Source organism: Carettochelys insculpta, chromosome 2 (genome assembly GCF_033958435.1).
Source record: "Carettochelys insculpta isolate YL-2023 chromosome 2, ASM3395843v1, whole genome shotgun sequence".
In the NCBI taxonomy this organism is placed as follows: Eukaryota; Metazoa; Chordata; order Testudines; family Carettochelyidae; genus Carettochelys; species Carettochelys insculpta.
In genome coordinates, this window is record NC_134138.1 from 182,811,223 (window position 1) to 182,883,311 (window position 72,089).

General features: G+C 41.2%; 1 protein-coding gene across 1 annotated transcript; it reads left to right on the plus strand.

Annotated features, from left to right (window-relative positions):
* The first annotated feature begins 44,268 nt into the window (after positions 1-44,268).
* INHBA (inhibin subunit beta A) lies at positions 44,269-58,021 on the plus strand. The gene is made up of 2 exons (XM_074986038.1): positions 44,269-44,830; positions 57,144-58,021. Exons 1-2 carry the CDS (start codon positions 44,443-44,445, stop codon positions 58,019-58,021), a joined length of 1,266 nt encoding a protein of 421 aa, XP_074842139.1. The 5' UTR covers positions 44,269-44,442.
* The last annotated feature ends 14,068 nt before the right edge of the window (positions 58,022-72,089 follow it).

Genomic DNA, 72,089 nt, shown 5'->3' on the forward strand with positions numbered 1-72,089 from the left:
GAAATCAGGCTGGTGTCTGGTGGTTTTGGGTTTCATTGACACTATTTCACATATTTCCACTTACAGGCTATGGAATTGCTAATAAATACAATGTGGCTGTATCAGCACTAGCAAATTGGCCCCCTGGTTGGTTCAGCTGCAATGGGTCTACTGCAGCCTTACTATTTTGGTTGCATTTTTGCAACGTTTGCATTGACTGCGTTCTAATTTTTTTTTCTTTTCAGATAAAGCACCATTTAGGCATCTAGTTCAAGGTCCTCACTACAACTACCTGAAGACATGGCTTCTGGAAAAATTTTAAATGTCTTCCTGGAGACCCTGGGAATTGTGGTAGAGGAGTTCACATTCTCATATGGAGGACGCTCATTTGAGTCTTGCTTGCAAAATAAGACACAATTGCACAAAAATAATAATTGTCTCTAACATAGGATTTTCTGCCCCTGGATATCAAAACACCTTATAAAAGCAGGCAGTTTCATTGTCCCCATTTAACTGATAGGGAAAAGGAGGCACAGAGAGGAGAGATGACCTGGTCAGTGTTATTTACAAGACCTGTGCTATGACATGAACTCAAGCATCTGACTCTAGATTCAGTGCACTATCCTCCAGGCCATGCTAACTTTCTGAAGTTCTCATAAGGCATTTGATCCAGGTGCAGTGATGGAATGAAATTTTGCTGCAAAAATCCCCACCCCTTTGGAACAGCCAGCTCCATGATAATGTTCACCAAGTGAAACACAGCTTTTGGATCTGGCCCAGGAAACACAGATTGTTGTTCTTTAGACATGGGATATGAGTGGGGATTGTCTCATGGAAGGAGGCTACGGATATTCCCAGGTCTGGTATCCTTCTGCTGTTGCTTTATTCGCTCTTCATATAAATAGTAAGTCCATTGTATACTGTTAGGATGAATGGAGTTGGATTCATACAAATTCTTATGGAGGAGAAAAGAATACAACAGGCCATTTTAGACCTCGGTGTAAATCTTATATTGACACTGCCCTGCATGGTACACAAAAGATACACCTTCTGATGGTTCCAAAGTTTCAGTGTTTGAAATATACCAAAAATCACAGAATCACAGAATCATAGGGCTGGAAGGGACCTCAGGAGGTCATCTAGTGCAGCCCCCTGCTTCAAGCAGGATCAACCCCTACTAAGTCATCCCAGCCAGGACCTTGTCCAGCTGGGACTTAAAAACCTCAAGGGATGGAGAATCCACCACCTCTCCAGGCAACGCATTCCAATGCTTCATCACCCGCCTGGTGAAGAAGTTTTTCCTAATATCTAACTATATTAAAGTAAATCTAGCTACTGCCACTAACAAATGGTGGTTGACAGTGGGCCAAATCCTCAGGTGCATAAATGAGCATAGTTTACTGATTTCAGTGGTGCTGTACCCCTGTACTCCTGCTGAGGATCTGGTGTTATTTTCCCATGTCAGTGTCTGTCACAAATTAGATGTGTTCCTCTCCCAAGCAGGACTGGGATTTATGTGCAGAAATCCTTATGCATAATGATGAAATATATCCCATGAAAGAAAATCAAACTTCTTTTTTTTGTGTGCATGTCATAAAACTTAAAAGAAGCACAAATTTTAGCTGGGAGGGAACTTTTATGGCTTAGCTATAAATCTCTGCAAGGAGTGGTTGGCAATTGAAACATTGACAAACCCTCAAGTACAGCGAGGCCAGTGGGCGTGACAAAAATGTGCACTCCAAATTCTACTCCAGTGCGCTCGGCTGTGTGTGATGCCAGTATTCTCAGAGTCTGCAGTGGAATAACCACTATAAAGTGTGGAAAATGGTTATTATTGAATTACGGTCCTCTTCAGAAAACCACCACATGGACAGAATAATTTTGTTGCTGGAACATTGTGGCTCATATGTGTTAACAAGACACTATCAAAACAACTTACTTTTTCATATAAAAGCAAACTGTAGAAGAAAGAAACTAAGGAATTGTTCTGACAGTTCTGGCCTAACAAAGGGAGTGCTTTTTGTGTTACACTTGAAGGTGATCAAACTTTTTTTGCTTCTTTTTCATCCTTTTCACAGGACTGTCCCAGTGTTCCTTCATTTTAGCCCCACCTCTGTTGAAGTGATGTAGCTCACATTTTCATCTGTTTCATGCCTTTGGTCTAGTTAGAGAATATTAAAACATAAATATAGGAAAATTAAGCAAATTTTTAGAAATCAGAAGATTAAATTTAGTATCCTATCAAGTTGCCCAAGTTACCTTTCAGTTTGTTTCCTTGCCTCTTTCATGACCAAACTATTCCTGAGACAGAGCAATATTTCTATCCCATAGTTCATCTGATGGAATTAATGACCATACCCATTGATTATTATTAATCTTATTTGAATCTCCCTTCTTACATTTCATGGTAGGATGTTACCTCCACTTGCCAATCATAATTAAAACTATGGACTCTATCACATTTTGCTTTTTTAAATGAAATAAAATGTTTGGTTTGGTCCCATGCCAAGAATGGGGTCATTCCCAAATTTGTAATAACATAGCCTTGGCTGATGTTTCTTAGTAACAAGTGTAAATAGGAAAAAACAGTTGCACTGCAGAGGCTTGTGTTGGCCACATGTGATTACAGTTAAAGAATATGGGAACTAAATCAGTGGTCTTTTCATGACAGGAGTCCAGTTCCCCAATGAGCATGTTGCACAGACAAACAGAAGTGTACAGATATGAAAAGTTAACCACTTTATTTGCTTGGTGAGCATCTAGCACCTCATATAATGTATTCATGAAGGAGAGAAGCTTGGCATGTCATCATCTAAAAGATGAACACACACACACATATCCTTTAGAATACTCCGTCTGATGAATAATAATTATTTTTCTCTGGCAACATTAACACCCTTCTATAAATAATGACTTTTGTTATAACAGCATCTCTTTCCATTTTATAATGCTCCGTTCTTGGCTCATCTGGACTGGGCTGTATGGTTAATGGTAGGCTTTAAATGTAAAAGTTAGAGGTGGTCTGAATCTGTAAAATTTGGATGTGAATCTGGATTTTGGACCAGCCAAACTTCCAAGGTCTTTGGAGCTGGCAAGAAGTCAACCCCGCCGTCTCATCCTGTCCTCTGCAGTGCATATTGAGGTTGTTTGCTCCCTTTGCTTTGCATTTTTCAACCTTAAGTATGAAGTATGCCATGATATGGTTTGACATTTGTCATCAGGAATGGTTTTGATTACTCTCTGCTACACTGGGAGAAGAGCAATATTGGACCACCAAGAGATTAGATGTCTAGTTTAAAAAAAGTTAACGCTTCTAAATATGATCAGTACATACGGATTTTATTTTTGGTTCAAAAAAAGTTTTGCATCTCACACTCTGTCTTTCTCATGCTATGTATTCAGGGAACCTCATTGATTAGGAAAGCTAAGAACTTTCATTAATGTTAGACACCTCCTTCTCATGGGACAACTTTGCTTTTTTTTTTTTTTAAAGATAATAATGTTTTATATTGGGCAATTACAGATTTCAAAAGCTGCTGCTTACAGTTTTTCTATTAAAATTAACACTTCTGGCTTATTCTGATGCTCTTTTGAAACTTCTGTTTCTAATCTAAGCACAGTAGTTTTATGGACATTGTGATATAGAGGTGTTTGTTCTGTCTCTTGGATACTACAGAGATGGGGCCATATGGACACCTAAGCTGCGTCTACATGTGCACGCTACTTCGAAGTAGCGGCACCAACTTCGAAATAGTGCCCGTCGCGTCTACACGCGTCAGGCGCTATTTCGAAGTTAACTTCGACGTTAGGCGGCGAGACGTCGAAGTCGCTAACCTCATGAGGAGATAGGAATAGCGCCCTACTTCGACGTTGAACGTCGAAGTAGGGACCGTGTAGACGATCCGCGTCCCGCAACGTCGAAATTGCTGGGTCCTCCATGGCGGCCATCAGCTGGGGGGTTGAGAGATGCTCTCTCTCCAGCCCCTGCGGGGCTCTATGGTCACCGTCGGCAGCAGCCCTTAGCCCAGGGCTTCTGGCTGCTTCTGCGGCAGCTGGGGATCTATGCTGCAGGCACAGGGTCTGCAACCAGTTGTCAGCTCTGTGGATCTTGTGTTGTTTAGTGCAACTGTGTCTGGGAGGGGCCCTTTAAGGGAGCGGCTTGCTGTTGAGTCCGCCCTGTGACCCTGTCTGCAGCTGTGCCTGGCATCCCTATTTCGATGTGTGCTACTTTGACGTGTAGACGTTCCCTCGCTGCGCCTATTTCGATGTTGGGCTGAGCAACGTCGAAGTTGAACATCGACGTTGCCGGCCCTGGAGGACGTGTAGACGTTATTCATCGAAATAGCCTATTTCGATGTTGGCTGCACGTGTAGACGTAGCCCTAGTTAGATATATGGGATCAGAGGCTGGTCCTCACTGTGGTAGGTCACAAGACAACTAGAAAGGTGGCTTATTTAGATACTCAAGGATGCCTGAGGGGTGGAATCATCACTGAAAGATAAAGAACAGGAGATTCCCCCCCCGCACTGCCAGAAAGAACCCTTGGGAGCTACTACAGCCAGTACAAGTTAGAGCAGCTGTGATGACAGTTTAACTTGCCTCAGGGGCTGAACGAGGGGCAGTATGGCTGGGCAGCCAGCTTTGCTGCCTCCTGAGTCTTGTACCAAATGGAACTAAGATAGACCTGAGGGCTGAACCAAAGGAGTATTATTATTAATTTGTGCTACACTAATACCCATATTGCCTAACACCTGCAGGATCCTGATGGTTGCTTTATGTTACAAAGGTGGCAGTGGGAAGATCCTATAAGTACATGTACCTTGCTACTAGAAAGGAAAGAATTATTCCATTAGGATCGTGCCTACCCTAACGCCCCCCTTTCAAAAGGGGATGATAATGAGACACACTGGGATATGCTAATGAGGTACTGCAATGAATTTGCAGTACGTCATTTTAGCATAATTGCAGCCGCAGTACTTCGAAAGTGCCCCTTTCGATTGCACATGGCTCGTCTACACGGGGTCCGTTTCGAAAGGACCTCACAGACATTGAAATCCCCTTATTCCTATTTGGTTATAGGGATAAGGGGATTTCGATGTCTGCGGGGTCCTTCCCGTGTAGATGAGCTTTGCGCGATTGAAAGTGGCACTTTTGAAGTGCTGCGACTGCCATTATGGTAATGAGCAGCACCTCATTGCAGTGCCTGATTGGCATATCTCAATGTGTCTGATTAGCATCCCCCTTTTGAATGGGGGGTGCTAGTGTAGACATAGCCTAAAAGACATTAAGACATTTTGGGAGGGGAAGGAGGGGGTGCTGCTTGCTCTTGTCCTGGTCCCCTGACCATGGGGAGTGAAGTGAGAGTGCACAGATTCCATGAATTACCCCTCTATCCCTTCGCTCACTGGCCAGGAATGAGAGGCATGCAGAGAAGTCACCTACTTTTCTCTCCCTCCCTGATAAATCAGGGGAATAGGAAGAAAATCAAGCGACATCTCGTTATGCTTGGCTGCTGTGTCCCCCCCTGCCCCTGGCTCCGCCACCATATCCCTCCCCAACCCTCCCAAAATGGCACCCTTGGATTAAGATGGTAAGAAAATGGCTATTCCAGTGTTAAACCTATGGCCAGGCCTAGTATGTGCTAGATGTTTCCAGAGGGCCAAGCAGACACTGAGTGAGATGAGCATGCCTTAAATACGAGTACTGGAATGTTTCTTGTAATGCCAGAATATTCTGACACCACAGATGGAGCCATTAATTTTAGTTCAGGTCCGAGGCACTTACAAAGACTCCTTGAAGAAAAAGGGCGGGTCTTTACATCAATTGTTTAAATATTTCCCACTGCATATACAGCTCTTGAAGTGAAGCTGATGACATATCTCTACATGATGGCTCACCACCACTGATGGTATATAACACTTTCACATGACAGAAGCCAGAAGAAAGGGCATTTGGCAGGGACTCTGAAAAAATGTGAGAGATACTGTAACCCTGGAAACTATGTTACTCATGAGAGACATTTGTTTTTTATTCACAGTCTAGGTCAATGTGAAACAGTTGATTCATATGGTACTCACTTAAAACTGGAGTTCAAACATGAATTTCAGGGAACCATGTGACTCCATTACATGAAAGTCTTGACACTTGAAAAATTCCTAAAACACACACAATAGTAAAACAAAGGCTCACATGTGGCATACAGAATGACCAAAAATTGTTCAGAGGGCTTTAGCAGGCTGATTTAGCCCTGACCATTGCCATTTGGAGAGTGTATGAAATACAGATCTGGAGTCAAATCCAGACAAAACTGGCACAGCTCCACCAAAGTCAATGGGGACTGCAATGATTTGCACCAACTGAGTGTCTGGTCCCAGGGCTCCAAATGACCCAGTACAGAATAGGCTAGTCCATTTGATATCATTTAAAAATAGTACTTAAGGAAATCTAGAAAGCAATCAAAATAAGAGTCAAGGCTATGACAGCGAGTAATTGCCCAGCATTTGGTCCAACATACCATAAAGTCAAATTAAAAAATATTTTCCCTAAGGTCTATCACAATTAAAGTCCCAAGAGTCTCCACATGCTTGGATGAGAGCATAGATGTAAGCCAGATCTCTTTGGAGGTGTACAGCATGTTGAACTGGGAAACAAATACAACTAGGCTACTTCTACATGAGAGTGGTGCTTCGAAGTAGCGTCTTTCGAAGTGGGGACTTTGAAAGACGCTACTTTGACGCGTAGCATCTACACACCCGCTGGGGCTGGCACCGTCGATGTACAGTGTTGAAATAGTGACACGACACATCAGAAGAGGCCGCCCCAGGTGCAGGAAGGGAGTGTCAATGAATACAGGTGGCCCCTTTTGAAATAAGGGGCCAGGAAAGGCTGCAGACAGTGTCACAAGGCGGACAAGCCCTTCCAGGGCCGCAGCAAGTCGTTCCCTTAAAGGGCCCCTCCCAAACACACTCAGTCTGCACAGCACAAAGCCTGTGGAGTCGCCACAATCCCTGCAGACACAGTGCCCGCATGAACGAGCATGGAGCAGCAGCAGCGGCAGCAGCTTGACGTCCTACTGGCTGCCACCAGCGGAGTGGGTGCCCTGCAAGTCGCAGCACGGGTAGCTGCCCAGCAGCTGTTTGCAGGGGAGACCTCCCCAAGGTCAGAAGGGGATGCCCCAAACCATTGGGCCCTCCTGTCTCCCCGCCTCCCCGGTCGCTCTGCCAGCTCTGGATCCACCCCACCAGCTCCAACTGACGGAAGCGCCATGTCATGGGGGAGCGGGGCAACGACCAGTGGCTCTGGAATTTCCAGATGCAGCAGCAGACATTCCTGGAGCTGCATCCAGGGCCTGCCAGAGGTGTGGGGGACCCCTGGTCGTGTATGGTGCCCTTGACCCATGTCCCAGGGGTGTGTGCCCTGTGGGGTACATACCTGAGGGCCCACTGCAGGGGTTGGGGATAACCATCTGGCAGATGCCCAACTGGAGGGGCAGGAGGGGAGGTCCATTACCAGCCCCCTCTCCTCACTGGACCGCTCCACCTCGGTTCCCAGCTCTGGCTGTGGCCCTGGCGTGGTGGGGCTCGCCTCCAGACCAGGCTCCTGCTCCATGACCTGCTGGGGCTCCACGGCCATGGTGTCGAGGATGGCCAGGGGAGGGATGAGGTGTCCCGGGGGCCCAGGATGGCCCTGAGCTCCCGGTAATAAGGGCAAGTGGCAGGGGCAGTGCCCGACTGGCTGGCTGAGTCCTGGGCCTGGGCATAACCCTGGCGCAACTCCTTGACCTTGCTGCGGACATGGTCAGGAGTGTGGGCAGGGTAACCCTGGGTGGACAGGCCCTCAGCCAGATGGGCAAATGCGGCCATGTTCCACTGCTTGCTCCCTGTTATGAGGAGCACCTCCTCCTTGTCCCAGAGCCCCAGCAGGTCCTAGAGCATGGCCTCAGTCCAGGAGGGGCCCTGCTTCCTGCCCCCTGGGTGGAGGCTTCGAAGCCCTGTGCTGGTTGAGAAGGGGAGCCTTGGAGTGCTCAGGTGGCTGGCTGGTCACCATTCCTCTCTGTCGGCTGCTGGGGGTCTGGCTGGGGCATGCAGGGACAGCACGTGCAATGGCTGCCGCCTGCACACTCTCAGCTTCCTGCAACAGGGTTCCAGGTGAGTGGGGCTTTAAGAGCCACTGTACACATAGACCATAGAGTGACAGCACATCTCCACATCTCAGCTGATTGCCGTCATGGCAGACCCCACTATTTTGAAGTAGCAGGATGCAGAGTGTCTACACGTGTCATCTTTCGACGTGAGACATCGAAGTAGTGAGCTGTTCCCATTTTTTCTCATTGGGATAGTGATTTCAATGTCTCTGCATACCGTTGATTTCAACTTCCAAGTAGCGAGTGGCATGTGTAGACGCAACGCATGCTACTGTGAAGTTGAGTCGGCTACTTCAAAGTAGTAAGCTAGTGTAGACACAGCTATAAACAGTACAAGCAGACCTGTATCCTTCAGAATGGATACAATTCACTAATAGCAGCTACATAGTTATTCTAAAGGATATTATGCAATACTGTAGCTGTAGGTAGTGTACAGAAAGCTAACTCAAAGTGCTTTTTCCTATTCACACATTCATATGACAAAGGCAAGTAGCTACTGTATCACAACTGCTTTAAAAATAATGGGCCAAGTGATGATCCCTGAGTTCAACAGAAGTTTTGCCATTGACGTCAGTGAGCTTGGCACAGTGCTTTTAATTCACTGCATTCCTCAACCTGTCCATTGATATAACTCCACACTGGGGTTAAACTGGAATAGTTCAGTGGTGTCAACCCAGTAACACAAGGACTGTCTAAATGGCGTATGCAGTTAAACCACTGGTGTTAAGATAAAAATTGCCAAGTTATGAAGATGTTTGTTGTAATTGTCTTAGGATCACTTACAGAGGAAAGAAGCCACTATAATTCTCAGATGTCTCCAAACCTAATGCTTGCTCAAATACCTGTTAGTCTATAAGGTGCCACAGGACTTCTAATTGTTTTTACAAATCAGTGAATATTTGAGCCCCTATAAATGCTGATCATCATTTTTCAACTACTATGATTTAATTAAGCCATTTGCATTGTCTGTTTATATCTTTCAAAGGTCTCTACCAAGATCTCCACACAAGGTGGAAGCCACTTTTCCAATCCATGAGCAAGTGAGATTCAATACGCTTATATAAAAAGAGAATTTTATTTGGTTTTTACAGCATCACTTATTTACATGTACACTTTTTAGTCATATGAATACATTGCATACCACTTGAAAGTTTGTTTAAAATAATTTGATCTATAGCATTACTTGGAACTGATGGTGTGACCTGAGTGTGGAAGGTAATTTGGGTTAGGAATTGGTCACTCTCTTAATGGGTAATAAACAGATCAACACCACTTTTCCTATTCCTACTTAAAATCACACACCTTTCCCCCTAAACTTCTCCTTCTCACTACTTTTGTATAAGGCGAACTCAACAGTTTACAATGGATTAAAAGGGAAGCAGTCAAATCCCCAAAGATGGTCATTTTAAGGAAGGATTTACCAAAAAGACAGTTCATTACTAGGAGAAGAAAATGGTTTGTTTCAGAGTAAAAATATTCTGCAACACACAGTCCTCAGGTATGAATTTAAAAATGTTAGCAAAGGGCAAGAAGGATTTTGTTTTGACCTGTCGTACATACTTAAATAACAGATAAGGCAGTTTCCAAAGAACTCCAGTGAAGTGCTGATCATCCTCATGAAACCCCAGAGACATTATGGGAAAGACTAGTGAGAATTTGACTTAGAAATCTATTTCTTGCTATCTGAATCCTACTCCAATATCCACAAAAAGGCAAACACTAATAAACAAGTTGTAAAAATGCTGATGTTTATCGACATTGAAACACAGTGGCTGCGTCTACACGTGCACGCTACTTCGAAGTAGCGGCAGTAACTTCGAAATAGCGCCCGTCACGTCTACACGTGTTGGGCGCTATTTCGAAGTTGAAATCGACGTTAGGCGGCGAGACGTCGAAGTCGCTAACCCCATGAGGGGATGGGAATAGCGCCCTACTTCGACGTTCAACATCGAAGTAGGGACGTGTAGACGATCCGCGTCCCGCAACATCGAAATAGCGGGGTCCTCCATGGCGGCCATCAGCTGGGGGGTTGAGAGATACTCTCTCTCCAGCCCTTGCGGGGCTCTGTGGTCACCGTGGGCAGCAGCCCTTAGCCCAGGGCTTCTGACTGCTGCTGCTGCAGCTGGGGGTCCGTGCTGCATATACAGGGTCTGCAACTAGTTGTTGGCTCTGTGTATCTTGCACTGTTTAATGAAAGTGTGTCTGGGAGGGGCCCTTTAAGGGAGCGACTTGCTGTTGAGTCCGCCCCGTGACCCTGTCTGCAGCTGTGCCTGGCTCCCTTATTTCGATGTGTGCTACTTTGCCGTGTAGACGTTCCCTCGCTGTGCCTATTTCGATGTTGGGCTGAGCAACGTCGAAGTTGAACATCGACGTTGCCAGCCCTGGAGGACATGTAGGCTGCGTCTACACGTGCACGCTACTTCGAAGTAGCGGCACCAACTTCGAAATAGCGCCCGTCACGTCTAAACGTGTTGGGCGCTATTTCGAAGTTGAAATTGACGTTAGGCGGCGAGACGTCGAAGTCGCTAACCCCATGAGCGGATGGGAATAGCGCCCTACTTCGACGTTCAACATCGAAGTAGGGACGTGTAGACGATCCGCGTCCCGCAACATCGAAATAGCGGGGTCCTCCATGGCGGCCATCAGCTGGGGGGTTGAGAGATACTCTCTCTCCAGCCCTTGCGGGGCTCTGTGGTCACCGTGGGCAGCAGCCCTTAGCCCAGGGCTTCTGGCTGCTGCTGCTGCAGCTGGGGGTCCGTGCTGCATATACAGGGTCTGCAACTAGTTGTTGGCTCTGTGTATCTTGCACTGTTTAATGAAAGTGTGTCTGGGAGGGGCCCTTTAAGGGAGCGACTTGCTGTTGAGTCCGCCCCGTGACCCTGTCTGCAGCTGTGCCTGGCTCCCTTATTTCGATGTGTGCTACTTTGGCGTGTAGACGTTCCCTCGCTGTGCCTATTTCGATGTTGGGCTGAGCAACGTCGAAGTTGAACATCGACGTTGCCAGCCCTGGAGGACGTGTAGCCGTTATTCATCGAAATAGCCTATTTCGAAGTTGGGTGCACGTGTAGACGTAGCCAGTGTGTGCATGGCATAGAATACCACAGGTTCAGATCACAGATAATACGCCCCACTTCAAGCATATCCATTCACTCATATATATATACAGAGTAACTGATTGGCTAATAAAGCCATTCAGAAATTTAAAAAAAAATTACCCTTCCAAATATGCTAATGAGGATCTGTCTCTAATCATGCTGGATTTTAGAAACAGACCAATAAACACCCTCTTTTGTGAAACCAATAAACAAATTGTTTTTTCTGGCACAATCCACACAACCTGTTACTCCGACCTAGGCAAACACTAAACTTACTAATACATCTGTGAGAAAGTCAACTCACCCCCACAACAGCGTTAGTCTGAGGGCTACATAGAACCATTGCCTCCATTGATAGCCACAGACATGTTGTAATAGCAAATCCCCCATCTGTGAACTGACAAAGAACAGCCTGAAGTCAGGAAGCTTTTGCAGCCGACGGTAAATTCATGACTGTATATTGTGCAAATAGTGGTATCAAAGATATAGGTGGAATACCTATGACATCCCAGATACTTGTCAACAAAGAACAAAGTGATGAAAACTGGGCTTTTATCAAAATAGGGAGCAGCTTCTGTGGGTAGGTCACTGGACTGAGGCTCATGATTCTTGTCACAGACTTCTTGTTTGACATTTGGCAAGTTGTATAATCTCTCTGGGTCTCAGTTCTAAATCTGCAAAATACAGTTAATAATACTTCCTTTCTCGCAGCCCCCACCCCCACCATTTGTCTTATCTATGTAGAAAGAAAGCTCCCAAGGACAGCACCTGTCTCTTACTATATGCGTGTGCAGTACACAAACCACAGTTGTCATGCCAGTTGAGACCTATGTGCACTATTACAAACTATTAAGTAATAACAACAACACAACAAGGAAGGAGAAACTCTACATCAGTGCCAGCAGAGTCAATTCAGGCACATGTCTATTCCATTCATGGGAGTCCAGAACAAAGCTTGGCTCACATACACAGATGAACATCTGTGGAGTAGAAAACGACCACTGCCAATGATCAAGAAACCACTATCAGACACTAGGATTGACTAGAGATGGAGGAAACAATACAGATAAATAAGATGCTTTTTCAAATCTTCACCCAAAATAGAGGCTGAAACATGAGGTCTAAAAAGTGAAATTAATAAATTGTTTCATTAATTTCCAGCTTTGATTGAAATTCTGGGACTGTCTGTGGAAGAGGCAAAATGCCTGGAGGGATATGGTTTTGTCAGTTAAGGAGTGAACATTGCCAGTATTATTGGATCTCCTTGCCAAAGACTTTCTTTGATTTAATATCAGTTCCAAGTACAGCTGCTGCCTAGAGGTTATCATAGAATCATAGAATAGTAGGACTGGAAGAGACTTTGAGAGGTCATTGAGTTCAGCCCCCTCCCCTCATGGCAGGACCACGTACTGTCTAGACCATCCCTGATGGCCTTTTATCTAACCTGTTCTTAAATATCTCCAGAGATGGAGATTCCACAACCTCCCAAGACAATTTATTCCAAATTATGTCCATGCTGGTCAAACAGAAACTAATAACTGGTGTTAAAATATTGCACTAGTAACTGGAACTTTGTGACTTCTGTGATCTATTTACCAATGTGTGTGAAATGAATGTAACTGATTGCGGTCCTGTTCACACAGGACAGAAATCTACATAAAACAATACCAACACATGTGGTGCCACCACCTCTACTCTTGGAAGAGACACCAGGATTTAATGGACAATGAACAGTTCTCACCCCTGTTTCTCTCCAAAACACATTTGAGAAACACTGATGGGATGACACGGGGGAGCTTGTGCTGCCAATATATGTTCTGTGAATAAAGAGAGCACCTCACTGACCAGCATTATCACTCTGGCACCTTTTATGAGCACTACATTCACACCCAGGTTGCTTTTTACAAAACAGGGCATACAACTTATTTTCCACAGCACATAAATCTTCTGAGGTGCTACAGGTCTTAGAAGATGCTGAGCACCCTCAGTTTTCAAAGAAGCTCAGGACATGAGCTGAACACTTCGGCCTTTGAGAGATCAGACACTAAGATAATTTGTTTTATGTGTTCAGGAATGCAACAAAATGACCTGAGGCATTCCCAAAGGCATTACAGTTTGTGCTGATGCTGGGAATATTTTATTATTTATTTGTATAATTTCCCAAGGAAGTCCAGCAAAGGCACCCCATTTTTAAAGTTACTCCATTTATTTCTGCTTTGACCCACCAACTGTGTCTACACTACAAAAATAACTTTGAACTTGCTTACTTCAAAGTAAAACTTCCTGGGAATGGAGTAAGAATTTCGAAGCTGGGCTCCCTTACATTGAAGTTAACTTCAAAGTAAGGGGAAAAGCATGTAGGCTACGTCTACACGTGCGCGCTACATCGAAATAGCTTATTTCGATGTAGCAACATTGAAATAGTCTATTTTGATGAATAACGTCTACATGTCCTCCAGGGCTGGCAACGTCGACGTTCAACTTCGACGTTGGGCAGCACCACATCAAAATAGGCGCTGCGAGGGAACGTCTACACGCCAAAGTAGCACACATCGAAATAAGGGTGCCAAGAACAGCTGAAGACAGGGTCACAGGGCAGACTCAACAGCAAGCTGCTCCCTTAAAGGGCCCCTCACAGACACAGTTGCACTAAACAACACAAGATCCACAGAGCTGACAACTGGTTGCAGACCCTGTCCATGCAGCATGGATCCCCAGCTGCAGCAGCAGCAGCCAGAAGCCCTGGGCTAAGGGCTGCTGCACACGGTGACCATAGAGCCCTGCAGGGCCTGGAGAGAGCGTCTCTCAACCCCTCAGCTGATGGCCGCCATGGCGGACCCCGCTATTTCGATGTTGCGGGACGCGGATCGTCTACACGTGCCCTACTTCGACGTTCAACTTCGAAGTAGGGCGCTATTCCCATCCCCTCATGGGGTTAGCGACGTTGACGTCTCGCCACCTAATGTCGATTTCAACTTCGAAATAGCGCCCAACATGTGTAGCCGTGACGGGCGCTATTTCGAAGTTGGCGCCGCTACTTCGAAGTAGCGTGCATGTGTAGACGCAGCCGTAGACTCTCTGCAGACTAGTTCGAAGTAGCACCTAACTTCAAAGTTAACTTCAAAGTTAGTTCCCAGTGTAGATGCACCTAAGTGTTCCATGGATATATTAGCCTCCAGCTGAACATTCCAATTCCAAAAGGAAGAGGGATTTTCAAACAACCAATTGAAAGATGATTAATTATTGACCAATACTAATTCTGTATTCACAGAGATTTCACTGAAAAAGGCAAAATCAACTTTAATTTATATTTCCCATCTTCTCTTGGTGGGGCAGGGCAACACCTACTACTTAGCTAAACAACATCTTAGGTGCTGCATGCAGCAGACCCAGCAAAGGCTGGGCACCATAGGAAGGTTTCATGTGGCCCTCTTACCTACCTTTAGATATTACAAGTATTTGTAAAGCACCATCTATAGCTAGTTAGGTAGATATGTTCTAAAGGGAGATGCTCCAGATACAACTTTAAACCAGTCTAGTAGCTGAGAATACAATTGTATCTATTTTCTCCAGTTGCTATAGATAGCAGCAACACAAAACTGAAGTGGAGAAGTGTTCCAAAGAGCAAAGGATTGGCAAGTAGAAGAGCTACAATAGAGAATCAAGCACAGGGCCAGTGCTTCTCTTTTGAGGGACCCTTCACCCTCCTCTGTATTAGGCTTATAGCATGGTAGCAATCATTATCTGATAACAATCAACAGTAGCTGAACAGTTGCCCACTCAGGTGTTTCTGGCACAGCCATGCAAAAAAACTTCCCATTCCCATCTTCCTTCACAATGCTCCCAGTCTCTCCTGATCTCAGGAGCAAATGGCTGTACTCCTTGTCCTATCTCCATGGGCTACGTCTACACTAGCCCCAAACTTCGAAATAGCCACGCAAATGGCCATTTCGAAGTTTACTAATGAAGCGCTGAAACGCATATTCAGCGCTTCATTAGCATGCGGGCAGTCATGGCACTTCGAAATTGATGCGCCTCGCCGCAGTGCGGCTCGTCCTGACAGGGCTCCTTTTCAAAAGGACCCCGCCTACTTCGAAGTCCCCTTATTCCCAACAGCTCATGGGAATAAGGAGACTTCAAAGTAGGCGGGGGTCCTTTCAAAAAGGAGCCCCGTCGGGACGAGCCATGCAGCAGTGAGGCGCGTCAATTTCGAAGTGCCACGGCCGCCCGCATGCTAATGAAGCGCTGAATATGCATTTCAGCGCTTCATTAGTAAACTTCGAAATGGCCATTTGCGTGGCTATTTCGAAGTTTGGGGCTAGTGTAGACACGGCTCATGAGTCTTATTTCTTTCTCTGAATTCTGAATCCTGCTGAAGTATCCCTGACAAGAATGTCTTCTACAGTGGTTCATAAAGACATTTTAGGAGAGCCAATTATTTTCCCTTTGGAATGAAAGTTTTCAGCAAATGTGAGACATGATCTTTTTTAAAAGGATCACGCCTATGCAAAACGCATTATTCTTGTTACTTTCTCTTTGAAAGGTGTAAAGATACTACAGCCATGGGTACAGAATTGAAACTTAGAGATATGCCATAGGTTATTTCCCCTCTGAATAAAAATTTTTACACCACTCCTGAAGGACTCCCACTTCCCAGTCACTGGCAAACTACTGAGATTGTTTGTTCGGAGCCTTTATTGAAGCATGTCAGACTCTTAGAATCAGAAGCTTAGAAAACATGAGACCCATAGTTCAGAATAATGCTTCATTAACAGGGGAGACAGATTTAACAAGTCCGCCTGGCCAACCCAGGAGAATGCTATCTCTTTGAGGCTATGTCTACACTAGCATCCCCCTTTCGAAAGGGGGATGCTAATGAGACGCTTCAGGATACGCTAAGGAGGTGCTGCAATGAACATGCAGCTCCTCATTAGCATAATGGCAGTTGCAGAACTTCAGAAGTGCTGCTTTCAATCATGCGCAGCTTGTCTACACAGGGTCCTTTTCTAAAGGACCCTGCACACTTTGAAATCCCCTTATTCCTATAACCAAATTCCTATCACCTTTCGAAAGGGTGGGGTGCTAGTGTAGAGACAGCCTAAAAGTGTTGATCATAAAACTCAGTGATGGGTTTCAAACAGAAGAAAGACTTTCCACTACAAAAAGGATAGCAACTCATCTTTAATTGACCATGCTTTAGGGGTTGATACCTCTGTCATTTCAGGCCTCAGTTAAGATGTTTATATTTCATACAACAATGTAAAACATACCTTTATTGTTTTCCAACATCAAATCCTTTTCTTTTCTGTCACATGTTTATTATTAATGAAAAATTCTGTTAAAATTGTATTAATTCATTTAAAATATAGGACAAATGCAGAATTTGATAGAAAATATTGCCTTTTGTCCATGTGCATCGTACAGTCATTTGAATTTCATCCAGTAGAGGGCACCCAAACTCTAAATAAATGTAATTCTATTAATCTTTATTCCTACTTAATTACAGCTACTATTTAAAGTCTTCAGGAGAGTTAGCTCTCTCTTTCTCTGACTTCCTCTCTCAAACACACCCATGCTTGTGCACACAAATGCATGTGCACACACTCACAAATGATGTAAATTGTGCAAGATTTCACAAATGACAGAATGAGGAAGCTTTAGTTTTCTAGGAAAGCTTTTTTTTTCCCCATTCCTTTTTTTGTGGACAGACCATATTTTGTGCCAAAAGGAAAGTCTCTCCCATCCCCAAAGCAGGACTTTGAGATTAAAACTCAGGGAAGAGAGCAACAAGGATATTTTACTCCCTTTTATTTCATTTGGGGAACAATTTCCCTTTAAAACTGCTTCCGTCCTGTCTCTCCATATACAGTAGCGACAAGGTCAAGGGCCTTAATGAGACAGAAGTTCCTCAGTCAGGCTATAAGTTGAGGGAGAGAAGTAATGTGGACCCTTCCTACCCAAGAAACACTATGCAGTGGCCCAGCGCTCTGTGGCCATGTCCAGATTAGCAAATCCTTTCAGAAAATCTGGCCCTTTTTCAAAAGAACATGTGGAGCGTTCACACATAAAGTGCACCCTTTTGATCCAAAATTAAAAGAATGTAGCTCTTCTTCTGCTCCTGGATCAGGAAAAGCAACTCCTTTAGAAATCTTCTTTTGAAAAAAAAAAAAAAAAAAAAGTGCAGGTAGATGCTCCGCAGGTGCTTTTTTTCAAAAGAGCAGTCTCATTGCACCAGATTTTTCTATCCCTGGTCTGTTCTTTCTCAAGAAGTGTGAGTATGCCCTCCATCGAAAGAGCAGATCAATCCTTTCAATCCTTTTTTGTGTGTGTGAACATGGTCTTTCAAAAGAAGTTTGTTCGGAAGATCTCTTCTGGAAGAACTTCTTTTGAATGATCACTGTAGCATAAACATAGCCTGCTAGTATGATGGGTGAGAGCTGGAGGTAAGAAAAGCCTGGGATCTACCTGTATATATTGCACATAGGTTATCAAAAACATCCACAGTGCCTCATTCAGCATCATAGACTTCAAAGTGCTTTACAAAGATGAGGAGGCATCGTTATTCCCATTTTAGACTTGGGAAAATAAGGCACAGAGAAATTAATTGTGTTGTCCAAGTCACATAGCAAGATAATGGAGGAGCTGTAGAGAACAGAAATCAGGTTTCCTAACTCAGCTTAGTATGCTATTCACTGGAAAGTACTATCTTTCCTCTGTGCTACACTTCCAAACCCAGTTAGTACCTTTAACAAATTTCTAATGGGGAAAAAGGAGACATGAATGGACTGCTTCCCTTAATTGCTACTTTACTGTGCATATCCAATCATATAATGTGACTCACTCACACAGATGTGTCAATTAGAAAAATGTCTTTAAAATATTCACGAGTCTTCATTAAAGCTACCAAGGTGGGGGACTGGCAATATCTGAAAAGGGGCCTGGATATGGCAGCATATGTGCAGGTTGGCAGAATCACCCTAAAGAACAAGGGAAGCTGCTGCCAACCTTGGTCACTGAGTGCATCCCAGCAGGTAGTGCTGCTGAACTCTTAGAGATTGGCCCGGAGACTCCACCAATCTCCTGCTTATAGAAAAATGATGTTTGCAAGTCAGATCACTTTTCTAGAGAAAGAGATACTGCTACAAGAAGCAATGTATCTGATAGGCCTGTCTATTAGGCTGATGCCCATCCAAAATTACTCTCCTGAAATTGGTGGAGGTATTTCAGATTTACTTCAGTTTCCGAAGGAGTAGAATTTGGTCCTCTATGATTAACGCTGTTTGGACATTTCCGTGCATTTTCAAAAAAAGAAAACAGCTTCACACACTCCTTCCCCAAATATAATAACCTTACCACCTGTGGTTTGCATAGCAAAGGCGAACTTCTTTTGATAGACCAGTTCCACTGAGAAATGTGCTTAACACATGTCAGGGATTTTTTTTTCTTTTCTTTTTTTTTTTTTTTGGGTAGCTTAGTTTTTTCAATTGCTCAGATTATATGGTGATGAGAATTACAAAAGTAGAATAATCTAATGGCTGTGGCACTAGGCTAGGAAACAGATGATGTGGGTTTAATTTCCAGCTCAGCCACTGCTTTTGTGTGAGACCTTGGGCAAGTCACTTAATCCATGCCTCCACTTCCCAGCTGTAAAATGCCCATAATATTTTTCCACTTCATGGGGACGGTTATGAGGATAAAATCCAACAATGCTGTGAGGCATTCAGATGCCAGGATGAAAAAGACCACATAAATCCTGAGAGAGACAGGTATCTAGATAGCCAGACCGATACAAGCTTATTGTGACTCTATCAAGTTTAAACATTTTAAGATAAAAGCTGCTATTGAAAACCTCTTAGGGTCAAGGAAATCCATAATAAAAACAAACCACCAGAACTGAAATAATTGGGATTATTCACTTTCAGAACAAGCAAAGGAAGTAAGAGAAATCATTTGCCAAGGTCACTTCAGAGACTTTAACCATGTAGACATCTGAGAATTAAAAGTTATTCCAGGAAATTGAAAATGTGAAGCCACATACCACGAAAAGCTGTGACAATTTATTTCTTCCCCCACAACCATTCAAGTGAAAAGAAACAAATGCAGTGTTTAGCCTTGACTGAAAGCTTTGCAGATCCAAACCCTGTAAATGAAAAGAAAATGGACTTTTGCATAAATAGCCAAATGCAACCCTGGTGATGTTCCATCAGCTTTAACAGGAGCTGTACCCAGGGATGAATTTGGGCCAATATATTTATCATTAAGAGAAAACTGAATTAATCTTGAGAGCACAACAGCTTTTCACTTGAAGTACAATGCTAAATGTCAGAAAGCAACTGTCTCACTATTTAACCTCTTTTTCCTCAGCTCTCAGACAAGGGCCTAGTTTGTAGTTACAGCTGATAAACTACAAGGTTGACGCTAACTCTTAATCCACTGGCTAGAGATTTTCCTTCTTCCATGTTTGGCAGGCAGAAAAAAATTGTTTTTAAATGCACCCCTGTGACATTCATGGAGCCTTAAAATTGAAAGCAAATCCTGATCTGGCAAAAAACACAAGACCAGCCCTGTTGTCTCCTGATTTCCCTCCTTCACCTTTCTAAATACACACACAAAGTTACATGTACCAAAACAGATAAATGCAATCATTCACACACACGGAGATGAGGCTGAATCACTAAATTATGATCCAAATTCCAACAACCAGATTTAGGGCTTTGTTTCAGCCCCTTCTCCAATACAAAGAGTGTCATAATCACAGAAACATCAATATAGAAATTCATATTATTGTCCCTAAGAAGGAGTTTCTAAACTGACATGGACTTAATTGGCTCCTGGTACCCATAACCAATGACTAAAAAAAGCATGAAACTCAGTGTTATGCACTATGTGGAAAATAAGCTCTCCAACCTTGCAACAGCTTCGTTAAACTGGGATACAAATTTTACGTGTATGTCCAAGCTGGAAAAGCCGACACACAATATAATCAATTAGTGCTGTGGTTGCACACTTGTTGTAAAGGAGGTCTGGGATCTCTCCTGTAGTGCATCTGTTCTTCTCCCACTTCTGCATTTCAGGGAATCTCTTCAGCCTGAGGATTCCCACTGCAAGTACCCAAACAAGTGGAGGCGATGTTCAGTCTTGTGAGCCTGTGTTTGTGTGTGTGTGTCTAGGTATTGTGTGTGCAGAAATATATCTGCATTTATGCAGAGGAGATGCCGCATGTGTGTCTCCTTTAAGAGTGTGAAGCACTGCACGGTGTGTAAATTATTATGATTCTTATATATATGGGTTTGAAATGGGCGACTGGGCCCATGTAATTTAAATATATTCATACCAAAGAGGGAAAGGCTAATGAATCTTTAGTAGCTGTTTCTTAATGGATGTAAGAAGTTGGTGAGTGTAGAAAGCAAGGAAGCCAAGCACTGCACGTCAGGGCAAGGGAGTAAAGTAGAGGAGTAGGAACCCTTGAACTGAGCAACAAACTTGTTTCTCATGTTATCTCTTTTAACCTGATCTTTCATTTTCTGTGCTCTGCACCTAACTTCAGTTAAACAGTAATGCATGTCCCTGCCTTTCCTTCCAAAGTTTGACAGCCATGGAGACTGAAGTCCCTAGTTTATCTGTAGAAAAGATATAGCACACCTTTCAGCAGTACCAGCTTCCCCAAAGCACTACAACCTTAGCTATCAGAAACCACCCTGAGAAGGGTCATGCCTGGTGGGCAAAAGCCAGAATAAGAAGTCCAGAATGGGGCAGCAATGAGGCTGGTATGAGAGGAATGCTGGAGCAGGGCTGGAGTAAGAGCAAAGCTAGAGCCAGCTAAGGTGTGGGGAGTCTGTTGCTGCTATCAGGCAGAGAAGAGTTCTAAGTTGTTGAGTGACCTTAAGCACACTGGCCTGCAGTTCCTTCAGGAAGGATTAAAGTCTTGCCCTGGGAGTCATCTGACCAATTTGTGGCTTGTAAATTGGCTGGAGCCCAGCACAGGAATGAACTTACAAAACATCTCTAACAGTTCTGGTGGCACTGAGGGCCAAATGTCTTAGTCAGTGCCCCTTTCCCCACTGGCCCCGCCCCTTCTCAGGTACAGAGCTGCCCCCCCACATCTTGCCCTAGGGCCTGCAGAAGCTCTCAGCAGCCTTGGTGGGAATAGATTAGACGCTCCAAAAATCTCTGTCAACCCTGAGGCATGTAGGAATATGTCTACACAGGAGCATTATATTGAAATAAGCTATTCCAGAAGAGACTTTTCTGGAATAGCTTGTTTTGAAATAATGCTACTACACACAAAAATGCATTTCGAAATAGTTATCAACTATTTTGAAATACAGCATCTACACAGGCTGTGGCTACACTATCCCTCCCCCTTCAGAAGGGGCATGCTGATGAACCACTTCAGCAGATGCTAAGGAGGTGCTGCCATGAATATGCAGCACCTCCTTAGCATAATGGCGGCCACACAGGTTTTGAAAGTGCTGCTTTCGAAATGCTCGCCGCCCTTGTAGACAGGGGCCTTTCGAAAGGACCCCCCCCCAAGACTTCAAAAGCCCTTCTTCCCAAAACTAAATGAGAAGAGGGGGCTTTCAAAGTCTGGGGTCCTTTTGAAAGGCCCCGTCTACACAGACAGCATGCAGTTTGAAAGCAGCACTTTCAAAATGCACGTGGCCACCATTATGCTAATGAATTGCTGTATATTTATGGTAGCGCCTCATTAGTATCGGCCAAAGTGGCTCATTAGCATGCCCCTTCTGAAAGGCAGGGGCTAGCGTAGCCACAGCCACACAGTAGAGCCTATTTCAAAATAGAGCCATTGGATGCACTGTGGCTTATTTCAAAATAGGCTCTATTCCCTCTGGCCCGCACCTACACCAGCCCCCCGACTTCCAGAAAGGAAATGGTAATAAGTTGAGTGGAAGATATAATGCATATATTAAAGTACCTCATACCTTATTTACATATTCACGAGATCTCACTTCCAGAAGATCTCCTTCCAGAAGCAAAAGCTGCCATGTAGATGGGGCTCCTTTGGAAGGAAATGCGGGTCCTTCTGAAAGAAATCCCCCTTCTGGAAGACCTTTCTTCTGCAAACATTTGCAAGTATTCTTATGAGTCCCCTCAGTCATTATAGTACATTTTAGGTTGTAAATTGTAAACTCATGGAGGTAGGGATTGCCATTCATTATCGCTTTATCTAGACTACAGGCCTTTGTCAATGAAATTGGAGTTTTGACAATAAAACCCACGGATCAGCCATGTTAAAAATGCATACTGTTGACAGAACAGCATATTTGTTAACAGCCTTCTGCCATGAGGCAGAACATGTTTCTTGACAGAATCTGTCCACAAAAAAAAAAAACAAATGTGTGGATGCTCCAAGGGACCCTCTGTCAACACACAGGACTTCTGGGTTCCCAGGCAGCCCTGTCTTCTGTGCTTCTGGTTGGCCACTCTACCAAGAGAGGGCTGGGCATTCTGGCTGCTCTCTGTCAACAGAGCAGATCGACAGAGTGATACGCTGTCGTGTGTGGCTGTGATCTGTCGACAGAAATATTGTCAGAAAATATTTTCCTGCAGAAACTTCTGACCGATCGTTGTAGTGTAGACATAGCCTCTATATATGTATACACAGAGGGTATCCTGTACTCATTGGTCATATATGACTACTGCTCCACATCAGAAAAATAAACAATCTAAAAATTATAGGGGTTTTATAATAGCTACAGTTAATAGATTGCTGTGTAATCAGGCTGACTTTACAAGCCTCAAATTTAGCTTTCCATGAAATTTAATGAAATGGTAAAAATTTCTGTTCAAAATATATACCATTTTAAATTGCATTGCCTCTTTCAATTTAGAATTGAATCATTTTGATTAAGAAATAGGTTCATTGTAGCAGGAAAATGGTTGCACATCCAAGTGAAACATTTGTAAATATGGCAAATTTGGGCATCCATAATATGTTCTGAAGTCTGTTATTGCTTTGAATATTCAAAGGCTGCAGGATGAAGTTCCATAAGGTTATTCTTTATAGCACAAGCAGCAGCCATGTGGTTTGATAGGTCTGTCAAGGAATGAAAATGAGGGAAGGCAATAGATGAAAAGGGGTTCAGCTTCAGAAAGGCCCAGATTATACCCAAATTATATTGGCTGGCTTTCAGAGCAGCTGCAGATGACTTTCACGCATCAGAACTGGTGTTTTTCAGCTGTAGTGGGGATTGGAAGACTAGCCTGTGTAGGAGGTGAGCATCCTTCCTGTGAAGTAGAGTCTCAATACATAGGGACAGCACATTGCCGCACAGTGGGAACTTGGGAGTGTCGTGGCAGTGTGTCAATCTGCTGTGGTTATGCTGACCACTTGCCACCCATATAGAGAAGGTGCAAAGAGCACAGAGGCTACCCTTGGATGTTAGTTTGGAAAAGAAGCTGCAGTGCAACTGCTGCTGCTCTGCAGCCTGGGGAGAGGAAAGGATTTTTTCCCGCCCAGCCCTAAAACTCTCCAGGACAGCAGCTGCCAGAGCAGAGCAAAGGCTTTTAGTCTAAGAGCAAAAGTTAATGGAAAACGTATGGGATGACTCCACCACAACTTTCAGTGCCACTGCCAGAGAGAAATCCTAACAATTTTAAGTTGCCATATTCACTGACAACAAACTAAAACAACTGTGTGTGAGTGAACATGAAGAGGAATCTATAGCTTCTTGTTCTTTTCCTGTGATCCTAACAGACTGATAAAAAATGGTTGGCGTATATGGAAGGTATTCCATAAATACACTGACTGGAACTTTCAGCATCTCTAGGGAGCCATTCATCAATTCTGACAGGGATATACACACAAAGGCCCTCACTGAAATTAAAAAAAGAATGCTATCCACTTACCCAACATTTGGTTATCTTTAATTTCAACAAGTGCTCAGAGAAATGTTAAGCTCTCTCCAGGCATTAAAAATAAAGAGGTTCCTAAAAAATGAGGAAGGTATTGTGCTTAAGTACCAGAGAAATTCTGAGATTCCTGGTGGACACACCATCTTGCATTAAAATACATTTTCTCACTAGTATTTAAATCTCTCATTTTCTGTGATTTATAGAAAGCTATTAACAACTTGACTGAACAATTCAGCACTCTATGGACAAGCAGTTTTAAATTGCATTGGCATGTCCTATTGTCCAGTATGTGTCATTTTAGGTGAGTTTTTACTATTAAATCTGAAGCCCTTTAGACATCAGAAAGCTAATTGTAAATAGGAACAGTCTGTTTTATTCATATAGAGCTCAACCCCACATATTACTGGCTACATCTGAGAACAAATCAACTCACGTAGCTTTTAGTCTCTGAGATGTGTTTTTCACGTTGCAGGATGGGCCCGTCAATGACAAGCACACGGCACCTTCCTACTACTGGCAAATTTCCAAAAAAACTCCAACAATAACCCCAACTCTGACCTCGAGGGACCATCTCTCTGGGGGCCAGGGATAATTCAGTCTCTATGTCAGCTTAAGCCTGAGTCTTTCCTGACCAGCAATGGTCAATCGGTGCAAATTACAAGTAGCTGTCTTAGGTTTCAAAGTACAAATTACCATCTGACAGGAAGCGAAGGTTATAAACTGATTTTATTTAGAAGTTGAACAAAGGTAAAAGACTGGTGGTGTATCTGCTAAGGCACCAGTTTCAGGAGCTATCTAGGTACCATTTGGAGGTTATGGGAGTGGTTGTTTGACATATTGCCCTGTTTAACCAATACGTAATCAGGAACCTTAAACACACTGAATACTTACTGTACTGAATTCCTGTATTATGTTAACCGATTGCTCCTTGGTATCTGCAACAAAATAGGCATATTTTGGATGCTAGTTTGAGTTTAATATACGTTTGTCTACAGCTCAAAAGGTGAAACTGAACAGATGATAGAAATCTGGACACGAAATCAGACTAAGACTCCAAACTCATACAAATGCAGTCTCAAACAGACTGACCCTTGCCACAATGCTCACTTGCGAATGTCCATTTGTACAGTACATTTATTCTCTCACATATTCTTTATTCCCTATACTTTTATTTAATTTATAGACTTCTCTAATTGACAGTACCAAATACAAGTTAAACATATATGCATGTTCAGATATTCACAGCTAATCACTAGTTGAGTGAAGCTAGACTGGCAGCTCTGCACAGTGCTTACGATGAGCGTACTGAAACAAAAATGGAAATTAATGTAGGCAGAATTAAACAACTAATTGGAATTAATACAATACGTTGGAGATAATAGCAACATCTTTGTGGGATATGCCAGAGATGTTGGATCCTTAACTGCTGCAAGTGGACAGGAACTTGGCCATCCAGAAGAATGACTGTCAACTTTTCCAGACAACTGTACCCTTTCAAGATTCTAATTTGCCTCAAGCATGGGCAGCAGGTTGGCAGTAATGTTTGGTGGCACCCAGAATGCCCAGGGCCCATAGCCCTTCCCCACTCAGACTCTCTGCCTACACCACCACCTGGCTAAGGCTTTGGAAGGGAGATTAGGTGCAGGCGGGGTTCTGGGTTGAGGGCTCTAAAATGGAATCTGGGTGCTAACTCTTGCCTGGGGCAGGGGATGGAGGCTCTGGGTGCAGGCTCTGGAAGGGAGTTTGGGATCTGGAGGGGGATGGGAGTTTGAGGGCAGGATGGAGGGAAGGGTGCAGGTTCTGGCCTGGGCAGGGTGCACAAGGGAGTGTGCCAGGAGTGCATTGTGGGTACCATGCTTGTAGCAGTGGCTCCTAGGTCACAGGGTTTCCAGGTGCTGCTGCCTCTGCATTCCCCCCCGTGTGCTCCCCCAGCCCCTCTGCTGCCCTGCATGCTTTCCCCATGTGTCCCATGCAGCACAGCAGCCAACATATACTTGCAGGGGGAGGGGTCTCCATGAGCTGCTTCAGCAGCTGGAGCCGTGCACAGTATGGAGACACCAGCCCAACGATTAATCTCAATGTAGGAATTAAGCTTGCCTTTGGTATCCTAGCTGATGTCCCTTGCATTTTTCCACAGGACTCCTGCCTCAGTCTGTGCACAAGATGGACCTTCCCTGAGGATAAATTGGGATTTTGTAGGTGGTGATGAGATGGTTGGCTGTAGGACCCAGAGCCTCATTTGTTGCAAAAACTGAATGATGAGCAATGAATAAAGCAGAGATCTGCAAATAATAAAGAATGGTTTTATAGTTAAGAAAGTTGAATGCTGACCCAGAGAACTTGATTTTATCCCTGTCTGTGTCACAGAGTTCCTGTGTGATGCTGGGCAAGTCATCTCAAACAATTTTTTTGTGCGTGACTAATAATTTGTGTGTTCCTCATTTTCTGGATATATGGTATAATGAACATGATAGAAGCACTGGTATTTAAACTGCAGATGGGAAAATTCTCCTTAATTGGTGGGAATACATGAAGTAAGCCCCTTAGAAATCTTAACAGTGTGGGGTAGGAAAAAACTGAATGATTACCAACAGGCGGATGATATGCATGGATAGCAGCTAAGTGCTCTCTAATAATAAAACTGACTGTTCAGCTGGAGTTCTTTAAAGACAGAAGTTAATCCAAAGTGTCAGGAATAGAAGACTCCATGGGTTGAAAATAACTTTTAATGGACAAAAGTGCAAATGCTTTTATTTAGCTCTCCATGTCATTCCTGTGGAACTCTTTCTGCTCCGAATCAAAACACCCCTTACTTCCACGGAAGAGTCCCTGTCAATAGAATTCATACAGCTAGTTTCCATGTTGTTAGACAAAGAGATGCTAGCTACAGGTGTAATGCAATACCTAGGTTTGGAGAAATGGTCTCTGGGGCTAGGTCGGCACAGCAGCGTTATTTCGTGTCAAGTTGACAATGGCTAAAATTGAATTGTGACGCTCAAAAGGGATATCCTCCATTAGAGTCTGGACCTCTTCAGGAATGCTTAGTGACTAGAGCCAAGATGCTCTGTGAAGAGTGACTGCAGTGGCCTTGGATCTTGATGTGACATCAGAAGCATTCTAAAAAAGACCTGAAACTAAGACTTTGAGCAGCAGTGGCTCTGAACTGAGCTCGGAGTCCTTGGAATAGTTTGTCAACAAAACAGAGAATCTGGTAACAATGTAACAAACAATATTTAGCTCGTAAAGCCTGGTAATTGGCTATGTAGGTCTGCAGGCCAGTGAAGGAGCACACTTTTCTCTTCAAAATACCATTAAGTGCTCCTTACCCCTAGGAATGGATTTAACAGGACCAGGCTGCAAAGATTGTCCATGAACTGCTGCCAAAACAAAACCTCCAGAAGAAGGCAACTAAAAAGGTTCTTCTGGGAGACTTTGATACCTCTGACCTACTTTTCTTAGGAGTGGCTGAGATGGAGGCTTGAGACTAGTATGTGCTATCGGTTGTTGGTTAACTCCAGAGTGCCCTCATAAATAGGTAGTGCTAAGTGGTTTTGAAAGACTGGATGTAATACATCAAACGGCTTGTAGCAACTTCCCTGGACTATTTCTCATGAACTATGAATAATTCTTTGAAGAAAGTCCTTAGATGCTTTGAAGTCATCAGAAGTGGAAGACACTGCTCGTGTAACAGCTTCATCTGGTCATAGAATCATAGAATCATAGAACACTAGGACCGGAAGGGGCCTCGAGAGGCCATCGAGTCCAGTCCCCTGCCCCGACGGCAGGACCGACCACTATCTACACCATCCCTGATAGACATCTATCTAATCTGTTCTTAAATATCTCCAGCGAGGGAGATTCCACAACCTCCCTTGGCAACTTATTCCAGTACTTGACCACCCTGACAGTTAGGAACTTTTTCCTAACATGAACATGAACATGAATTAGCCAGTACAGCAGGAGGATTCTTTTCTTCCTTACAGAGATTCCTCCTCCTCCTCCTCCTCCTCCCTGTGAAAGTCCTGACTGAGCTTCTGAATGATCCCATTCTGTGATAGCTGAATCACTTTAGATAGCACTGCATAAGATGACAACTTGTCCCTAGATCAGGGACCTGGAGAATATGGTATAGAATAAGAGTGATGAGAGACCAATAGCAGTCCATAGTGTCACAGAGATGGAATGCATGAAACTTGGAATCTTTCAGGAGCATTTTCTGTGATGACAAGAACTTCTAGTGTCCCTTTCAGGAACATATTTCACTCAATAAGATGACACTGGGAAATAATGCTGCTATGTAGACATAGCGTAAGACACTAGAAAGCTGAGTGGAAAGAGTGGAACACTATGTGGCTCCATTGTCATTTTATGGACAGAAGGAGGGAAGAGTCACAGCAGGGCTGCTCTGCCCTTTATACTGTTGCAGTGGAAGAGGAGTCCAAGGATATTCAGGGCACAAGCATAACTCTCACATACCTGATGGTCTAGAGCTACGTCTACACTAGAGAGTTTTCTCCATGTTCCCAAGGCGTTCTGTTGACAGTATATTGACAGAATGCAGCACTTTTGTTGACAGCATTATGCAACTTCCCCTCCCCCCGCCATGAGGCAGAATGCTTCTGTCGACAGAATGCCCATCTGGATATTCTGGGGGGGTGGGGTGTTTCGGGGGGGATGTGTGGGCGCTTCTGTTGACAGACCGGGCTTCCAGGACATCGAGCAGCCCTGTCTGCTGTACTTCCAGTTGGCTGTTTTGTTGAGGGAGTGTGCGGGCAGTCTGGCTGCAATCTGTTAACAGAAGTTTTGCTGGAAGATATCTTCCCATGGTAACACCTGTCAACAGATCACTCTAGTGTAGACATAGCCAGAGTCCAATCCTGAGCACAGGGCACATTTGCCTACAATGGGATCCATATGGACAAACTCCCAAAGAAACTTAATTTTGGCATTTCCTCACTTACACGTACTTGACTTTGCAATCTTGATAATATTTTTTAACATGTGTATGTGTAATAGTATATGTGTGTGCATATGTGTATATGCGCCCAACGTATGTGTTGCTCTATACAAGGTCTACACAAAGGCACTCATCCAATAGGTATATAAAATACCATGGTTTTACTAATTCTTGTGGTGACTTTGTAACGATCATAGTCCAGTTATGTGATACTGCCTGCTGGAACATTATAGTTCATAAATTTAACTTCATTATATGTATTATCATGTAAATGCATGTAATACAGTAAGCATTTCCTCTGTAAACATATGGGGCTGATTTGAGAATAAAGAACCTCAGTCTAGTTAGTCTATTACACAGAAGGCAAGAGGTGACTAAATCATGGTCTCTAAGTACCTACATGGGAGGAAGTTATGTGATACTAAAGGACTCTTTAACTAGCATACAAATGAATAACATGATCCAGGGGCTAGAAGTTGAAGCTGTAGAAGTTCAAACAGGAAATAAGGTGTAAATTGCTAAAAATAAGGCCAATCAACCATTGGAATATTTTACCTAGGGATATGGTGGAATTTCCACCACCTAAAGCCTTTCATTCAAGACTGAAAGTTCTCCTAAAAGAAATAGAAGGGATGGGACTCATGAAGGAATTAGTGAGTGAAATTTTACAGCTTGCGTTATGTGGATAGATTATCATAATGATCCCTTCTGGTCTGAGAATCTCTGGATCTATAATTACAGCCTATTGCAGTTTTTCATTGGACTGAGACCATCAAACTCATTTCAAGTAAGTGCAGATACCAGACCAGAGATGGAAACTACTTTTGATCATTATCAGCATAGGGTACATTTGATGATTTAGAGCTTGATCCTGTTCAACTGAAGTATACTGGAGCTTTGGGAAGAGAATCAGACTATTATGATTCCTAACACAGTGTTTCATATCCAGTCACTCAAGCCGTTCATTCTCCCTGAAGTATAAAGTAGTATTTTTATAACAGTCTCCAATTAGGGGAGCCACCTTTAACTATGACAAAGAAACACATATTTCTGAATTTCCAAACTCTTTATGAGCCTTTTCCAACCTACATCTCTGCCTTTGTATATGTCTGGCCAAAAACCAGTCATATATTTTTTTTTTTTTGCTGTCTCCTTGCCATGACTCTTCATAAGGTGTTGTCTCACTTCTGATGCCTGACTGTCTGGAAGTCTCTTCCCCTCTTCCTCTTTCAATGTAGATGAATCATTTGTTCTCTTTGCATCTCATCTTAAAGCCTTCCCTTTCTTTCTACCTCATCTTTCCTAACTACTCCCCATCTCCCTCATACTAAGAGGATCTCTTTTTGGTCCCAAACTTCTGAAGTTTGAAGGTATAAGCAAAGGTGTGACTACACAGACCGGGAATACAAGATAACATCCAGTGATATAGGTTTGCAGTACCAGAGAGAGAGAGATAATCCAAAATAGAGACTTTACAGAAAATACACTTGGTATACAATGATTAAGTATTTATTATTTCTAGAGTAGAATTCACCCAAAAGGAAATTACATATTGGATATAACAACAATCCATAATGGATTTAAATATATTAAATACAGAAGTTGCAGTTTTCGTTACTGTGAAACTTTACTGATGTTTTGCAAAGAATGTATCTTTCTCCAGTGAGGATTTAAGCACATTTCATTATCTGTTAAGGGTCATTTTTCTGAAAATACCAGACTTCAACAGGAGCTTGAAATAGGGAAAGGACTGTCCTACAGGGCAGAAAGGATGATTAGTGAGACATGGAAAGAGAGCTGCTAATTATTTTCATATGACACATGAGACACGTTATAATAAAGCTGACTAAAGCTGAGCATGACTTAGCCAGTCCTCTTTAAAAATGATGTCACTCACTTTCTGCTTTCTCCAAACGTATGATTAATAAAAATGGGGAGGAGGGGAATTATTACAGTAACTTACTCTTAGTGGGCAAGAGTGACATCAGCAACAGCTGAGCAAACTGACTGAACTTACTTATGTGTTGTTTTTTCTTCTTTAGCAATGACTAACAAGGGGCTAACAGCATCCGAGGAAACAAAGGGCCCTTGAAGGATGCTTCTGGTGGAACTTCTGAATAGGAGACACCATTTTAATTCTATTTAATGTTATAGTCACACGATGTTTTGGTTGGCCAGCATGCTCTCGCCTTTCTACTACCATAAAATAGTTAAAAAATTACCCTACAACCACTTCTGACACAAGTTTGCTTGAGTCCCATTTTCTGTCTTGTCTGCTGATATTCTAAGGACTTCTTTATTCATTGCAGATTCCAGGCTGTCTTTACAAGAGGAACTGAACGTATCTTTGGAGCATGGATTATAACAACAACAACAACAACAACTGTAAAAAGTTAAATGTGGTGTGGAGAAAGTAGAGCCTCCAGTTAATCTCTGGAAGAATGCTGTGTTTAATTACATGTTCCTTTTCCAAACTGATAGAGACTGATAGAAATCCTGCCTGCTATTTAACCTTTGCAAACTTGACCTCCCTAAATTAGATCTGGCCACCTGGAAATATTTACCAGCTGAACTGAAATGCACTCGTGAAAGCACTGCCAGTGTAAATTGAATTCTTACCCCTGTCGAGTAACAGCACACGCATTGTGCAGCCCAAAATGGAACTCCGAGGTGCCTGGATGGAAGGTCAGGTACTTTGGACTCTTTCTATCAGGTTCACCCTTGCACGCGAGGCAGGCAACATTTGTACTGATAAAAGGGGGCACTACCTCCATCTCCTCCCCCTTCCCATTTTCCCTGTGAGGCAATGCTAGAATAATTAATTGGAGGCTGTGGAGATATGCAATGCATAACTAAAAGGTTCCCCAAGCCTGGTATTTTAAACAGTTATTATTCCTGACTGTAACAAACAATTAAACATGGAGTTTACATTTTAATTGTTTACATTCACTCAGACATCAGATATATCTGGGTTGGGGTGTGGGGCAAATGTGTGGATGCTACTAAAATGAACCAGCAGGTAAACCCAATGATAATATTTGGAAACTCCTCCACAAGTTAAGGTGACTGAAGCTACTGATAATTAAACACTTAATCATATAGCAGCTCAGTGTTTTCTACAGAGGATCTTGCCTGGAGGCTTTACGCTTTTTGCTGACATTTCCCCATCCATAACTAGGTGGCAGCAGTGTCTTCTGAGTGTGGGACTGAGGCCTACGGACTGTAGCTGTGTCCTAATCTCCATTCCGCCACTGATTTGCTCGGTGGCCTGGGACAAGTTTCTTGTCCTCTGTGCACCTCAACTTCCCCCACAGATAAACAGAAAACAAATACTGACAGTCTTCACACAGGATTTGATTTCATTCAAAGACTGAGCAAGGGCTCTGACAGGGAGCCCGTCACAGATCCCTCATTCTTGGCACCCATACACGAGAGCAGTTCAGGGTTTGCACTAGCTTGTGCCTGCTGCCCCTGGCTCTAGATTAGCTGGGAGCTCCTCCGCAGAAGATTTTGTGGGTAGTTTCTGCTCCCTTTGCTTCACCTACAAATAGTACTAAGGTAGCAAATCAAGGCAGAGAATTTGTCCTTAAATATTACTCATTCACCAGCAAAACGAAGTTCTCTCTAGAAAAGTATATGGCGGTGATTTCACACTAGTAACACTGTGGAAGATACATGGCATCCTTAGGCCCAGTTGACTGGCTTCAGCACTCTGAAATCAAAACTTATCCCCTAACTTTCTCACATCTTCCAAAATCAGTTGCCATTTGATCATGAGGCCCATCAGAATGAGGAACACAGACTGCATCTATATGGGCAGCTTATGTGGACAGAAGTCACTGTTGACAGAGAAACCCTGGCAAAACTTCTGTCGACAGATAGTGTCTACGAACAAAAGCAGATCAAAAAAGCAATCTGCACTGTTGACAGAGAGTATCCAGACTGCCCTGAACTCTCTCAACAGAATGGCTGACCAGAAGCTCTGTAACCAGGGCTGCCCAGGGAATCAGAAGTCCTCTCTGTTGACAGAAGTATCTACACGGGCACTCTGTCAAAAAAACACTGTTCACAGAAGGCACGATACCTGATTGGGGAGAGGTATCAATCTGCCAGCTGAACAGCTGAGCGTTTTCGACAAACTCTCGACAGAGCGCTTTAACCGCGTAGATGCTCAGCAAGCTTTGTTGACAAAAGCTCAGTTTTGTCAGCAGAAGCTGTCCATGTAGATGAGGCCACAGTGTGTTCCCCATAAATATTTGAATGTTGAGCCCAAACCCACAGTTCAGAAGGCTAACTCCACTGCTACCTAGGGAAGGCAGCACTGCATGATGATTCATCTCTGAAAAACTATGAATAAAGCAGCTTAAAACAGAAGAAAAGGATTTGCCTAATTTTTCAACTAAACTATGGTTTGATGTATTTTTTAAAAAAAATCTTTACTGGTTGAGGAAACGTTTCCAATTGTCTGTGATCAAAGCTAACCAGTCATACGACTAAGCATTTACAAAGTGCTTTTCATCTTCAAAAACCTACTCAAGAATGACGGCATGGCTCAGAGGATTAGCCACGAAGTATTTGGATATGGTACTTTCCACTGCTATAACACTAGTTTAAATCCAGCCCACACCAGTGGTCACTGAATATCATTTCCAGGATGGCTACTTGTGGTTTATGTGAAATGAGTCACTGGGGTCAGTTCTGCTCCCAATGAGCAGGTGTCCAAATCATGAAAGCAGAACTTTCTGAGGGGGTGGTGTGACCAGGGAGGGAGTGGGTGAGTCGGGAAGGATACCCAGGAACTGAACAAGCAGAGAGAATGAACTAACCTCTTAAGTACCCAAGAAAAAGGTTAAGTTTGTACTGCTTCTGTCTTTGCTATGCTTCCCCTGATACTAAACAGTTATACTATAAAAAGTTCCCAACTTGGAACTGATCAGAGGACTTAAATTCAATTTAAGAAAATGCAGAAAGTCAGAACTCACTGAGAAAAATCTGCTTATAAGAAACATCTCAGTACTTTGTTGCGTGCAAGAGATGCTGTACTTCTAGATTCTTGGCCACTGTACCTGCACGGGCAATTTCAAAGGAGCAATTAAAAGATATGTGCATGGAAACACTGATGACCCCTGCTTGCACACAAAAAAGTTATTCTGAGGTACCTTATGTCACCCCATTTAGTAGGCCACCTTCACGAGTCATCATGAGGGCATAATACCAATAAGCAGACAATGAATAAAGAAAAGAGCTGTTCCTAAATTCATACTTGGAGCTCAGAAGTTATTGAAGAGGAATCGATATACTAAGCACTTGGCTATGGCTGCTGCATATCAGACCTGTTTCTCTAACCATTAAAAGAAACTCTAAAGGCCTAATTTTGAAAGGGCCTCAGTTTCCAATTTGGCAGGTGTAATTTTGCATGCATCAATGAATGCCCTTGCAACTTCTTGTGCATACGTGTCTTCAGCCAACTATACACTTGACTTGCAGGGACAAAAATATCTAAAAGCTACAACTTCCATGTGCAATGGACTTCAGATATAATATTGTGCTATCAAAACATTAAGCTGCATCAGAAAACAAGCCTCTAACAGGTGAACTTCATAGAAAAAAAATCTAAACCTAGTTAAGGTCAGGTTTTTAGGCTGCATACCTGTATCAGAAATGTAGCCTCAAATCTAAACAACCTGGCTATGTCTAGACTACAGTGATTTTTCTAAAGAAGTCCTTCCAGAAGATCTCTTCCAAAAGAACTTCTTTCTTAAGAGTGTGTCCACACACAAAAATGTAGATTGAAAGAGTGATCTGCTCTTTCAAAAGAGAGCGTCCACACAGCCCCTGGTCTTTGGAAGAACAGGCCAGGGATAAAAAAATCCAGCACCTTTGGAAAAAAAGGGGGCCCATGAAGAGTCTATACACATTTTCTTTCAAAAGAAGCTTTTGAAAGAAGGAGCTCTTCCTTCAATGGGAGTGGAAGAGCATTTTCGGAAGGAGCGCTGCGTTCTTCCAATTTAATTTCGAAAGAATGTTGTTTGTGTGTGGATGCTCAGCTGGATATTTCAGAAGAGCTCCTTGTTTCAAAAAATATTTCTAAAGAACTTGCTAGTGAGATTCTGGAGACCCGTGAGACTCTGGAGTATTTCTGACCCAAAAATAGATTTGTCTCCTGTTTCTTTAATGGGATCCACAAAAATCCTGGATCTAAATGCTCCTAAATTTTGGATGAATATAGATCCACATCCAGATTTGAACTTTGTTGGCCAGGTCATCTCCAGTTCCCGTCTATGATGTGGGGCAGGGATGTGCAATGGAGAAATATATTTTAATGAACATTTTACATTCTCTTCCCTTCTGTGAAATCTTCTCACTCTTTTCCTTAGTTTATTGATAGGAATCCTTAACTAATCATTGTAGAACATGAAAAATAAAGTGAACTGCAATAAGCATGCTGGTGTCAGATACTAATCTCAGTTGTATTCTGTAAACCCAGAGTAATTCCACTGATTTCATTGTAATTACACTAGATTTTTACTGCTTTAACTAAGATAACAACCTATCGATTGGCACTGATGATGTCGAATTTAACTATCCGCAGTGAATCAGCACCAAATTGAAAAAGATGAAGTTTAATAATGCTTACTTAAAAAGTTCTCTTCCCCCACCCTCATCCTTTTTAGTGGGTGATAAAAACAGAAATCCAGAGTTAAATTCAACTTTCAGTTTTCCTCTTATATTTATCTTTAAGATGTACATGCTGGACTAGACTCTAGCAGACTGGTGCACTAGGTATAAATTACATCTTCCCATATTGTCATAGCATGCTACACCCTAGAGGGGTTCACTCCAGGGAAGGAAAGGAGTAGGAATAAAATAATCCCATCTACCTTTTTGCAGTGCTTTTTGTCAGTAGACGTGAGAACACATTAAAAAAGTGGTAAGTATATTATCCCCATTTTACAGATGGGAAAACTGTGGCATGAGGAGGGGAAATTACTTGTTCAAGGTTACGCAGCAGATCAGTCTTGACAGTCAGGTTTTCTGAGTCTAAATCCCATGTGCGATCCACTAGGTCACACTGCCTCACTGTGCTTTTCTCACTGTTTCCACTGTAGGGCACTTTAAATTTCCCAGGTGCCTCATTCCACGGGGACTTCTCAGCAAAATCTGCAGCAGGGATGCATTGGTTTACACCTTGGTTGCTTCACTTAGCACTGCTCAGTTGGTCTTCTCCAAGAGGTTCTGGGCACTGCAGTTCAGGAAGGATATGGAGAAATTGGAGAGGGTCCAGAGGAGAGCAACGAGAATGATCAAAGGTCTAGAGAACATGACCTATGAAGAAAGGCTGAAAGAATTGGGCTTGTTTAGTTTGGAAAAGAGAAGATTGAAGGGAGACATGATAGCAGTTTTCAGGTATCTAAAAAGGTGTCATAAGGCAGAGGGAGGGAACTTGTTCTTCCTTGCCTCTGAGGATAGAACAAGAGGCAATGGACTTAAACTGCAGCAGGGGAGGTTCAGGTTGGACATTATGAAAATATTTAAGAAGAGGTTAGATAGATGGCTTTCAGGGATGGTCTAGAAAGTGCTTGGTCCTGCCATGAGGGCAGGGGGCTGGACTCGATGGCCTCTCGAGGTGTCTTCCAGTCCTACCCTTCTGTGATTCTATGATTCTATGATTCTAAGAGATTTCAGTTGCTGTATGGTACCATAACGTCTCCAACAAACTTCCTAGTACCAGGACCCCAGGAATGGCCTACTATCATAATCTTGGGAGGAATTCTGTTGAAGGGCTGTGTAAAGTGGGGTAATCTATGAGCTCCATTCCTATCCCTCTCATGTGTCAGCAGATTTAGTATTGCCCAAAATGTAGGCAAAATTCACTCTAGCCCTCAGCTGAGTTAGACCAGGGATGAATTTCGACCACGTTTAAAATCTGATGAAAGCTTGGACCTCAATTTTTTTTTTAAATCATATAGTGAATAATAGGCGTTAGTGGTTTAGAAATAGAAGGAAGATCCAGCTCTAATTCTCATCCGATGTAAACTTGCATATGAAGGCAATGAAGCTACCTCCACATTTACTTTAGCTGTGACTCTTTTGTTTGTGAGCAAATACTGACCAAACTTTCTAAAATCATGTAGAATTATAATAGTGGAAGGGACATCAGTTAAAGATGAGTTGCAAAGCCGTTTACCTAACTCCTGACTTCTGGGTGCTCCTTTTTTATTCTGTAATGGGTGGTATCATCACAACAGCTTAAATCTGGGTCCAGTTGCAGTCTGGTCCCACACTGGACATTGACTTCGATACGACTAAAATTTGGTTGTAAAAGCTAAACCAGAATAGGCGGTGGAATTGGACACTGCAGTAAGAGGAACCTAGAACATGGATTCTTGGATCTCTTAGGGAAGTAAGGAAGGAACTAATAATAAAGTATTTTGTTTTAAAATTTGCCTTTGGGCCAACTTTCCCTTTGATGGTACTCCATTGACTTCACTGAAATTACATGAGGAAAGACCAGTGCATGTTTCCTGGAACAGGTCTTTAATCTTAAATTATATGTTAATTAAAAACCTTTAAAACTCCATTAAATGTTAAATGCTGCCCAGTCTCTAGCCATTTTCAGAATCAACCAGGGTCTGAAGGCACAGGCTCTCTCCAGCAAGCTAGTAATATTTGCCAACCTCCATTTTTAATTTGAGCCATTTGATGTGACCCAAAATCATGGTGTCTCAAAATATCTTTAAAGCAAATATCACTCACAACATTCTCTGCATAACGGAGCTGTTTCTCAGGGAAAATAACAAGCCTAGCATGTACTGGAGATCTGCATGCCATAATAAGACGATGGCATGCTAGCTAATGTGAACACCTTGATTACTCTTCACAGTTGTGATTAAACTGTACACTTCATAAATCAAAAATAGTTTCCTATCATAACTAGATTCCTGGCCCCCCCACCGAATGTCTTAAATTTACACTGACTGCACACCACATTTGTGTCATTTCATTTTAATCTGATAACATTTTGTCTGACATCTGCTTTATGCACTTGTATCTTCTGGCTTTTCGTTTAGAGAGGAAAACACCAATATATGTTTTTCATGAATCTGAACATTAAAATATTTCTTTTAAAGGTGTTGCTCATTGTTTGATGAATTATAAGGAAAGAGATCAATTAATAGCATCTATGGAAGGTGTTAGACACGTGTAAGATTGAAGATATAGTTCAATAAACAAAACAAATGCATTTGCTTTTCTAGTTCTATTGACAGACCCCACTGAAATAGCACATAGTTAAGCTGGTCACAAAGATATATCTATATAAACAACCATTAGGAAACAAAGGGAAGAAAATAAAGCTATTCTTTACTTTACCCTCTGAGCTTGAGCCTTTATCCTCAGATGAACTTTATTTTTTGACCAGCTCAATAATTATGATTGAAAATATTGGCCCTTCAAAATCAGCACAAAAGCCTTCATGTTTGTAACAGCAGCAGCAGGAAAACTGGCCCTAATAGGTCAATTTACGAAAAAAAAAAGAAAAAAAAAAGTGGAGTCATAAGTTCCTGGCCATCTTTTTCACAATTACAGTGAAACAAGAGACAATAGAGTGACTTTCCCGCTCATTTGCACAGCAATCTGTGCCAATGCTTTTGCTAGTGACTACTCTTCAGAGCAAGAATTGAGACATGCAAATACTCCTGCATATAATTCAGGGCCTTAAAATAGGCACTAAATCATTCATCCTCCATGAGGTGAATCAATTAAATGGCAGTGGGCCACTTTGCTAGTGGCTGGTGGGATTAAAATTGACAATGGAAAAAGGAGGTAGGTTATTGGTATATTAACATTTCTCACTCTTGTTCTCTCTTTCGCTCTTTTTGATTCACTGGGGAAATGGAACATGCCTGCAAGCCAACTTGTAAGTCCAGCCTCATTCAGATTTTATGTAGTTTCAATCACTTGCACCAGAGCTTGAGTCAGAAATCCCAACTGCACTAATTGAACAATCCTTTTCTGGATTCTTGAGCTGCCAAAATAGAAGGAAAGGGAACCAAAAAAAATTAAAAATCAAGAAGTGCTCTTAGAAGCAGTTGTCTGTTCTGGTGGGAAGAGGTAAAAATAGAGGCAGCTCATTAATACAACTTGGCATCGCTTAATGGCAGCCAGCATGAAGAGTTAGATCAGCGGTCTTTCCAGCTCTGCTCCCGGAACACTGCCAGCAGGTGTTGCTGTTCGTACAGTAAAAGACAACTATGAAATGAACAGAGCCGGGTGGGGTGGTGAATAGTATGAAAAAACTTAGTCATGAAACGGAGCGTTCATAAGGCTTTTGGTAAAGCGATATACAAATTCCCTAAGGCACTGAAACGAAAAATGCTCTCCTCACTCTCCCACTAGACCACACTGTCATATGTCAGATATATGTTTGTGTGACTTACTCGGTAGCAGTTGTGGTCGTTGTACACCTCACTGGAACATAGTGTCTTCCCTTGTGCTGCTGCTCACTATACTACAGTTGCTGGCGGGAGAACATGCAGTACTGTACTTAGATGAGAAGTTTAGTAAAGAGGTAGAATGTGCAAATCACACTACATTGATCTTCAGCAGGAGATAAACCTATTACACTCCTTGCCAAAGTTTCCTCTAACCATAAAGTCAATGCTGTGTGAGCTCTTACTGAGAGCACGTCTGCTGTCAACTATACAGGCAGTCACTACACTATTGATACCAGCCTTGTTATTGCAAAGAGCTTTTAGTTTGGATACTTGAGGGTTGCTAGTTAAAATCAAATCAGTCCTGTTCTAAGAAAACATAATTCTATGTGGGAAAAGTTCCTTTCTTAGGTATTATCTTAGAGTTCCACAGATTAACATTTTGTACGGAGAGTAAGTTTGCTTGTGGTCATCTGTGATGAAATTAACGGTCCTTCAAATATCTCTCTCAGAATCTCTAAAATGTGTTCTCCTTAATAACTATGGTGGAGATCCAACTTTTGGATGACTCAGATTGCAGGGAACCTATTGAAACCTGTTTCAAGAGACAAGACCCTACGAACAGCAGCTTGTTGCAGTCTGAAAGTCTTATTATAAACATATTCCTGCAAATAAAACAACCTATCTGGTCATATGGTTCACATTAAGTCCTAATTTGTTCATTTTACCAAACTTATCATGGGAACATGGCTCATTCTCTAACCATTCTCTGATCAGACTGGAATCTATACTAAATGAGTATTCCCTTAAACAAGTGCAAGTTTAGTATTTTTACTCATTTTCCTGATCAATTTAGCAATATTCCAAAGAAAAATGCTTATACCTATAATACAAATGAAAATATACAAATAAAACAGGAGAAACATTCTGAAGGATGGGATTATTTTCTTGAAGTCAATGAGGTTTCTGATAAGTAAGAACTGCAGAATCAGGCTCCATTCTCATGATCCGCAACACTAAAGAATGTGTGTGTACATTTAAGAAAAGAAAAGAAAAGAAAAAAAGATTTTGGGCCCACTTCTGACCCTTACACCTATTTTACTTTTGTTATTATTCAATTGAGCTCAGTGCAGTTACTCTTGATTTTCACTAATGTGAGATCAAATTCAGTTTTCTACAAGTGCCAAGTCAAGCATTACTTACAAGACAGACAGTATGTTTTGTTAATTATAAAAAAAATTAGATGAGCTATTCTAAAAATACATGATGTGAGCATCAATCAGAGAAATAACAAGAACTGGACATGAGCAACATGATTAACACAAACAAGCAAACAAATAAACAAACACATTTATGAATAGTTTTAGAAGCACTCCTAAATTAATAATAAAAAAAACTTAGCAAAGAATTATAACCACCACACACTGATTCTAAATAAATTGTTAAACCCAGAACTTGCACATAGTATGTCAATACTTAGCATAAAAACCGGTTAAGACAATTCTCTAATTAATAATTAAGTGACTGACAAATCTTTTGGTTGAACAAAGAAAAGCCTATCTGTATATATTTACTGAATAAAAAATTGTAATTTTCCTCTTTGACTCAGAATGTTTACTTTCAGTCTGATTTTTTTTTTTTTTAGCTGTAGACTCTAAATGGGAAAATAGAGGTTGAATCCATGATACTTTGTGTCATACTAGACAAACAGGAGTTCCCATCAGCTAATTACCACAAGTATGTCTCACACAGGAAAACAGTCAATTGATGATGTCATCTAGATAAACCAATCCAACACAGTATTCCAACCCACCTAATTTTGATTTAATATTCCACAATATTCCAGCCCCTTTAAATATGTGTGAGCGACTATATACTCAAGGACTACAGTATACAGCCTCCCATAGTTCGACACAGAGGAATCTGAGCAGTTCTTAATGCATAGTCTCCTACAGAAAGTGAGAACAGAGAGGTAAAAACTTTAAAGTCTGTGTCCTTTCCTTTTCTTTTTCTTTACTTTTCCTTTTTAAAATTAAGATATTTTACCTGCATGTTGTCATGAGTATATTGAATGAATATAAGCACAAAGATGTATAGCTTATTTAATTTTCAATACTCATATGAATTATAGTTACCATGTGAATTACTACAGTTATCAGATTAATGTGGATTTTAAAACAAACATATTTATGTGTGCACAGTGCAGAATATGTGCATATATGTACACTCAAACCATATATATGATTCAAAATTTTGTTAATGTAGAATTCTGTCTACATTTCAAATCAATAAACACCAAGTTATTTTAGAACTATATAACATATATAGCACATATATACAGTGCTTTTTTTGTGCCGGTATTTGCCAGTATTGAGTACCGGCACTTGAGCAGCCCCACCAATGGGATTGACTGTGGCTGGGGTGGGGAGCCGGCTGAGTACCGGCTACCCTTTATTTACAAAAAAGGCACTGCTTATATATAATACATGTTGCTAAAAAACACACAGGATGGGAAATGAATTATATACACCTACGTCTCTATTGTGATATTCACATATATTGTACTTACATCTCAGATATTACTGTGATGAATACTATATAAGAATTTATATGGACATGTGAATACTCTTATATATGCCTTAAAGACTAGCAAAATAGTTTATTAGGTGAGCTTTCGCCTAATAAACTATTTTGCTAGTTTTTAAAGTGCTACTTGACTGCTTTTTGTTTTGATAGTGTATAGACTAGCACAGCTTACTCTCTGTTATTATATATGCCTATGTACATTACCTGTCACTGCCTGTTACTCTAAATATATATTGTCATCTCAAATTATTTTTTCAGTCAATTAAAACTTTTCATCCTATTTCAGACTCACTTTCAAACTCAACGTAATTACAACAGACATTGGGCTGTTCATGAGACCGAACATATTTATGTGTAGCAGGGGCTGTGTTACAAAGATGTGTTTATAAGAATGGCTGCAGGATTTAGAAAGGAAATGCTGACAGACCCTTCTCAAGTATAACAGTATAGTAACTGAGGTAGTAGATTAGGGTGTACTGTATATACTTTCCAATAAAGAAAAACTTATAAACGATACCCATTAAAAATAGTTGCATTATGTAACTTTTGCAAAAGTTTTGTTGATTGCTAAGTTATTTTCACTACATTATTCTCTGCCCTTTCTCTCAGATCTCATGTATTTAGTTGTTTTACGGGAATTACAGATCTCACAATGCTTACATTTATAACTTACCTCTTCCCACTAAAATACATTTGATGACAATATACAGAATTTTGTTAGCTGTAAGAAATAAGAAGACCATATACAAAACCACAAATTTTGTGTGTGTACATAAAATGGAACACACACATAAGGAAAAAACCAAAGTGATCTTAAAGATATCTCTAAAAGGTAGTTAGAATGAATCTTGAAAGTTTGAAGTGATAAATCCAGTTTTTAAATTTTTCATTATCATTTCAAGACCTAATGAACTTGTCTCATTTAAGTGTTTCTTCATAGATTGCTAAGGTGAGTAGAATTGAAGATTATAAAACGTCATGGCAACATGAGGTGCTGTAACTGACAAGGATAATGTTTTTTAAATATGGGGCCAGATCTACAGCTGGTATTAATTGGCATATGGTTACTAGTGAAGGATCTGGCTTTTAATAGTATTTTAGATTTACTCTTTCTGTGTTATCACTTCTTCTGATGTCATGATTGTACTATATGGGTTTAAGTGAATGCAACAAAAGAAAAGTGCTTTCTAAAAGCAAAGGGCCGAACCTAGAAAACATCTTATGTATGTTAATGAGGGTCTTTCCTGATTAAGACTGAGTAAAAATTGAACTGGGGCTTTTGGATTTAACCAGTAAATTTCATCTTCAAGCCCTTTTCAGTCATTACTTGATTAACCCTATACCTGACTCTATCTGAGAAGTTCTGGGTGAACACTAGGGGAGAACTAGGGATATATTTGGATGGGCAGGCGCATGTTCTGTACTGCCTCCTGCTTTCTATGCTTTGCTGCACTTGGCAGCTGGAAAAAGTACGAAGTACTTCATAGCCTTCCCAAAGCAAACAAGTAAGTTTAATTTTGCTCCCTTCAAATCTCTTGCCAGGGTTGATGACTTTAAGCATTCAACAGTAAGCAGAAAAGTAGCATCTCTTCTCTTTTTTTCATTCCAGGCAAGATAATGTTAAGCTCCAGACATTCAGCTCCTCTGTCTTCATTCCCTCCCTCACATACTATTAACCTGTGGTCCTGTCCTTTTAATATTGGACAGAGCAACAGCAAGATGCTTATCAAAAGGGTTAACTCTTTTCTTTCATTCATACTTCTCCTGTTTCATTAAGCTTGTGATGTTGACGAAGAAATAATAATAATAATTAATAATAAAGAAAAGATGGGGAATAGCAAGGAAATTTTATCAGAAAACACACAGAAAGAGAAAGAGTAAAGTGAAAATAAGTGAAAGAGATTTAAAAAAGGGATGGGGGAGGGCAGAAAACATGAGTGGTGATATTTGAAGAGAGGTGTGGGTTAGGGAGCAATGAGCATAAGGAAGGCAGCCTGGCTGTTCCTCCCCCTTTCCTAATCATAGCCCTTACTCACACACAAAACTCCCTCCCTCTCTCATTCACTCACTCACTTTAGGCCAATCCGTCCTCTTTCTCTCTCTGTGTCTCTCTCCTACTCTGAGACAGAGTCAGAACTCTTCTCCCTGACAGCCACAAACATCTACAGCACTTACTGCATTCAGAGAGGGAACCTGCAAACAAAACTTCACAGAAAACTTTCTATTCTTGTTCCAGAGAATTTGCTGAAGAGGAGAGGAGGGAAACGAACCAACAAACATACAAACAAACAAACAACAAAAGACCTGAGAGTGAAGAGAAAGGAAAAGCAGGGCCTTTTTAAAAAGGGAATCACAACAACTTTTGCTGCCAGGATGCCTTTGCTTTTGAAGAGAGAATTTTTGTTGGCGCTTTGCTGGATTATAGTGAGAGGTTCTCCAACTCCAGGATCTGAGGGGCACAGTTCAGTTACTGACTGCCCATCATGTGCTCTTGCCACGCTCTCAAGGGATGTGCCAAGCTCACAGCCTGAGATGGTGGAAGCAGTAAAGAAGCACATACTGAACATGTTGCACTTGAGGGACAGACCGAACATCACTCAGCCGGTGCCCAAGGCAGCACTTTTAAATGCCATAAAAAAACTCCATGTAGGAAAGGTGGGAGAGGATGGCTATGTGGAAATAGAGGATGACATTGGAAGAAGAGCAGAAATGAATGAACTTGCAGAGCAAACTTCAGAAATCATCACTTTTGCAGAATCAGGTGAGTGCTAGAAAAAAACACTGTAAAAGTATCATTTTATACCAGAACTGCAATTAACTTGTTTCTTCTACCCATCCATAATATTCTCTGTCAGATTAAAGGGCCAAGGGGAAGGATGGTGAGGATGAAAAGGTTGTAACAGAATTTGAGTCTCCCTGCTATAGTCTTGGATGCAGTTTACTTGCTTACACTTGCTAAACTCAGAAAGCCAAACAATAAGGAAGCTATCTAACCAGTCTTGAGTGGAAAGTGGGGCTGCACAGGAATCTTCCAAACTGTGCTTGTGAAACCACAGCTTTTGCATTGAGGTACTGGACCCTGGGGCTGATGGTGAAGGGGGAAAAGCTGCAACCACTTAGAAAGTTTTGGGCAAAAGAACGGTATTTAGATACTACTTAAAAATAAATCTTCCTAGTTAAAAGTAAATATCAGTGGGTAAAACACCACATGGAGCATATTTAACTTAACACAAGTGAGAGGGCATTTTTGTTGTTTAATTTAGCACAGCATCCCAGGCAATAAAGCGTTTCAGTGACTGTCAGATAAACTCCAATAGAACCCAGACAAATAGTTGCAGATGATCCAATTTCTAATGCTGACTTTTGCAGGCTGGGGGAAAAAAAAAAGAAAGAAAAAGGAAAGATTCTGTTACTAAGTGCTCCTTGCCAAAGAATGCAAAGTGACCATGTTCACTTTGGACTATTCTGATCTCTTAAATTTCAATAATTTCAGTGTATATACTTTGCAAATTAGTTGCTCAAAGCCTCAGCATGTGCCTACAGAACACAGCTGTAACATTCTCCTCTAAATGAGTAGAAAGAGAACTCAGTATAATAGTATCTATGCACATACATAAAATCGTTTGTATTTTGCTGTAGATGTATCATCAGTCTGGAAAGGTATGAAATTGCTAATAGCAACTCTTTTTATAATGCAGTCTAGCCAAAGAATTTTTCTTGCTGCCAAGACAGTTTTAAAAGAATGTCACTGTTTTGTTTGGTACAGCATATGGTAGGCAAAGTATGCACAGGAACTCCAGGCATTTTTGTTTAAAAGTTTGCTGCAGCAGTATAAACAATTAAGACGACACTCAGAGTTTCCAGTCCTGAAAACCTGTTGACTCAGATGTTCTGTTTGCAGGAAAGCCATGCACAGAAGTGTGCATGCTTTTAAGAGCAGACATTCCTGCCGGCTGTATGGCTTCCAACTATACAAGAAGCCCTTGCCTTTGGTGTCCTTTGTCAATGCAGCCCTTATCAGGTCTTTCACCAGGAAGAGTCATGCTTCTCTTCCCTTGTGTGCTATATCAGACCATTGGGTAGAAGATCTTAATGCAAGTGAACACAAGAAGCGGCTGTGGTTTTCTGCCTGTTTAAGGAATGAATGTACAGATGCAAACAAATCACTGGACTAATGAACAGGTGCCCCACCTAAGTTTCAGAACCTCTCTCTAAGTAGAATGGAACACATATGGCAGGAATGGTGGTTTCTGTTCATCCTCTGAGTCCCAACCATTTGTAACCTCACGACTGTCTTTCCTGAGCCCTGATGCAAAATAATTCTGAATTGAATATATGCCTATTAAACATGACAGTCTTGGATTGCAATTCTTATTCCAATTGGCTCAGAGTCACATGACCACAAAGACCTCTGCCATTGCCCACAGATTGGCCAATGGTCCAGCTGCCAATCTCTCTGATAAAAACTACTGAACGCTCATGCACACAAGATTAATTTACATCTATATAATGATTAATTCTTAACAACAATATTAATTTAACAAGATTGGCGGTAGCTAGGTTTTTTCCCTCTGGCCTTTTTGTTGCATTGAGGCACTCCACCTTCTTGGAGTCATGGGAGTTAGCTTCTACAAGATGTCTTTGGCCTTTTTTCTATACCTGCTGGACTTTTAGTTGGTAGGAGAGAGAAGGATTTTTTTAAAGTGTTGAATAATTAAACATGCATGAGAGTTTGGGTTTATAATGCAAAAAACTGAAACCCAGTAGGGAATAATATCTGTGGGATAGGGTCATTCCTGATAGTCAGATCTTTAACTTGTTGAACACATAATTTTCCTCTATAAATTCAAGATCTATTAATACTGTTTTACAGTTCAGTAACACATTTTATCCATGCAGCTCACAGTGCTATACAAACACTAATGATGTAATTAAGCTTGACATCAACTCGCTGACACATACTTACTTGTAAAGATGGAGGGGAAGTCCTAAAGCAGTATTCTTTTCTCTGTTGTGCACATGTGGAAACTTAGGCAAAAAGCATTCAAGTAACTTCTCTCAGGTTGTCAGAGTGTGTGGAAGAGCCAGGAATAGAACACAGATCCATGGGCACTTCCCAGTGCCAAAAATATTCTCTCTACTCTATACCAGAAACCACCATCAGCTAAAAAGGAAGCTATCGAGAACCAATGAAAATGAATGGAAATTTGACACAAGTTATACCTACTAAATGGTGCCAAAAATAGGAGTAAGAATTTAGATTTTATTTGTGTGGGCATAACCATGCACATCTTACACTTCTCCTTCTCAGGAACTGTGTACTCATGAGCATAAAAAGAGATATTTCATTTGCCAGTGTGAAATCATCCACAGGTATTGCACACACATCTACAATGAAAATGAAATGGCAAACCTGCTACTCCATGCGTATAATCTAGTTTTCAAAATCTCTGTTAAGGCTGATGTTTTATAAAACAGAGAGACTAAAATGCAAATAGCGGAGGACACGAAAAATGATGATGTGTGGGAAATAAATGTAGTGAACTCATTTAAAGCACAGGTGTCCTCATATTTGTGAGATCAGCAGAATTCTTGGCTGCTACTTTTCACCACTACAATTCCAGGCACATCTTTGTAAAACTAATAACCAAGAGTACTGGGCAAAAGTTTATAAAAGAATCCTGCTGCACACTGGCATGCTAACAAGTAAAACAAGAAAATGACTTTCTACTTACATATCAAGTACTATGAGTACTGAGCAAGATTAGTTCTACTGGAAGATCCTTTTGCCAAAACTTTGTGATTTACTTCAAGGTCTTAAAAGTTGTGATAGAGAAAAAGGGCAGGGGAGGGGAGAATGGGTAGGCATATATGTTCACAAGCAGAGCCTACAAGTTTCCACTGCTGAGATAAGCAATAATTATAAAATTTGGTTCATTGTTCACCCCTTTATTTTTTTAAGTAGATAACTTATTAGTCAAAGTACTGTGCCTTGGGATAATACCGTGCGCATATGCTGATCCCAGCAACTAAATCAGCACTGACTGGGTTGCTAACATCAGCCACAGGGTAAGGGAGAGGAATTATAAGCATTGAAATCCCAAAGCTTGTTATTAGAGATGCCAAAAATAAATGAGATTTGTGATAGCTATTCACATCAGTGTTACCTTTTCTTGCGTCAGTTCATGTCAAATTTAGACATGAATTCATTTGACAGTAAAGTCTCAGATGTCTCTTTTGCTAGACAGAGAGCCAGCCCTAGCATTAACAGCAAGGTGTTTGGTAGGGAGGAGCAGGGAAGGAGCAGGATGGGTAATTTATCCTTCTTTAAATTGTTTCATCACTTTTGTTTTTAAAAGACGCTTATTTAGGTGCACATCCTTCTGTGCTCACTAAAGTACTCAATGGCCACAAGAGGGCACACTCTTCCAAAGGCGTTTTGGTTAATGCAAGTGAACCTTCCTGCAAGTTGCTATTGTACCTAATTGGATCCTGAATGCCAAAGATCTTTGTGCTTATCTGTAGCCTCTGAGTGGAGATCTTGTTTCTCCCATCTAGTTTAAAAGACTCAAGTAGAACTCTACCAAAATAATCTATTGTAAGGAAAACAGGGAAAAGATAAATCTGATAAAATGTTGTATGCTTACATTCTGGAAATCGAGAGATCAGAATGATTTAAAAAAAAAAAAACAGACTCTGAAAAATGTGACCGTGAATCATCAGCTGAGCTGATTTTATCACATTTTTTCTAATGCAGTCTCCTTGGCTTTTAGAAAACAAATCTCTTTTTCCCTTGATTTTTTTTCCACTTTGACATTCTTTATCAAAGATTTTAGCCTAACAAATGAAAGCAAATTACTTCCAAGAGAGGAAAGCCCCTTTTAATTCAATATGTTTAACTGAAACAAAATGAGAAACTTCTCTAGGGGCTGAGTTGGTTGTGAAGAGTTAAAGAAAGTGCAGGTGAATCTGAGAAGGTGAGAACTAGTCTAGAAAAGGTATGGGAAAGAGAGCACCACTGTGTGCAGACAAACATATGTGAACTTGTGTCTGAAAATACAGCTGGGTACATGTGGTCGCACATTTGCTTGTACATGTGCAGAAGTGTGCATAAGTATTTTCATGTACATATATGTGCCAGGACATGCTAGCGTAGACACATGTATGCATGAATTTGTGCACGTAATGTTTCTGTGTAAATGTGCATGGGTGCTTGGATCAGCATCTGTGCATGCGCATTCTCATGCATGCCTGTGTGTAAATGGAAGCATGTCAGCGCATAGGTATATGTGTGTATATGAACTGGTCAGAATGTGTGCAGAGATGTGTGTTCAGGTGTCCTTCAGTGTGGATATGAGCATTTGTTCCTGTGTGTGATATCAATAGTGTTAAGTATCAGAGGGGTAGCCGTGTTAGTCTGGATCTGTAGCAGCAACGAAAGGTCCTGTGGCACCTTATAGACTAACAGAAAAGTTTAGAGCATGAGCTTTCGTGAGTTAACTCACTTCTTCAGATGTGGCAACTGAGTTTTAACAGTGTAATTTAAGGCCAAATGCTAATCCATTCAAAGTCAGTGGAAATTTTGCTATTCACTTGAGTGAGCTCAGGATTTGGCTCTGATCTAACAAAAGCACAGTATTTCTATGGAAAGAAGGATAATTTAGCATCAAATCTTCATTATTATTAACCACACACAAATCGCTCATTTGTTGTCTACAATACAACAAACAGTTTTAATGTAACATTGCAAAAACCTTACTGATAAAAGCACCCCCTGCGTGCACCTACAGACACACACACACACACACACACTCTCTCATAGGGGAGGATTTTTAGTTCCAGGGAGGGAATAATACATTATTACATGACCCTTTTCATGAATATTTGTGGTTATGGGTTTTTGTTCGCATGAATGTTTGGAGAATAGCTGTTCCTCCTGCAAATACCTGTCTTTACCTGTAGAAAAGAGTATCTGAACATGACTGCACAAGGCATTTGCTATTTGCACCAGAAATGCTCTCCCCTTGTTTTAAGAGTGACAGTCATCCATTCTGGGAGCAGAAACACAATAATCCGACTTAGGTGACCAAGCACACATAAAGAATAATGATTAATTGGAGAGAATGACTGTAACTGATTCATAGACTGAAATACATCCACATAAACTGCCATGGAATAATAGGGATAATTGACAGACAGATAGCAGGACTAAATTCACTGGACAAAGTGTATGTAGTGAACAATTCCTCTAGCTTTAGTGGTCATTTATTAATAAACGTTTCAAGCAATTCTCTCTCAGCTATACTCTTCTCATTCCCTTCAGAAGAACCTTTCTACTAACTTATTTGTTCTGTTTCCTGGGGAACAAAAATGAGGAGTAAGGAGAAGGATGCTTTTGAATGTAATTACAGATTGGCACCCAGTAGAAATCCCCCTCCCCCTCCATCTAAACATAGGCAGTAGTAAAGTTAGCAACTTCAAAAAAAAGCTTGCTTTGTAGGGAAGAATAGTTCACTTATAGTGTAACTTAAAAATGAATCAAAATGAAACAGCAATGAAGAATGGAAATTCAAAGGCACAAAATTCTCTTACACAGTGAACATTTTTCCATGGCAAGGTTAAATACCATATCTAAAGAGTAAGTTTTGCTAGAACAGTAGGAACCAAGACATGTAATTGCTTAGATGGGTGGTGGTTGAGGCTGGCAGGGAGAAAGACTTTACTGTCTAATAACATTTGATTAAGGAAAAGCTTGGTTTAAATTAAACATTTTATTCAAAAAACTTTTCTGAGCTGTACAGGATGAACATCTCTCATCCAGCATCCTCAGGACTGGACTGATGCCAGACAAGAGAATTTGCTGGACCATGGGAGGTCATTATTGTCTAGCACAAAGGGGGCCAACCAGTTAGATGCTAAGAATCAAAATAGCTGTGGATAAAGTGCTAAGAGTCATGCATTACATATCTATCTACGTAAAAATAAACATAAAACATAGCTCAATGCCCTACCACTGCCTCAGAGCCAGACACTCCCAGCCGCACCCTCCTTCCCACCCCCCACTCTAACCAGATTGCCCACACCTCCCCCAGAGCTAGGCACCCCCAAACTCCCCCCATGCTAACCCAGTGCCTGGCTCTAACCAACATTCTGCTTCTCCCTCCAGATGCTGGGTGCAGAGTGGCGGTGAGCAGTTTGGGTAGGCGGCTCCAGGAGCTGCATTTCATTGAGCAAATAGACTCATGTGGCTCAGGAGCCAAGGGTCAGCCACCCCAGGGTCTAGCACGTTGCCAACACTTCCACTGCTTACTGCGCTCTTAGGAGACATTTAAATTACAGCTAGACAACAGCACGGAACACTGAGAGTCAGGACGGGTGGCTGGAAATAAACTTTATGAGACCACGGGAAACTTGGCCACACCCATGATAAGTTGTTGTCCAGCTAATTAAAATAATGCTGGACTACAGATGTTGCTGGAGGAGGGAGTGCCAGGTTAGAGAGGTTCAACCAGTAGAATTTAGGCCCTGCCTCTGTAGGTGCATATAGCTGAAACTCAAAGGACCATACCCTGAGGCGCAGTGTAAATCTGAAGGAAGGAGACTTTTACTAGATACTAGAGGACTGCAATTTAGCTGGACCGAGGAAAGGAATCATGAGGCCCAGAGGACACTTTAGCAATAGAGAACCCAGAGCTTCTATTGTGAGACCTAAGCGGGAACAGTGAATGCAGCACCAAGCAGGAATTAGCTGTGTGAGTCCACAAAATGCCTGGACGCATCAGCAAAGCCCTGTGTGTCTGTGGCATGCCTGCTTTCCTTCTGCATTCCCCTGGGGGGCAAAATATACACAAAAGCCAATAATGAAGAAGGAAGAGGTGTCAAAGTCTGCTACCCGTCCCCCGCTCCCCCCGTCCAGCATGGGGCTTTCTAGTGATTTGCCTCCTTCCCTGTCCCCTCTACCCAGCCCATGGAGTGGAAAAACATTATTCTTCCATATTAGGTCATTATACAGAGACATAAACAGCCTTTAGCAGCTGGGTACATGGAGGATTTAAATGAATCCTCCCTTTCCATTTCATGTTCAGGCACGGGACCTTAAAGGTGTGCAAGCAATACTAAAGGGCGAAAGATGATATTAGCAAACTCTCTTTAACATATCAAATACTATTGCTCTGTTTCCCTCTTACTGAATAATTCCTTCCCTTATAAAAGCTTTTACCCTAGCACATAAGCACTTAATTTCTGTTTCTCACTTTTCTCCACAACATTTGCCAGTGCGTTTAGCTTTGCTAGAAGACTCCTCTTTGCTCTTTGGAATCATGACCTCTTTTTTATTTCAGACAGAGGCCACAACTGAGAAGTAGTGATGAGGAATCAGGTACAAGCACCCCCATGTTTTCTTAAGTTAGGCGTGAGAGGCTGTCAAATCTGGGATTCTGGAATAAACACATCTCTCTCTTCCCTAGCAATTTCTCCTGTGGTAACACAATCCAAAATTGTGTCAGCATAGCTTGGAAGCATTGAAGGGACGAAGTGGTCAGCAATGTTGGATTGTGGGACTTTCCTCACGAATCAGGCAGGAGGAGCAGGATGATTAGAAATAGAAAAAAATCCCTTGAAAATCAACCATAGCAGATAAGGAAATACAGAAAGAGGACAATGAAAGTATTTCTGTGAGGTTATGATGAAGTGATACTCCCAAAACATTTAGCGAGCTCTCTTTTGCTCTTTCATTTATAAGACTACAACATGCTTTTATCATTTGAGGGCTACGTATATTCATGTATGTGTGTGTGTGTATATATATATATATATATATATATATGTATATTGAAGTGGGTCTTTGCTCATGGAAGCTTATGCTCCAATATATCTGTTAGTCTCTAAGATGCCACAGGACTTCTTGTTGTTATTTATGGATACTCAGGAGTCTAAAGAGTTATGCAAGGTGTTTAACTGAAGTAAAATCCCCAAGCAATGTTTAGGGAAAAAAGGGACTGCAGAACCTCTAACCTAAAACACTTGAGAAGTGATAGCTCTTAGCAAAAACAGCAGAGTCTGGCGGCAGTTTAAAGACCAACAACTTTTTTAGGATATGGGGGCATACATTTTTGTGCCCTGCTACTTTCATAAATTTGTTAATCTTTAAAGTGTTTGCTGAAACAGAGTAGCACCTCTTAGGATATTCAGGGGTTTATTAAAAAAATATTCTAAGATGATGATGAATGTTGGGCCAGTTCTGGAGCTCTTAACTCTGCTTGTATTAAGGCCAAACTCTCAGTGACTACAAAGAGAATTTACTTGAAAGAGGGATTTTGTACAAACTGAGTTAGGACTTTGGGATTGGTTCTGTTCGTTCTTTCTCAGAAGCCGATTAGAACAGATCACAGTTAGCTGGCTGGGGATTTGGGGTGAGTTCAAGATAGTTTTGATTTTTTCCCCATCACTGTTAAAGCTAACTCCAGCTTTGTTTAATCCCAGTCTTCTGAAAAAGGACCTACGAGAAGATTTCTTTTTCCCATTATAGAATTTTCTACTAAATAATGTGGGTTTGAGGACTGTCTAGAATGTATATGTTCATACAGAAGCATTAGGACCCTCTGAAACGTTTGCATCTCCCTCTTTCCTTTAAATCCACAGTTCTGTGTGAAAACATGTTGAATAATGTTGGTAATATTATGGTATCCGACTTCATAAGTAGACTTATGCTACTTTGCAACAAAAGGGAGGTAGGGCAAAAACATTGACAGGGTAGTCAAATACTTCATGCTGTATTAGTCCATTTTTTATTAGTGCTAGGGCTTGTCTACACTTGCCCCCAGCTTGAAGGGGGCATGTTAATCAGGGCAACGGGAGATTACGAGTGAAGTGCTGTGATGAATACGCAGCACTTCATTAGGCTAATTCTCCCCTGTGCCAGCTTCGAAGCGTCAGACTTCCTAGTGTCAGCATGCCTGTAATTTTGAGGAGTAAAGGGACTTCGAAGTAGCGCATGGCTACACGCATGCCGGCACTTCGAAATTTAACACTTCAGAGTTGTCGTGGGGGAGAATTAGCCTAATGAAGTGCTGCATATTCATTCCACAGCACTTCATTAGTAATCTCCTGTTGCTCTGATTAACATGCCACCTTCGAAGTTGGGGGCAAGTGCAGACCAAGCCCTAGTGATTCATTGGAATTTATGATTAATTATCTTTAAAAGAGCAAAAGATTGTGTGTCTTTTGTTCAACGTCTATCCAAACTGAGTAATTAGATTGCTATACATACTATCTATCTGCCTCCATATAACATAACGGTGGTTACTAACTGGTGGAAGTATGTCTCTTTATAATTATTCCCAGCTCCCATTATAATGCTAAGAATAGAAATGTTAAGTGTTGCATCTTGCACTTAGCAGTATTAAGTAACCCCCTGATAAGTGTTCTCTTTATAAAGCCCTTTCTCTTTACGCATTAGAAGAAAAAGCCTGGATTTGGATTCCCTTGAACTTTAGGATGTTTCATATCCAGAAAAAATCCAAACCTGCAGCATACTTACACTACTCTAAATGCTTTGCTCAGAAGTGTAGGTATAAGCCATTCTCCTTCTGGGTTTGGTGTTTTATCTCATGTAGTTGCACCAAGACTAGTTAGAGAATAATGAGTCTGCTCTAAAACCTTAAGTACCAGGTTGCTGACTTTCAACTCTTGTGGAAGAAGCTCATGTTCTGAGCTGCAGAGGTTCCCAGGATTGATTCTGCTTGCTGCTGTTACACAGGTACATAATGTAGGGGGTGTATGTGTAATCTATCTTGAAAGATAGACTGTAACATTCAATTCCTGATGCAGAACTCTTCTATATTTTGGGGTACTCTGATTTAGGTTTTGGTTTGGCTCATTACAGAGATTTGGGAAAACTATAAAGTTGGGATCCGTATCTGAACTTTTCTAAAATTTTGGCATATATGGATCTGGAGTTGTGACTAATGCCTATCTATGTCAAAAAGATACCTGCACTTATAAAGCAGACAGCTTTGCCATAGTTATTTTAGAGAATGGAAACATATGTGCTAACTGTGCAGCAGCAAAAAGGGCTAACTCATCACCTTTTAATTACTACCAAGTGACTGCCATCCTCAGAAAACCTCACAACATCTCAAAGGTTTTGTTGGTTTGGAGGAGCTAGATAGAACTCATTGGTCTCTTTTCCCAAAACTTCTTAGTATTTTTAAGTGAGAAAAGTTACACCTTTAAAGGCCTGACATTACTCCACAGTCCTGTTTAATTCCAGGAGAACCACATTTAACCCTCTTTGGAGACAGGTATCAGCAAAGCCTGTAAGAAACAGTTAATATAATCCATGTGTTTTTATGTCCCAAGGACAATTTAAATTCATGATTTCATACTCTCAGTGGGAAAGAAAAACAATGGAAAACAATGTGTCCTGTGGCTACACTAATTTGGAAATTACTGTCGCTTTGGCCTGGATATTCCATCTGGAGTAGCTGAATGTCTCTGTGACAGGACTTCACAGAAAAAGAAAGCATAGAGGGAGGTGTGGGCTGCTCACAGGTTTTTGGAACCAGGAACACTTGAGTTCTTACATGGACATGGGACTTCCTCTATGGCCTTTGGCAAGTCACTTAAACTCTGTGTCTCAAATTCCCCATCTGTGAAATGGGGATAAAGCTAAGGGATGTGGTGAGAACTAATTAGGAGCCAAGATCAACAACCTCACTCATGCAACAGCACTTTTCAAGTGACCTTTTTGCTGCTTTGTTCTTACCATTTCGGTCTTCATCAGCAATTGCCCTTGTTGGGCAAAATTTTGACACTCTGAATCACATTGAAGAGTACCACATGTCATACACATGGAACAACCTGTTAGGCAGTTTGAATAACGGTTTCGGAATCTCTCTCTAGCCATTTTAAAGTTTTACATCACTAAACTCCAAACCTCTGCTGTCTGTCCCTCCTGCACCAGAAAGGAGACATGTAGCCTTTTACCCTCAGAGTGCTGGTGATCTTTTTCTCTGAAAACATCCAACTTTCCTACAAATCAAAATGCCATAGTCTTAGATATAAACAAATCAGCTCTCTTGAAAAAAAACAAAACAATAGCTGATTCATTCTCTCTTAACTTCTCCATGCTTTAGCCATCAAATCATAAAGCAGCCCTCCAAATTCATTTTAGCTTCTTCCAGGGAGACGAGTTCTGTATCAAAGAAACTTCCATTCCCCAGCATAATCATCACTGGCATCCCAGAAAGTTTATACAGTTATGCCAGAGAACTTTCCCCTGAAATATGCAGTTCTTTAGCTCATTTCTTGGAGGATTTGCCATCACTATAATCACAATGGGCACTGTGTTAAATTAAGAACAGAATCTATACCTAGAGTCCACAGAATGAAGCTTCTGGCTGCAGAACACTAAGCGGTGCTTGAAATGCATAGCTCTGTGATGGTCTCCATGCTAAGAGAGATATCTAAGTATGCTACATGTCTGAAACTATTGGCATACAGTTCTTTGGTGTAAGAACTCACTGAAGAATGATGATGATTTATGGAGATGGAGCCCAGTGGCCAGATCCTGCTTACTTTGGCAAATTCCCCATTAACTTCTGTGGCTCTGGATCTAGACCCTCAGTTTTTAGCACTAGACACAGCTTTGTATGGCTAGTATACATTTTCATGGGCTGTTTTTTAAACAGCTGTTACTTCCCCTGTCAGTCAATAGTAATTGTAAGTGTTGAGCAAAATTATCCTCTACACAGCAATTAATGCCCATTTTCCATTAAACACGTTGCCTGAATTTTCATATATGATTAATGCTCCCATAACAAAATTGCATGATGATGATAAAAAATTGGAAAACAAAAACTTCAGTAAATAGAGAATTTCCACTGTAGGAAAAAATCACATCAAAGAGATGTGTGAGAGAGAAGTTAGCAAAGCATAGTAGAGAATGCTCAAAACATTAAATAGAAACATAACTTAGGGAATGTTATTCATATGCTGACAATAAAATCTTATCAAAGGAATGAAAATTATATACTAACCAGTTCTTCACTTCTGTTTTTATTTTGCAACTTCAGGCACCCCTAGGAAAATGCTGCACTTTGAGATTTCCAAGGAAGGTAGTGACCTATCTGTAGTGCAGCATGCTGAAGTATGGCTTTTCCTGAAAGTCTCCAAGGCCAACCGAAGCAGAACAAAAGTCACCATCCGATTGTACCAGCAGCAGAGACAGCCCAAAGGCAATTCTGAAGGGGCAGAAGAGGATGGAGGTCAGAAGGGAGAAAAAAGTGAGACTCTCATCTCTGAAAAGGCAGTGGACACCCGCAAAAGTACCTGGCACATCTTTCCTGTCTCCAGCAGTGTTCAATACCTGTTGGACAAAGGCAAGAGCTCCCTGGATGTGAGGATTGCCTGCGATCAGTGCCAAGAAACTGGAGCTAGCCTGGTGCTACTGGGCAAGAAGAAGAAAAAGGATGATGGGGAAGGGAAAGAGAAAGAAGTTGGAGAATCCACAGGAGAAGATGAAAAGGAGCAGTCACACAGACCTTTCCTGATGATGCTTGCCCGGCATTCAGATGACCACCTGCACAGACGACGGAGAAGGGGCCTGGAGTGTGATGGCAAAGTCAACCTCTGCTGCAAGAAGCAGTTCTTTGTGAGCTTCAAGGACATTGGATGGAGTGACTGGATCATTGCTCCCACAGGTTACCATGCCAATTACTGCGAAGGAGAGTGCCCCAGCCATATAGCAGGCACATCTGGTTCATCGTTATCCTTCCACTCCACTGTCATCAACCATTACCGCATGCGGGGCCACAGCCCTTTCTCCAACCTCAAGTCATGTTGTGTACCCACCAAGCTACGGCCAATGTCCATGCTGTACTATGACGATGGGCAGAACATCATCAAGAAGGATATTCAGAATATGATTGTAGAGGAGTGTGGCTGCTCATAGACACACACCCACACCAAAGGCCTCCTGTCTGGTGGAGAATTGAAAAGAAGCTGCAGGAGAGGAAAGACCCCACTATGGTTTAATCTTTCCAAATGAAACAAATATTTTTGTAAAAAAAAAAAGACAGCACATGGAGTTAAAAAAGACTAAAAACAGACAAAGGAAGAATAAGAAAGCATAAACAGGGCTTGAATGAGAAACTTTTTGAATAGTGGTATAGGGAGGAGGAGTCTCCTTCCTTTCAATATGTTCCATATTTTATTATATAGTTATGTTAAACATTATTTGTTACGAGGGGAATTGTGTTTCCCCTACTAGTTACCTGTCAGTTCAAGCCCTGGTAGCAGCCTGCCTAACCTGCAGCAATTTGGACTCTTGAGTCCAAAATGGCATTGAAATTCCTAGAAAAGCCATGTGTATGAACACTGCATTCACTGGCACTTTCCCCTCTCCCCTCCCCGCAATTTACCAAGGACGTAACGAGAGTGTATGTGTTGTATGTGTGCGTGTGTGCATTACTATGTGTGTCTGTGTATGCATATATATGCATGTGTGGGCCCATGTGTGTTTACATACACACGCATGAGTACACATATGCACAGATACACATGCATGTACTCCCACATTAATACATACACTTACTTATGTTGGTCGAGGGACTATATTGCGCAGGTGTTCACACCTTCATCTTCTGCACTACGTTTGCAAAAAAAACTCACAAAAACAAAACAAAAAATTAAAAAAAACATAAAAGAAGAAAAGTGAAAAAGAATGAAAGAAAGAATACAAAGTTACATTTCGTTAAGGTGCTTACAACATTAGAACTATGCAACCTAGTTGGTTTGAAACTGTTTACCTGAGAGAGAAAGGAAAAAAAAAACAACAAAAAACAAAACAAAACAAAAAATCCAGAAAGACTTTATTTAATGGAAGTAACGTTTTTTTTTTTTGTTTCCATGAGAGATACTTGAAAGGAACATGTTTGTCCAGTTACTGGAGCCGAACATTTCTATATTTTGTAAAAAAAGTTTAATCGTTTACTATTTGCACTACAGTGGTGTTTGACCTGTCTAATCTTTATTTAACAAGTATATTTGAGGGAGGTTGATTGGGAGTAGGAGGGATTGAGCGCTGCACTTACTGTGGGCTATACAAGACCTGCTACAGCACACAAAATAGCTATTTATATTGTAATAATTATTATTATTTTGTACCTTAAAAAGAATAGACACATACACCAAAGACATTTATGTGAGCCTCTAAACAGTCTTTTTGTGGTTGGTACCATTCATAAATAAAAAAAAAAAAATCAGGGTTTAGATTAAGGGAACAGTGGGGTTGATTACATTCAGGCTGATATACAACAGTTAATTAGTTTAACTACAATATGGCCCATAATATTGGAATCTGGGTTTAGCTGTGGATTTCAAAAACCCAGAAAGTCCAAGGGTGCATGGGTCCAAGATTTTGTTTCAGGCCCATCTATGGTATAAATGTTACTCCTTTCTCATTAATGACTTTAAGACATTTTTCCTGATGTACAGCAGCTGTACATTGTAAGAAAACATCTTCATATAAGGGGGAATATATATACACATATGTATTTTTATGTGTGTGTGTGTGTGTGTGCGCGCATATATATATATATATATATATATATATATATATATATATATATATGTGCGCATGGTATTAGCACTTCAGGCTTCACCTTAATGTTCTTAAAGCAATGAATGTTTGTGTGCAAAGCACAGTGTATTAAAAGATTATTTTTTAATGAGTGGAAAGGAACATATTTAAAGCAATCCCTTGGAATGAAAGACTTCTAAAGCTTCATTGTACCACTTAGATCTAATGTAAAACAGCATATATCTTTGGGCCGACCTCACCATCACTCCTGTAGAACACAGAGCAAAATGAAAGCTATGGTATTATTTCTATTTCAAATACAGTCTTTAATAAGAGTCTGGCTTTCTCAAATACAGTTTTCCCAGCTGGCAACTCTTGATGAGTTTGTGCGTTATACGACCTAATTTTCAGTGTCAGCACCTAACCTGAAGGGTCCAACCTATAGGGCATAGGTAGATAGGTTTTTAAAATTTTATCAGTCATATTTAAAAGAATGCTGAAGTAAAAAAGCATATGTTTTTGGGTAGGGGAAAAGGTTAGAGGGAATGGGAGAAACCTTAAGGCCTTGTCTACACTGACTTTGGAAACCATGAGGCCAGACGCTGCAAGTTCTTACCCATACAAAAGTGTAAAAGTTTGCAGGACCAAGCTCCCAGGTTAGCAACATGCTATTGAGCCGTGCCTAAAAGAGACATTTGTTAGAAAAGCATGATTATGGTTTCCCAGCTTGGCAATAGCATGGTTTGAAAAAAAAAGAAAAGGATTTAGAGCACAATAAAGCCCTGTCGACAATGGCCAGGGAAGTAGTGTGTTAGCTAGCACCTTTATGGCAAGAAATGTGTTTGACCAGTGTAATCAGGGCCTTAATTTTTGTCAGCCAAAACTCCATGTGAGTGTGAGTGTGTGCGTGCATGTGTGTGTACCGGTTTGTATGAATTGAGATTAGAAAAAAGGAAAAAAAAATTCTCTGTTGAATAAATATCAACGTATATGCTTATAGCTAAGTTTTCTATCTAATTTATTCCATAGTATTTAGATTGCATAGTACAGCTAATGGGTTATACCTTTATGTACTTTTTATACAATGCGTTTTTTACAGACTTGTTTGCAGTTTGCAAAAAAAAAAAAAACCTTGTAAAAATTGTAACAATTAGGTGAACACTAAATTTGTCACTAAAATATTCTTTAAGATATCAAGGCTTTCTGATTTAAATTTTTCACAGGAATTTGGATTTTTTTTGTTAAGGGGTTACAAAATATCAATGAAAAAAGAATTCATACATAATTTCTTTTTACAAATGAAACAAACCAAACCAAAAAACTTGAACTTGCATCCATTCACATGAGTGGCAAAATTGCTTTTGATTTCAGTAAGAGCTGACTCAGATTCTGGAACGCTACTGGCCTGATGCAAAGTTTATTGAAGCTAGTGAAAAGATTCCCATTGACTTCAATGGGCTTCAGATCAGGCAGTAAAATTATTTACGTGGCACTCCAGGACACCTTATTCTTGTGAGTAGTCCCTTAACTTCTTGGACTGGGGCTTAGTTTTGGTCTGTTGCAAACAGCGTGTGGAGAGAGAAACTGTATCTGCATAAATGATGTCACATCCAACACCAAATAGCTACCAGTTAATGGGATTATGGAATAGTTTTGTGAACCAGTATGCAGCATGGTTATTTCCTGTGTACACTGGTAAAGGGAATCACTTCCTATTAGAAAAAATGATTTTTAAATTTGGTTAGATAGCAGCTGCTATCATAAACTCCAATCCTTTTGTCATCAAAGACAATGGCAAAACTCTCATAGACTTCAACTGATAGTCTTACAAAAAAAAAAAAAAACTAAAAACAACACATTTAATGCTGTATAGCTCAAAAGCCAACACCCTCCACAAGCTTATGTGTGGTGAAAGGGGACTGGCTTTTGAAAACATGAAACTGCCGTGAAGGGAGGGAAGAAAAGAAGATTTTAGATGTGGTGGGTGGGTTACATGATATACGTATTGGAAAGTGTGGGAGGTTGTCAGTTCAACAACTGTTCCCAACTCCTGCTCGGTAGCTTGATTCACATATACACCCTGTTTCCAAAATTTAAAAGGGTCTCTTCCTTCAGTCTCTGGACTCAGGCATGGGATTTTGATTTGTGGTCAGAGTTATTTAAAGAAGAGGGAAATGAAAATGTATATGATAAAATAAAATCAGAAATTGGGATGTTAATCAAGACTGACTGATTCTAGCACAACCCCCACCTCCCCGATAATTTAGTTTAATTAAATTTGCATGTCCTCAAAATAGCATTATAAATTGCTAGTACATTTGACAAGTTCTTTGAGGGGATGTGATCTTGAGAATAATCTCTTTTTAGGTAACAGCATAGTAAAAGGAAATAAAATGGAAAGGCTTTTAAATGCTAAGATATTCACTTCCATATAATACACTCCTTGGGAAACTAAATATTAAAAATATATTTTCAAAATATGTTTGAAAATTGAAATATATTTCTTCAGCCTCTCTCCAGTCATCATGCTGAAAATTCCTCAAACTTTCCAAAATGATGTCTCCTCCCTCGTTAAAAAATCTACAATGATCAGATGGTAACAGTATGTACAACCCAGAAAGCCTGTTAAAGTACAACATTGAGATATGTATTTGTGAGGACGAACGTATTTGTCTATGAACGTATTCTGGGGCTTTATTCAAAGGAAATGCTTGCAGACTGTTGTGATTTTTGGGGGGTTTTCTGCCCTTCTGTTTCATCGCAGAGTGCTGATCTAGGGCCCCCATCTGCAACCTCCTGAAAGGAATGGGAGTTTTGCCACTGACTTCAATAGGAGCAGTCCCTTAACAATCATGGTACTGAATCATAAATACCCCATTATTTGTATTCAAGTCATCAAGTTAATTTAAGTAAGTCATCTAGTTAATTTAAGTATATCACTAGAGACTCAAGGTGAGGTTGGGAGCATCTTCCAAGCTGGAGAAGCTTCATCACCCATAAAATCTATGTGTTAATTTTAAAAACTGAATTATTCATGCTGAATAGTTCCTTACTTTGCAAATAGTCCTATTGGGCTCATAGTTTGTACTATTCAACATGAGTAACAATGGCAGAATTCGTTCCTAAAATGTATGTAAGAAGGCAAACGTTAGTTATTAACACCTTTAAATTAATCCTCACATAAACCGTAATCATTAATATGGGTGAATGCAAAAACAATCCACTTGCTAATATTTAATAGAGCCTCATTCCACCACTGGTGCCATTGTCTTTAAAGGAACTACTTATGGAGTAAAGTGCTATGAGTATGAGTAAGGGAAATAGGAATCTGATCTAATCTGAACAATTATAAGTCATATTTCTATGGGCAGAAACAAACAACTTCTGGGTTATATGCTATTTTAGAGATACCATGAATTTGTCTTAATTTTGAATGGGGTTTTATATTTAAACACTTTGAATACCATACATTCATGAGGGGTTGAATATATATATGTATATGTATATATGTGTATTCTATATATATTGACTCTCTCTCTATATATATGTATACACACACATCAGTATATATACATATATATATATATATATAAATTATGAAAGCCGAGATATTATGAAGCCTATTTTGTTTTTATCATTGTGATTTGTTGTTGATGTTATTATTATTGTTGTTATTATTATATTATTATTATTATAATTATTATTATTTTGCATATTACATGCAGTGCTTTAACCAATGTCTGTTTGGCTAATGTAATTAAAGTTGTTAATTTATATGAGTACATTTCAACTATGTCAATGGTTTCTTAATATTTATTGTGTAGAAGAACTGTTTTTTAAATTTACAATATGTTTAAAGAGGTAACAGTTTGATATGTTCTCATTTGTTTATATTAGAAGTTATTTATTTTCAAGGCATTCCATCTGATATTTTGATATTTGGAAGGCATGCTACCTATACTTTGTACAGTTAGTGGGCAATATTCTTCAGCTCCCAGTAGATTCGTAGGCCTTACGTTAATAAAAGACAAGTTTGGGGATTTTTATTTTAAATCTTTCTTACTGGTTTGCCAGGAATAACTCAGCGCACTAACTGTCAGACACTTTGCCTGCGTGACCAATTTATTCCTACTGTAATTGCCTGAGACAGAGGACCAAAGCTGTCCCTGGTGTAAGTCCAATGACTTCCGTGAAGTTACATCACAGATGAATTTGGCTTACAGAGAGAAAATGCCTGTGGTGCAAGTCAATGCAAGGAAAAAGTTGAGCGAGAGAAGAAGTATCTTTGCATTTGGAGGAGATTTTGATGTGTTAAAAAATGTTTGGGTCCGGTACAATTTTATTTTACATTGTTTCTTTTGTTATCTTGCTCTTCCCCTACACAACAACAGCAACAACACAAGTGAAATAAATAAAGGGAGTTTCACTGAGCTTTGTGTACTTGTTCCTTAATATATATTTCTGTTCAGAAGTGGAGAGCAGGGAAAATAACACCAAAAGGAGATGAAAAAGTGTAAAATACATTTTAAGGTTGGACATTCTACCATCACTACCTATTAATTCAGATACATGAGATTTTTCATTCAGTCACAGAAAAGCACATTTGCCCATTTTGAGGCTGTCAATTCTTCTGTGACATATTTCTCTGAAACTACTAAAGCTACTAAACTAAACTACATATTTCTCTGAAACTACTACTAAACACACAGCATTGTGCCTCTCTACATTCAGGTATAACACCTTTGTTGGCAGTTTTCTGTCAATAAAAAACCCACGTAGACACTCCCAGGAGGGCTGGGGGAAACCAGGCAGTCCTGTTTGCTGAGCCTCCGGTTGGCTGTTCAGTCGAGAGAGGGCTGGGCAGTCTGGACGCTCTCTGTCAACAGAGAGGATTGCTCTTTTGATCCACTTTTGTGTGTGGATGTGATCTGTGAACAGAAGTTTTGCCGGAAGATCTCTTCCACCAGTAATGACGTCTGTCGACATATTGCTATAGTGTCGACATAGCCAAAGACAATAAGGAGTTACTACCAGGGCTACCGGTCCACATGAATCAACGTACAAATTGATCAACAATTCCATGATTTGCTCAAACAGACAGTCAACTAATCAGCTGGGCCTAATGGCATAATATTTCACAATTAAGTGCTTTAAACTCTGAGGCTATGGTTACACTGTATTTGTACATTTGTATCCCAAAATAGAAACCACATGGCTAAACACGGCACTCAAAATAGCAGTGCTGTTTTGAGTGTGATATTTCGTTCTTGCTACCCCTTGTAACACAGATAGTGGGAAGTTCAAAATGGGCACTTATTTTGAACTTTGGTGTTGTTTGGATGGCACAGAGTTTGAAATAACTTACCTCAAAATAATTATGTGGGTTATTTTGAGATAAGGCTACAGTGTTGTCTGAGGGTATTATCTTTTTTGGGGAACTCACACTGCAGGAATTTCAAGAAGAAATTTACCCCCAGGCCTTCCCCACAGTGTTGAATAACTGGGGAGGTGTATTATGGGGTATTCTCCTCTCTACCTGAGGCATCAGGTCATCAACCCCGGTGGAAACATATAATAGGAGTTTGGTGTCATCCAGAATTTTTACATTCCAGTTAAGTGTCCTATACATCACTTTGTCCTTTTACGTTGCTATTAAGTACGGTTGCGTTGGTTATGATGGTTGCTGAAAGGCTTAATCGAGAATGAACAATGAAAACCAAGGAGGTGCATTTCACATGAATGGGGCAATTCCTGGCCAAAATGAGTACACTCAATATAATATCATAAGAACACGTTAGCAAACGTGAACGAGAGATTAAACAATTAATAAGTAGGCATGACTAGATTAAAAGAGTGGTGCTGAAGAATGGTTCCACAGATGCTGGCAATTCTGTTTTGCTCTGCAATGCTGCAAATGCCGGTAGATAAACACTGCAATGTAAATGTCACAGTCTCGCTAGTCCCTCATAGGCTTAACTGTCTTGTGGGACTTGTTTCATGTACCACTTACTCAGCAATATCATGTTACTAAAGTTAAACTGGCTCTTTATTATGAGAATATTTACAGAGTTGCTGGAGTTGCAGATAGCACCTAAAGCCCTGTGAATACAGAGTGCCTCCTTAGAGCCCACCGAGTAGGTGGGCCCAAGGTGGCACCCTAACAACAGGGCCTGACTGGTGGGAGGTTGATGCTAAAATCAATTGTGTCATGGGGTCCTGAATGCCTGGAGACCAAGGCAACTGCCTTGCCCCAAGGCAGGGCCTGTGCCTACAACAAACTCTTCCTGAGCCCCGCGCTCCATCTTCCAAATTCCATAAAGACTGCTTGAGGAGTGTGCTAAATCATGACCTGCATGCATCTCTTCTTGTTCCAAGACAAGACAATGAAATATTTCATGGGCTGCATAACTGCTTGGATCTTTCTGCTGAAGATTCAAGGTTGAGCAGGTGGAGCATGGAATGTCATAGCAATATAGCTGAATTATAGCCCTGAATACAAAATAGAGTAGGGAATGACAAGAAAGGTAATACTGTGACATCCCAACATTCACAAGTTTAACATTCACAAATTCAATTATTTGCAAGCAGCTGCCGCCAGGATTCCAGGCCAGGAGTTGCAGCAGCCACCGCTTCCCCGGGGCTCTGGGCAGGAGCACTGGCAGCTGCCATTTTCTGGGGTTCTCTGTGGGGAACGCTGGTAGCTGCTGCTCCCCGGGGCTCCAGGATCCGGAGCACCAGCAGCCACCACCTCCCCGGGGCCCTGGGCAGGAGTGCTGGCAGATGGTGCCTCCCTGGGGCCTCAGGCAGGAGAGCCGGCAGCCACCACCTCCCTGGGTCTCCGGGACTGGTAGCGCCAGCAGCTGCTGCTTCCCTGGGGCTCCAGGCAGGGAACACTGGTGGCTACCACTTCACTGGGGCCTCTGGTGGGGAGCACCAGCAGCTGCCACCTCGCCAGGGCCCCCCAGGAAGGGGTGCCAGCAGCTGCTGACTCCTTGGGGCCCCAGGCAGGAGCTCCGGCAGCCATTGCTTTGCTGGGACTCCAGGCAGGAGCGCCAGCACTTGCTGTTTCGCTGGGGCTCTGCGTGAATGATATTCATCATTCATGAAATTCAACGTTCATGAGGGTTCTCAACACAGAATCCTCGCAAATGTTGCAACCCTACTGTATACAAGACACCAGAAGCTAAGGAGAAGAATCTAAATTAACTGGAAGGCTCCACTAATCCTTTGCACAGTCAGAGGAAAAGAGAATGAGAACAAGGTGCCAAGAATGGTACTTACAGTATCCATTGTGAGGAACTGAAAAAGAAAAGATGCCTCCAAGCTTCCCTTGCAGCAACTGAGAGGCTCAATGGTTACTTTACCCGTGAATAGAGCTATCAAGATTTATTGATGCAAAGTTAAATATTCAAACCACATACTGCAATACAATGCCAGGGAGCTGTGGCCGTGTTTCAATGTCTTATCCATTTTGTGTCCATGTGATGGGGAAGCTGTTCTCTCACACATCTTAATTGTTAGGTGCTGCACTTTCACAAGAGAGCAACACAGGTTCTAAAACACTGTAAAAGCTTTATTAAGACTAGAACAACACTGGGAGAAACCAACACAGTGCCTTAAAACTGGCTTGTGTGCAGGTTGTTTTTTCACAACGTAAAAAAAATATAGATTTTGATTCATAGATTGTGATTCTAGATTTCTTTTGATTCATTAAGCTATAAAATAGTGTTCCAGTCCTATTGCAATTGAAGTCAGTGCAGTATTCCAGTATTACATGAGTTATGTGAAAGTTGAATTTGGTCCTATATTTCAGTAATATCACTGAATACAAAGAAACTCCGAAGAGCTGAGAGTGTAACAGAAGACAACCTACATACAAGTGCCAACCAATGAAATGACTAAATTAAACTAAATTCTAGATTTTAGATCTAAATTTTAGATTCAAAATTGAGTGCTATTTGCATGAGCCTTTAAAAAGTATGACTATCACCAACAGTTAAGGTATTTATGGAAAAAACATCCATTTTATCTCTTCTTTAAAATGCAATCTCCAACTGCTCTTCCACTGTTTGCTTCAATCTTTACTTCTCAGAGAATTCTGTAATCAAAAATGTAAACAATCTACACCAAAAACAAAAAACAAAATTGCAAAATTCACCATATTTCATTTGTCAAAATAATTCAGTATAATTATATCAGCTTCTATTATTTTGGTAATTTATTTAAATTATACTATGGAAAAAAGTCATAATAACTATTCAGCATTCCTTAAAAAAATGAGTTAAGTTACAAAAATTTGGTAACCAATAGCCTAGGTTCTAGTTATAATCCTGTCTGGCTCCTTTCTGTCCTTGCTCCTGTCTGGTGACAGGACATGGAGAGGCTCATGGTCTGGTCCTAATTGAGGACAGGTGGTAGTGGGTGGGACTAGGCCTGCCCACTGCTAAAGCCACTCTCTCAGCTTTGTGGGAAGAACTACTGGACCCAGCCTCAACTAACTGTAGGGCACAGCTGATGAAAACCAGGGACCGTCCAGAGACCTGCAGAGGGCTTGAGATGTCTGCCCCCTTTCCTGGCTTGGCCCCAGCTAGGATGTGAGGCTGTTTTTTTATGCTTTCTGTCCCTCTCCTGTGCTTCCAGTGGGGAGCAGGACTGGTTTGCCTCTATTCTCCAGAGGGATGGTATCTGTCCCTCACTGTTAGGCTCAGAGGGAGGCCACTTTGCCTCATTAGGCTGGCATAACAACATGGAGAATCAGGCGCTCTATGGACACTGAAGTAATTAACTGACTGAATAAACATAATACCATAAGGCGAAAAGGTGGTTATTACAGTGCAGCAAAATCAGGCAGTTTTGTTACCCATCTATTTATAGCCAGATATTCTTTTAAATTACATTTTAAATAAATTCCTTTCCTTTTGAATCATAAAACAATATAGTCCCCCAAGCCAGGCAGCTTCAGCCTCATTCCATGATCTTTTGAGCATCTCTTATACAAAGGCTGACAGTGTACCCTTAAAGAAGTTCAAATACAATCCCCCTCAGGCTGTTTTGGTTGCACTGGCTGGAGGCACCCTGTTGGAAGTCAGCTCTGTTGGTAAATCAGCTTGTGAATGGCCAGATCCAGCTTACTGAATTCATACAACTGCAACAGAGATTATACTGTTAAGTTTATTATTCCTGGCCTACACTGTCGAAGAAGTAAGAAGTGGGGAACAAAAACAACCCAGAACAAAACAAAGATGAATGATATGGCAAGATATAGATTAAAAACATTAAGAATGGCCTTTAAGGCATTCTTGTACAAGCACACGTTATACTAGGTTTTTTTTTCCTCATGGGGAAAAGGAAGGAGTGTTGACTGAAAAAGAGATATGGATGTAACTTCAAAAATATGAACACACCACTGGGCAATATATATTTATAAAACACGACATGGGCAATAGACCATTAGCCTGCCACGTGGTCCTTCCACAAAATTATATATGGAAGACTAAACCACGATAACGAAATGCAGAGTAAAGTAAGAGTGGGCCGAAATTTAGATTCATGTAGGTTTCCAAACATAATATTTTCAAGTATATTTAGTGAAAAGGAAGGGAGAGGATAAAGATGAAAGATTTTTTCATGCTAAACACAACTGTATTCACATCTTAATTTTTAATTTGTTTCTTTCCTTTTTTAAATTTCACTCAACTTCCAGCCTTTGTTCCTCTGTCTCATAACACATTATTATTCTCAGTATGACAAAAGCTGAATTTTTATGACACATTTTCAATACATTTTTAAAGGAAAATCAAAGACAGATCTTTGACTGCAAGAAGATGTACCAGTTTGCTTCAAGATATAAAGAGCTCCCACCCTCATTAATACATTAACAGGTTGCACCTATGCATATCCCTGATAGGCGGGGTAGTTGAACTTCACAAAAGCAGGTAGTTCTGCTTTAAATTCACAGACAATCAATTGACAGTAATGGATAATAAATATCTTCCTGGCACATTTAGCAGCATAGAAGAAATGCTGCGGTCAGATTTTCAAAGTTGGATATCCTTCAGAATAATTTAGATCACTAATCATTAAGATTATGGAACTACATGCTGAAGTAAAGTTACAAAGAGTCTCCAGGTATTAAAGAATAATTTTTAATTAAAGATTATGTCAGGTGATGAAATCTCCAGGAATTTGTCGAGTCATATTTGACAACCCCAAAGGCAATGAAAAGTACAAATACATCCCTACAGAGTGATTTGTTGCCAAGAGAACCATTTCTTCTGTGTATTCAGAATTATATCAGATAAAAAATATGTTCATTGATTTTTACTTCCATTAGCTTTGCCAGCCTAGAATGACAACCAAAACTGAGTTGCATTCTCTTCCAACTTCAGTGCAATCCCTAGAAATGTTTACTGAGCTCCAATCAGTTATAAGTATGCAAATTCACTGAAGAAAATAACGTTGACAGGAATCTATGAAGGCATAATCTGAGGAAAAAAGAGTTGAATAAATGGTCAATGGGATTATAATTTAGGAAAGCCTAAAATGACGAGCAGCATGTGATGACACCTGGCAGCCCACAGAGGAAAGCAATTGGGCAGGTCCCTTGGGGCCCAGTGATTTAAAATGTCCCATGGCCTCCAGCCATTTTGCTGCTACTATGGCAGTGGCCAGAACCCCAACCCCTCTAAATTATTGCTGGAGCCCCACGTGGGCTATGTCTATACTTACAAAAAACTTCAAAATGGCCATACTAATGGCCAAATTGAAGAATACTTATGAGGTGCTGAAATGAATATTCAGCACCTCATCAGCATGCTGCCAACTGCAGCACTTTGAAAGTGCTGTGGTTCACTCGCCTATGGTTCATCTACATGGGGGTCCATTTCGAAAGGCCCCTGCCAACATCAAAATCCCCTTACTCCTATCAGCTTTCAAAAAGGACCCCCATGTAGATGAACCGCAGGCAAGTGAACCGCGGAAGTTTCGAAGTGCCCTGGCCAGTGGCATGCTGATGAGGCGCTGAATATTCATTTCAAAACCTCATTAGTATTCTTCGATTTGGCCATTAGCACACCCATTTTGAAGTTGTTCTGTAAGTGTAGACATGCTGTGGTGTGCATTCTGCAGACCTGGCAAGCTGAAGATCTGACTGGGGAAACTAGCCACGCACCGCCCTACCCTTCTCTCCAAGGCTCTGCTCCTTCTTGGGGGCCTGAACCCAACTCCCCACAGGGCTCAGTGAAGTCTCCTGTCAGCTTTGGATGGCAATGTGCCAAAAGAAAGAATCTAGTTTCACCCTGGAGCCCAAGTGCATTTGCAGAGATAGTGGGTACAAAAAACCTGCCTTTTACTAATAAAACGGTCACTTTTTGGCACAGAAATCATTTACAGACAATATCATTATTGCAGTAATTTTCTTCTGAGTAACGTCAGTTATTTTATCCATCTGTAGTACAGAGAAGTGACTCTGGTGTACTCTATTCATCAACTCTTCCCTCACGTTCTTGGCCATTTCCTCAATTTTGCACTGAACTGTACTATTTGACCGTGGGATTAGAGTTATTTGTTTGCATGCTCTCTGCTCAAGCATACTATTTGCAATGGTCTTGGCTCCTGGTAATGCTACCACTTCACCAATTGCGTGTGGCTTTCCTGTTTTGACTGTTAGTTGGGCTACTGGTAGGAAGTGTCTGTTGCCCTCATTTTGTCACTACTCATTACCATCGTCTTCACAATCTTTTTGCTTTCCTTGAAAAAAATCAAGAGGCTTGGACTCATATTCGACATTCTTCTGTGTTAGGTGATGGTGAAGGTTGGCTGGTGTTAGGCTTCCATTTGCTAACACCTCACAGCACAGAACCCACATCAGTTGTGGTTCATCCTCGCTGCCGGACCAAGTAAATCCACACTTCAAGTAAATAGTGGAGTATTTTCTCACTTTCTGTTTATTTATGTTTCTTTGATTAGATATTCCACTTGTGGATGTTTTACTCTGCTCATCAGTCTCCCTTCTCTTTAGCGAGCTTGATTTCGGCCACAGATCCATGCTGCATATATGGTGTGACAAAATTCTGAGCACTTCCTCGTAGGTCTCGCACTTTGTGGTAGTTAAAAATGTCTGAGAGGCTCGCTGCATCCCTTTTACTCTGCCTCCTGGTTTCCCAGAGGCAGGACACAGCCTGTTGAACTGTTATCATCAACAGTCAATAATGGAAAAGACCCCACTTGGGCACTGGGTCTCCTCCTGTTCCCTCCGACCTATCCCGGGGAGTATGGGCAGTCTGGGAGCATCCTGGTCGCCACCCACTGATTCCAGGCCCTGGCCCAGGGGCTGGAGGGACTGTCTCCCTCAGACGTAAGGGCAACAGCTTTTTTCTTTGGCCAGTTCCCCAGATGCTTCCCCCAGGACCTTCTCTGGGTAGCTGCAGCAAGCCTTTTC

Bases quoted from the DNA above. Each gene is read 5' to 3' on its own strand.
- INHBA (XM_074986038.1), top strand. From the start codon at position 44,443: ATGCCTTTGCTTTTGAAGAGAGAATTTTTGTTGGCGCTTTGCTGGATT. The intron at 44,831-57,143 runs GTGAGTGCTAGA...TTGCAACTTCAG, and splicing joins CATCACTTTTGCAGAATCAG to GCACCCCTAGGAAAATGCTG.